We start from the raw sequence: 60948 nt of genomic DNA, 5'->3' as shown, positions 1-60948 counted from the left end.
TTTCATTATTACTTGCTAAGTATTTTTTAGTGGTTTGAAATGTGACTCAAGTCTGACCAACACGGGCTCCAATTATATATATATATATATGTTCTTCCTCTACACCCCCCCAATTTTTGCACATGTCGAGGAGCGTGTCAGCCTACATTTCACTGTGTGTTATACTTGTATAACTATGCATGTGACAAATAAAGAACCTTGAACCTTGAACCAAACCCCTTAGTGCACAGTTAGGGTAAGCTTTCTAATCCTCTGCTAGCTCAGGGCTGCAGTGGGACTGGAGGCCTTTGACCCTGCACCAGAAGGAAGTGCTAACACAAACACACTGAAACAAACTTTTGTGCTTCCAAATTCACAATCACACATCTTTGTTGTTGTTGTGATTTGCCGTGGCCTCACCCCCACACCCTTAGGGGGTAAAAGGTTAAGGTTATAGGACTCATTGTGAGGCTAATTAAAGGTGACTCAAGGGAACCGGTTATAGCACAGAAATGTGCAAGGCTAGATCAAAAACATTTTGGATCTCTGGTGAGTTTGATGTGTCGGTCCACCGAGTTAATCTGTGAATTGTGGTTCGCCCTTAGATTTGATTTTCACCCAGGTGCTTTGAATTGCTGAGACAGGCCAAAACGTTCATCTGCTTTCACATCTGTTTTGCTGTTTCTGTGGCTGTGATCAGTTCCACTAGCAGCGTTTGTCTCAGTGTCACAGCAAAGTTCAGCCTGTAGCAAGGATGTTTTTCTCTGCTTGAGTGAGTTGTCTGTCGTACATTTCTTCCACTGAAAACACTGCATCTAGATCAGGGGTGTCAAACTCCAATATACAGTGGGCCAAAATTCAAAACTGGAACAAAGCCGCGGGCTAACATTAATATTTATTGAAAAAAACCTTCCTCCAGATATAACAAGGAACCTTTTCTTACAGACTCAAATAAGTTTTGCTGAAAAACTGAATATGGAATAAGCAACACTTAATACTGAACGATATATAACTTATATAAAAATATATAACTTAATATTACACACATGCAAAATTGAAATTCCAATTAAATAACATATCACTGGAATGCATTTCTTAAATAAAAATTGTATTTGCAGCCTTCTGAATTAAATTTTAGCAGTAAACTTTTTCCCCAGGCTAATAATAAATGTAAAAATAAATTAACAATAATAAACCACTTAACTAATAAAAATATCATTAAACGTGAAACCATTCAAGCCCATATCTGGGAGTAGCAAGACAAATTGCACAAAGAAAATGGTAATTATAGCTCAGTTTGCTACACACTGATCTACTCTGATGCGTCCAAGCCAGATACCTGGCATCTCTTCTTGGATGTTAGTTCCTCAATGTCTGGGCTCAGCCTCTGAGCTGAGGAAATCCTCAGGATCGAGTGAAGGTGTTCATCGGTCAGACGTCTCCTGTGAGATGTTTTAGCCATCTTCATTGAGGAGAATAGTTGCTCACATAGGTAAGTGCTGCCGAACATGGAGAGCATCTGAGCAGTGTGGGTGCGGAGCCCAGGCATTGTGTCAGGGATGAAATGTGGAAATTGTGAAGCACCCACAGCATCATACTTTGATTTCAGCGTGTCACTACACTGGAGTTCAATCAGCTCCATTTGGAGGTTTGTTGGTGCTTTTGCCACGTCAACTGCAAAAGGATTACTGAGCAGTTCAAATCGACATTTCTGGGCGTCAAAGTCGGCAAACCGCCGGGTAAACTCAGTACTGAGTACACAGAGTTTTTCAGCAAACTGTACACATGGGAACACAGCAGTAGAGATCTGCATGTTCATCGTGTGGCAGCAGGGAAAATGGTCCAGGTTTCCTTGTAGCATCTGATTCTGCCACAGGCACAATTTAGTTTTAAAAGCCCTCACTGCAGCATACATATCTGTGATGATACGCCCCCATCCCTGAAGCTGCAGGTTCAGCGCATCGAGATGGCTCGTGATATCACACATAAAGACCAGCTCACACAGAAACTCTTGCTCCCTGAGCTCAGCTGTGTCTTGCCCTTTGCTTTCCAGAAACTGAAATATTTCCTCGCGTAGTTCGAAATACCTGTTCAGTACTTTTCCTCGACTTAACCATCTCACCTCTGTGTGATATGGCACGTCTGCGTATTCCAAACCACACTCCTCAAAAAAAGATTTGAATTGGCGGTGATTCAGACCTTTGGCTCTTATAAAGTTAACTACTCGTGTTACTGCGGTCATAACATGTTCCATCTTTAGGGCTTTGCCACAAAGTGATTCTTGATGTATGATGCAGTGATAAACAGTCAGCTCACCTGCACAGTTCTCCGCTCGCATCTTCTCCCGTACCCTGCCCACCAGTCCGCTTCTTTGACCACACATCGCTGGTGCACCATCTGTCCTTAACCCCACAAGTTTTTCCCATGGCAACTTCATTTCAGTTAGACATTTGGAAACCTCTTCAAATATTTCCTTCCCTGTGGTTGTGCCATGCATTGAATTTAATCCTAAAAGTTCTTCCGTAACACAGAGAGTTGAGTCCACATGAAGACTGAAAGCTGGGCAGTATCAGAGGCGTCGCTGCTCTCATCCACAGCGAGGGAGAATGCAACGAAACTGTTTCCCTTCTCCATCAGCTGGTTATTTAGATTGTTGGCAAGTTCACGTGTGCGATCAGCTACTGTGTTTTTGCTCAGGCTAACATTTGAAAAGGCTTGCTCTTTCTCTGGGCACACAACGTCGCAAACTTTCATCATACAACTTTTCACAAACTCTCCCTCACTGAAGGGCCGGGCTGATTTTGCGATCTCTGCTGCCACAACAAAACTAGCCTTTACAGCAGCCTCACTTTGTGATATGGCTTTTTTGAACATAGTCTGTTGTGAAACAAAACTTCTTTTCATCTCTTCTGCTTTCCGGCGCCTTTGAGTCATGTCCAGGTCCTTGTACTTCTCTTGGTGTTTCGTTTCATAGTGTCGTCTAATGTTGTACTCCTTGATTATAGCCACATGAGCTCCACATGCAAGACAAACAGGTCTGTCTTTTACATAGGTAAACAGATATTCTGTCTCCCACCTGTCCAGAAAGCTCCTGTTTTCGTTCTTTCTTTTCGCCATTTTGGGAGAGGTAGCGCGGCAGTATTCGCACGGTTGCTATGACTACAGTCAACAGAGGAGAGGGTGTTAATGGGTCCTGTCCTGACTGATGCGCCAAAACGCCAACAGAGCATTCTAGGATTTGTAGTATTAGCAGTACATACGCTGTATAAGACCGGCGGGCCAGCTGTAATAGTAATTTGGTATTACGCTGGCCAGAGTTTGACACCTATGATCTAGATGAACAGAATAAACTTGTTGGGATTTCCTTACCTGGGTGATTGAGCATGCATTGAGACATCGTTGTGTCTTGTTAATTTTTTAGGGAACTGTGTGATTCTTTTGTTAAGTGTTGGTGCTTAACATTATATTCATGTAAAAAACACATGTTCAGACATTCTGTCATGCGAAGAAACGCCGAAACGTCGCGAAGAGCTCAGTAGATGCGCATAAACCCAAGATGGGCAATTTTTTGAACTGGGGCAGGGGTACCACCATCCTGTCCCACAGTGGAGAGTGCATCTCAGGGAACCGGCGATTGCTGGTTCCCTGATCTTTTTTCAACACCCTATCCAGCCAGGTCCTCGTGGGATGGGAGGTGCCCCTGCCCTGTCCAACAATCCTAACCCTAACCAGAGGGAAACCTTAAAAACCAAAGAAATGCAAAACAAAGAGAAGAAAAGACAAGAATGTCAAGAAAAAAACACAAGTACAAAGACAAGAAAGTCACGTAGAAAGAAACAAAGCCAGAAAATAAGAGAAAAACAAAGAATAACGTACACCAGATAACGGAAAGGATTTAAAGGAAGGGGGTGTCATAAACACAAATAGAGTGAACAAAGGACGGGATGTCAAAAAAGACAGGGGGTGCGATTAAAAGACAAATATAAACAAAGTGTTGAAAGAAAACAAAGAGAAAAACAAGTGTAAACAAAGACAACAACAGTGAGACAAACAAAGATATAAAAGAAAACAAATAGAGAAAAAGAAGTGTAAGAAAAAGAGAAAACAAGTCAAGGAAAAAGAAAAAGAGAGAACCCAAGAAGGGAAACAAATAGAGAAAAAGAAACACAGAAAGCAAAGTGAAAAGACAAGTCACGTAAAAAGAAAAAGAAAGAACCCAAGAAGTGGGAGGAGCAAAGCAACAGTATAAAAGCCAAGACGGCACACAACACAGACACACTGAGCTCGGCCTGAAGAAGGCGAAGAAACGCCGAAACGTCGCGAAGAGCTCAGTAGATGCGCATAAACCCAAGATGGGCAATTTTTTGAACTGGGGCAGGGGTACCACCATCCTGTCCCACGGTGGAGAGTGCATCTCAGGGAACCGGCGATTGCTGGTTCCCTGATCTTTTTTCAACACCCTAACCCTAACCTAACTCTAACCCTAACCCCTAACCCTAACCCCCCCTAACCCTCCCCAGGGAGGACGGGGCCGTAACCCACGTCCTAACCCCAAACCCCTGACCCCTAACCCTAACCCCCGTGTGCGGACCAATACTTCTCGACCCCAATCTCAGGACCAGGACTGGTCTTCTTGGGACCGGGAAGGGAGGGGCCCAGGAGGGAAGGACCGCGCATACCTCGGTCCTCCCCAGGGGGGACGGGGCCGTAACCCACCTCCTAACCCTTGTAACCAATTATGTTAAGAAAAATGACGTATTAACTACTACAAAACTCTGACCTTTGTGGGAATGCTTGGAGCAGACTGACATGTGAGCTGGAGTGTTCTGGGATGTTATATTTGGTCTTTGAATGGCTGCAATCCAGGCCATCCGTCGGCTCTTTGTTACTTCGGAAACATGGCTCGAACAATTTCTCTTCAACGATGTAATCTGATAACAACCGATCTCTTTACCCATCAGCTTCCCGTGGCTGTCATGCGACCGGCTATTGCAGTTAATAATACAACAGCTTCTTGCCATTTTTTGTGTTTCTTTTTATCGCTGTGTAACTGATTTCAATTGAAAGCCTGCGTGCGCTATTACCTTTTACCACGGGTTCCCAGAATCCTTTGCGGTTTTACCTCGGAATGACGTCACATTTTCAATCTCTATAGGCCAAGTAGAAAGCTTTTCGCTTCAGCCACTGCCTCGGAGCAGTTCGGAGAGCCCATGGAAAAAGACTTTCGGACTGTCTCTGACAAACAGTTCAGGTCCCTTTTAAACAGAGTTATGGAACAAAAGGCTTTTACAGTTGTAGTTCACAGCTTGGCTCTAAACAGAAAACCTCGATCACCTGTGAGAATTTCCCCCACTTACAATTACACAAGTGTCAAACCTTCCTGTGTGCACTTCCATTTCCCAAGAGACGCTCACCAGGCTCCCACGATCTGTTACCCAGCGTGAATAAGGTGTGAACCATACACACTAAAACTGAGTGACATCAAAGCATTTTCATCAAGACAATACATTAAAGAGAAATCCCAATACAATTCCCATCCTCTTGATTACTTGCCAATCACTAATAACAGGGATTTCTCTTCCTAAGATTCTGCGAATCGCATCAGCAACATTGCGAACCTGGAGAGGTTTCGCAATATGCATCATTCTTACAGCGTCAGGAAAAGGATTTCACTCATCACAGTCATCCTCACTCTCACTATATTTAATATATTCTTCAGCCTGTGGTGAAATTTGGGACACTCACTTTCCCTTGTGGCCTTCACAATCTGTTGCATCGCACAGATCAAAACTGAAAGGCTGGGTGGTTGAATTCACGTAGTGTTGTTGAATGTGTCCATCGTGCTCACTCTCTCGTCTCCCAAGCAGCTCTCTTTGCTGCACGGGCATCCTTGGTGTGGTGCTCAACTGTTAATCTTCTCAGTCTGGCGCATTGCTCCAGGTAGAGGGTAGACTGCCTAGTACCTTGATAAGGTGCGGGGATTATTCTGCCCCGTGTGTCTTATTAGGTTGGTCTTCTTCTTCTGGTGGCTCTCCTGCAAACAGCTTGCAGTGACTTGTGTGGATCCAAGTAGTTCATTCTCCAACAGTCACCGCTGTTTGTATGATCAGCAGGACTTGGAATGGGCCCAGCCACCACTTTGCCTTCCAATGTCTCCTCCTGAAATCCTTCACCAGTATCCAGTCGCCTGGTCTAAATGGGTGCAGGGGTCCTTCTGCTGGTCTGGGCAGGGCTGCTTTTACTGCTCGGTGTACCTGTGAGAGGGTCAAAGAGAGACTTTGACAGTACACAATCATTTCACTGTTGCACAAATCTGTGGACATGCCGGTCCATTTCAGGGATTCTGCCCCCACTCTGGCAGGCCGTCCATACAAGACCTCATAAGGGCTGAGGTGTGCTGGGGGTCTGGTCCACATGCACACGTACATCAGCAGTAGGGGAAGTGCTTTTGGCCATGTGGGGCCAGTTTCTTCATAGCACTTCACCGGCTTGAACTTTAGGGAGCCGTTTATTCTCTCCACAGCACCTCCAGATTGTGGGTGATATGCACAATGGTGTTTGCAATTTTAAACTGTTAGGATCAATGTACTTTTCTTAGTGCTTATTTTCTGATTATTTTGTTTTATGCCGGCCAGTATATTAAAACGGGCCATCTTTCAGTCATAAAGTGTGTCAAATGTCATAGCTTGCTGAGCAAGACTGAAACACTGTGCAGAACAGGAAACTGTGCAGATCAGGAAGTCTTGTGCAGAGCTGCAGAGGCAGTGTATTAAGAACAGGATGCAGATGTGCAGACAGGAAAAGCGGAACTAGGCAGACCAGAGCAGCAACACACACACATACACATTAAGTAAGGGCAGAGGTAAAGAAGTTGTTTTGACCGAAACTGTGTATGACGTGTAAGCTGAACAGAGTACCAAAATAACACGAGGAGTGGGGGCTATATGAGGAACGCTGAAATTTATAAATGTAACAGATCCAAGTGTGGCAGGATGAATGTTATGTCTCGGTTCAACCCACTTTCAGCCTGGTGCATTAGGGGGGCGCTAGTATAAATAGTGGCCATTTGACCATTCCTGGATCGCTTACCTATGATCTCCTTTTTGGTCACCTGACTTCCCTTGGTGTTGCAGAGATCATCTGCGGGTTACCCTTCTGAAGCCTCCATCGCAGCTGGTAGGTGTTTACTCATTGTAGTGTGTACATTACCTTACTTGGTGGTAAACAGATATTGTTTTTAGGTCGTAGCTGTAGAAGCCTCCTATGAGTCACTCTGCTCATGATTCATGACGCTGTTTACTCAGAAGTGTGGGCCTTAGTTTTACACAACGCTACGCTAACTGAAGTGCTGCTGCTTTGCTTTTACCATCTGTTCCTGTTGCGAGGTTTCTTTTCCTGCTGCTGCCAGCCTTTTAAAATGGACGCCGGCGTGGACAGCGGCCATATGCATGCCGGCTACGGGAGTCGGCTGGCGTGCACATTGATTGACTGGATGATTAACTTATAGTCGGACAGACAGCAAATTGGAGCAATACGGCGATTCCGTCTGCTCCAGATTTTAAAGTTTTATTTAGATTGTATGTTGTTTTTCTGTTGTTTGGATTTGCAGTTTGGATTTTTGTTACGCCACTGGTGGGAGGCCCTTTTTCTAGCTGCAGATCACCAGTGTGGTCCTGCAGTTGGGTTATCCCCCAGTGCTGCATATTAGTTTTGTTGTAATATATTAAAATTTTCTTTGTTTCTTTTATTCAGATGCGGAGGGCTGATGTGGAGGAGACTGGGGCGCCTTGGTGGTGGGATCCTTTGAGTGTTACACACCTGCCTTGTTTAGTTTATTAGTGTGAGTGTGTGATTTTGTGTTGCGGTTGTGTATTGGTGTGTTTTCTTTTCTTTTTTTGAGTTTGTGCGTGGCATCCCTGCCCCTCCACTGGTAAGCCTCGGCTCTGAATACCTTTTTTTAAGCATATTTGTACATTGATATTTATGATTGTGCTTTTATATGTTGTTTTAAATAATTATTAATAAATTGTCAAACTGTTTTATCATTGAACCTCGTCTCTGTACTGAGTATAGCAAACCTAACTGCCTTCTTGGTGATTAGTGTTACTTCCAGTATTCTCTGGGTGAAATTCCCAGGGTGGCGTTTTCTTTTAAACTGTGAAGAGTATTTACTGTATTCCCACCTCGTGCTGCCACACAAGGACGGCTCTTCAGATCTGCTGATGCTTAGCACTGTGCACATCTCTCTTCCGGAAGATAATGATTGAATAAAATGATTATAAATACTTTGACCACACTGAGTCGCGTCTTCTCTGTCCAGTAGAAGAATAAAAGAACTGGGATCAATAAAACCTAGTCGCTCGCCGATTTTCTTTAATGCCTGGTTCACAACGTGAGTGCCACTGTCACTTGTGATTTTCCCCGGGATACCCCACCCGAGAATGATTTTTGACAGGAGGCCTTTTGCCACAGCACTGCTGTCTGCACTTTTTGTGGGGAATGCTTCTACCCACTTAGAAAACATTACTACTACCAGACAATACATCTTTCCCTCGGCTGTTGTTTCATCTGCTCATTTTGTCATGGCCAGAAGGTCCTCTCTGCCAGTTTGGGTTGTGTTTGTGTACACTTTGTGTGCAGTTTTCTCCTCTCCGTCCAGTGTGTGTGTGTGTTCTTTGTTGTGATGTGGGAATATGTACTTCCGGGAACTGTGGCACGGAACGGCAGCTGACCCGGGAGGAGTGTCCCGCGCTGGAGTCGTCAGATGTGTGCTTAATCACTTCGCCAGCTGCTACTAATCATTTGCCATCCCGAAGCAGACCTATTTAATGGTGTGGTTGGATGACAGCCAGCGCTGGAACGTTGAGCTAAGCCAGGTAGCGCAGCTGCAATTTAGTGTTTCACGATTGTGAACAAGAGAGTCTTCAGGATCCAGGGAACGGAAGAGGAGCTTGCAAGAGAGGGAGTTGGTCTATTGGACTATTATAGAATAGAATAGAATAGAATTCAACTTTATTGTCATTGCACATGCACAGGTACAGGGCAACGAAATGCAGTTTGCATCCATCCAGAAGTGCTTTAGCCATGATATAGATATATTACAATATATATTAGCAATAATATAGATATGTTAGTATATTACAGAAATGGGTCTATTATGGTATGTTATAATGTACACGGTATGAAGTATGTTGTGACTATGCTATAACTATAAGTATGTACAGGCTATGAACAGGATATAAATATGAAATAAAAACTATACAGAAATCTGAGATATACAGTTATACAGAAATGGGAACTATACAAGTTGTAAACAGTTGTAGGATTAAAAATTATCGTGTGTACAGAATGATTATTTACACAGAGCTATACAGTAGTGCAGTTAAGATAAGTGAGATATGTGGATAATTTCTACAGAGGCTGTATAAAGTGCTAGTGGTTGTGAGTGGTGGTTCAGTCCATGTTATTGCTGTGTGTTTGAGGGTACGGTTGTCCATTGTGGGTGTGTGTATGTTCAGTCCATGTCAGGAGGCAGAGTTCAGGAGTCTGACAGCTGTGGGGAAGAAGCTGTTCCGGTACCTGGTGGTCTTAGTCCAGAGGCTCCTGTGGCGCCTCCCAGAGGGCAGGAGGGTGAAGAGTCCATGTGATGGGTAACTGGGGTCTCTGATGATTTTCCCAGCCCTTTTCAGACACCGCTTCCTGTAGATGTCTTTTATGGCAGGAAGTGGTGCTCCGGAGATGCGCTGGGCAGTTTTCACGACCCTCTGCAACACCTTCCGGTCCGAGGCAGAGCAGTTCCCATACCAGACTGTTATACAGTTGGTCAGGATGCTCTCGATGGTGCAACGATAGAAGTTCACCAGGATGTCTGAGGACAGGTGGTTCTTCCTTAGAGTCCTCAAGAAGAAGAGGCGCTGGTGAGCCTTCTTGACCAGCTTGGAGCAGTTGGTCGTCCAGGTGAGATCCTCGGAGATGTGGACTCCCAGGAACTTGAAGCTGCTCACATGCTCCACAGCCGTCCCCTTAATGTGGATGTTAATGAATGAATGTTAGAACCATCGGCAGGTCTGCAGTCGTGGGTGAAGAGGGAGTAAAGGGCTCATCACACAGCCTTGTGGTACACCGGTGTTCATATTGCACTGTCACATTGTCAGGGAGAAGTCACCTTGTCACCTCACTGCTCTTTTGGATTACGGAGTCGAACTGTTGCCGTTTTTTCACTGTAAATAAATTCACCATCACTTTGCAAGGAGTCTCGCACCTGAGTCCTCTCATTCCACTCTCCATGACACATTTAATCTTTCTCCAAAAGACATTTCACTCGTCCATGACGAGGAGCTGCGACTTTCGCTCGGGCTTCAAGATGTCGATTTTGGAACAGTTGCTTCTTTCTTAGTCAGCATGCTCACAGTCCATGGTTATATAACACTGGCTTCACTGTGGATGGTGATGCTTGAGTTGCAGCAGTTTCCAGTTCATGGCAGAGTTGAGCCTTTGTGATGGACACAAAGTAACTTTGCATTAATAACAGCTGGAAAGTTGATGAAACACATTTGATTTTGCTCCACAAAGTGAAATGAAACAGAAAATCACAACATGAAGAATAAAGAAATGAAACCAAAAGAGCAAGTTAGGTATGTTAAATTAGTCAAAACAGGTTTGACTTGCTGTGTCGGTGTGGGTGGGGACTCTAGTAGGTGTACAAATATCTGCAGACAGAAGGGCATTAGCACAAGAACCACCGCTCATCTTCATCCACACTTTAAGGAATCATGGAGGTTTCAACATTAAAGAAAATGATAGATGATTTGTGTCTCTGCAAAGAAGTTAAGGTAGAAAAAACAGGTCTCATCATTGATGGTAATGCTCTGTACTATTCTTTGTATTATACATCCGATCCAAAGCTGGACCAGCACTGTGGAGGGGATTATCCTGGATTCAAACATGAGGTCTGCAAGTTCTTTAAGACTCTGCAGGACTTTGAAGTCAATCCGTGCGTCATCCTGGATGGCGACTCAGGGCCCGAGAAGTATGAAGAAAATGTGTCTCGTCTAAAATATAAACTGAAAAAAGCAAAGACAGTAGTAAAGACAGAGCCTGACGGCACTGTACCAGAGGCATATAATGTCTTACCACCTCTGGTCAAAGATGTCTTCATAGAAATCTTAAGGGAAAAAGGCATAGAGTTTAAAGTGTGTTTAGGAGAGGCAGACCCTGAGGTTGTTTCTGAGGCAAATCAGAAACAATGTGCTGTGCTGTCTATTGACAAGGATTTTTACTACTTTGATGTGCACAAAGGTTTCCTTAATCTCCACAACTTTGAGTGGAAAAAAGGAAAGGATGGAAAAATTCCTGCTAAGCTCTACACACGTTCAAAGTTTTGTGAGCATTTTAAATTGGACCCTGCTCTCATGCCAGTCTTTGCTTCAATAGCAGGAAATGATTATTCAAACTTAGAAGACAATGGTGCTTTTGCAAAGGAATCATCTTCACCTGGTGAGTACAGCATTAAAAGACTGGATGGTATGCTCGGCTTTTTAGGTAAAGTGAACCTGGATCGCTTGGACGACACACAGAAGAGAGAACGTGCTCTGAGTAAAGCTTTAAATCATGTTGGTAAAAAAGAGAACCAAACATTCAAACTCACCATTCAAAAATATGTTAAACCAGAAAAAAGAAGTTCTAAGTTGCCACCATGGGTGTGTGAAAAAGTTGAGCGCGGAGAACTAACCACTTTTGTCACAAGTGTTGTGGATTGGAAGACAATCCTGCTGACCCCACTTGTGGAGGACTTTTCACAGAGTAGTAGTTACACAGCTGCTTACCGCATCAGACAGTACTTCTACACTCTAAAAAAAGATCTGCTGGCTTAACGTAAAAGAATTAAGGTAACAATTTGCATGGATCTTTTTAAGTTACTTCAGCTTAGCCACTATAGCGTAAATGCCACAAGAGTTCTCTAGTTAGGCAAACTCTATTCCTTACGTACAAACAACATGATTTGCTTTGTCCTCTACAAGCTTAATTAAGTTGAACCAACTTAATTTTAATTGTTTAAAAAATTACTCCATTTAGTTATTAAAACTTATTTTTTTACTTTCATTCTACTCAGAAATATCCATGCAAATTGTTACCTTAATTTTTTTGAGTACTAATAACTTACAATAACTTATAACTTACAATTATACAATAAATTACACATTGAAATTCCAGTTTTATGATCAAACTGTTTATTAGAACACCAGTCCACCATTCCAGACTCATTGACATTTCAATAGCAGACAAAATTGTTGCCTCCATAAAATAAATGACATAAAACACCCCTGTAAATCTGTCTCAAAAAGACTGAACATTTTGACAGTCATGCTCTGATTCAAGTTTGTTTGTGTTAAAGTGATAGTTTAGGTTTTTTTAAGTATGAAGTACATTGTCAGTGTATTACACACAGTAGACAGCAGTCAGCACATTCCTGCCACCAACACGCACGATAGGCTCAGTTTGTTTGTGTGACTTTGGTAAATCTGAACTAACCCGAACTAACACCAAAGTCACCAAATAACACAATTACACTTACTGATCAAGGCAGCAGGAGACCAGCAACTCCTGCTGTCAGGTAAAATTGCTGTTTTTGTCCATGGACGCTGGTGGGCCAGAGCGATTGAAACAACAAGCAGTAGAACTTCTCTTTCCTCACAGAAAAGGCTGTCTGATAGCAAAATAAAGCAGTAAACATATTCTTGATATAATGTACATTTAAACTGACATCAGTTTTATTAGGATGGAGGCTCATCTTGCGTGCCGGTGGCCCCGTCTGCTTCTCCGTAGGTGGAGCTTACTGACTGCCATCTACTGTGTGTAATACACTCACAATACATATGTACCTCATATACAGCCTTACTTCAAAAGACCCGAGCTATCCTTTTAAAGTGCATTATTTTTAACTAGGTGTACTTAATGCTCAACGCTCAACTTTACACCTACTGCCTACTGTACAGTATGTAACACAACACATTGCAAACAACAGTGGAACATTTCCCGTTTAATTTGAGGATAGCCTCACTCTTCACATTTTTTAGTACAACAGTTTACTTTTTAGTGACATTACCTTAGGACTGGCTTTCAGATCATCCAGCTCGAGGAATATCTTTTGAAACACTTCAAAAGTGTTTTTCAAAAGTGTTTTTCAGTTCTTTTGGGTAGCTGAGGTTGAGTGCATATATCAGCCCCATTAGCAAGGCACAGGCTCTGGGTACATCCAGGTCTGCTAGGACTTCTGCTCCTTCAAGTATGATCCTTGCGCTGGCTGGATCAGACGTTGTGGCACCTCTGGTTACAATCTTCATCACTTCATTGGTAATATCCCCGCCACCATCCTGGTAGATCAGAATCAATATAAATGTTTTAAGTAATCATACTTATACATGAGAGTAACACAAAATAGGGCTGCAACTAACAATTTTCTCGATTATCTGATTATGTCTGTGAAGGTTCTCTTTGCAAGCTCCTTTGACGATTATCTGATTAGTTGTTTGGTCCAGAAAATGTCAGAAAATGGTGAAAAATGTCAATGTTTCTCAGAGCCCAATATGATGACCTCAAATGTCAAACATATTCAGTTTGCTGTCATAGAGGAGTAAAGAAACCAGAAACGATTCACATTTATGAAGCTGAAACCAGAGAATTTGGACTTCTTTTTCTAAAATAATTACTTAAACCGATCAATCAATTATCAAAATAGTTGCCGATTAATTGAGAAATCAATTAATAATAGATTAGATCGTAGCTCTAATACAAAGTATAGTCATGTCTGATTTACCTGCTCTTTGAAGAGATCCTCCTCCTTTTCCCTGAGATACACCACTAAGCCACGGATAGCGACCTCTCGCCTTCTCTCCACAGAATCGTCCTGTGAATAAGAAAAAGAATGTCGAACTGCTCTTCGAGGAGGATGGGTTTTTGATAATTACATCCAAAAAAAAAAAAAAAAAAGGATTGACTTTATATGGCCTGAACTGTACCAATTATAGATTTCCAGTGATAATCAAAATAATGAATTGATCATTTCAAAGAGCCATTTCTCTGAAATGATCAATTCATGAACTTGAAAAATCCAGGTAACAAATAGAAAAACTGCAAAATCTTGCAAATTACTCTGCCAATCATGATCCACATCACCTATAATTTGTTTTATTATTAAGTATTTATAGTTTTAATTGATATTTGTGCCTCAAGCTCTAAACAATAATTTGACATAGTTGAGTTGTAAACAGCTACCTTTTAAGACTCAATATCACCTATTGGAAAAAAAAAAGTGGATTATCCTATTTGAAATAAACTACATTTCATTCATTCATACCTCTAGCAGCATGTTCTGGATGCGCCGAATGCGCATTTTTGCAGCCCCTTCTCTTGAGGACAGCAAGGACATTATTTTCTGAGAGTACTGGTCCAGCTTTGCCATGAATGTTGTCTCCAGGTTAACAGTGGTGATCCTTCTGAATTCTTGGTTTATCTGTATAAAAAAAAGGCATAAATAGGCACAACATGTTAATGTATACAATTTACTTTAAAAGAATACATACTGCAAATTATCTTATGGAAAAATATTTACCTGAACTGCATCAAAAAGAGCAGGCCATCTTTCTTTCAGGTCATTGATTTTTGGTGCTTGATTGACAACTTCCTGCCTGCGAATGGAGAATGTTATGTTATGTTTCCAAATCAAAGATATTTTTTCTTAAGTGATACAACTGCTCTTATGTATCTGCAGTTAACACCCAAAAGAGCAAAATTATATTTTATGTGCTAATGTACACTCAATGTAATGTCATTAAAACAACTAGTTTATGAATGTTACTTAAGATCTTTCCTGTGGCGTTTCTACAACATGGCGTTCGCTTCCTCGCCCGCGTTTTTTGACTGAACTTTGACACAGGCTGTTCTTCAGCTAGGGCTCAATTAACAAACTTCAATCTCACATAAAAATAACTCTAGGACTTAAACATCAAAATGCATCGATGTTAAACCGAATGTATACTCAGTAACCTACATTTGTTTAGTCATGAATGTAAAATGGCCCAGCCTTTTGCTGGTCAAACCTTCATCAACGCTGCAACGATTTCAAAGTAGAAAGAAGAAAAACATGTATTACCCTGTCTTTGCAGAGTTAAAACTACTGCTACAGAAGCTCAGTGTCAATTAACACCATTTGGCTGCCACCGTAAAACAAAACTTAACAAAGACTAATGTTACGGTCGAATTACTTCACAAGTTAGCCAGAAGTGTAACGTTACTAGCTTATCACCACCACTCGCCGAGGAAGAGTTTAATGTTGTGTAAAAAGGATTTCTTGCAGTGCGTGTTGATAGAGTTAAAGTTAGAGTTATTAGCTGCTGTGAATAAAACAAGGCAAAAAATTGTACTCACCACAAAGCTTTAACGTTTGATAACGTTCCGTACAAAATGGCGCTTCTCCGCTTTCTCTCTTTGCCTCCGTTTCTTTCGATCAGTGGTCTGAGAGCACAACATGTCCGGGCAAGTCAGCCTTGTACTCAGCTTTTAAAGGACGCTTACGAGATTTTTAAGTTGTATTAACTGAATACACTTTCATGTTAAGTTAACACAGAAATGTCTGTTCAAAATCGATATATTACTGAGCTAAGACTATTTTCTTTATTTTCATTTCGACCAACTCATTAAATTAAGTTATCAACTGATTACAATGTGTACATGCAACAAACTTAATTTTTTATGCAGAAAAAGCTATTAATTTTAAGCTTTACTTACTAACCCCATGAATCATTTTTTAGAGTGTATGGACTCTTAACAGGAGGTGAGATTACTGAATATGGCAGGGATGGAGAAGAGATCAAAGACGACCGTGTCCCATCAATACTTCCCAACAGTGATGAACAGAAAAAACTGAAACTAAAGGACCTGCATAAGGTACTGAGGTTAATCATTAAATATGTGTTTAATTACTCTGACAAGTAGACATGTTTCTGTGGTACATGTGAGCATCTTATCTGTGTGGTATCTTATCTGTGCAGGCTCCTGAGCGTTTGCGTCGCAGGGTGTTTGAGGAAGCTCTGCAGGTTCAGACTTCAGACCTAGAAAACATCCCCAACCAGCTGAAGCTGCCAGTCTGTGTGACTGCTTTCTGGTTTAAGAAGCTACAACACCACCCAAAGCCTGAAACTATAAACTGCCTCCACGCTCTCCTGCTGGGGTTTGTGTGTGAGCCCGATGGTCCAGGTTAGTCTCACAGGGTAACATGATGGATATCTACAATGAAATGCATTTATTGGTAACAAGCAGTCAGCAGATGGACTGTAGTCAGAGTTCCTGTAATCAGAATTCCTCTAAACAGATTTTGTGTGACAGCAGCAGCACTGATGCTTCCACATCAGTCTGAACAAGAAGAGAAACTGCTGCTGGTCTCTGGTTCTTTGGCACCAAAACTTTGTCTTACTTTGTCTGTAGAGGACGAGTTTGAGAGGAAGATGAAAGCTTTAAAGGATGAAGTTGTGCGTAACTGGCAGCCACGTGTGGCTCATGCTTTCAGCCAATGGCAGTGCTGCATGAGGCAGAGCCTCCACCTGAACCAGCTGCTGTGTTCACCTGTTGGGAGAAAACCCTGCAAAATAAACCCAGGAGGAATAAAGACACAATGAGACAAAGTTACTTTTTTATGCTTAACGTGTACACGGGTGAGCTGCTGAAAACAACACACACCATGGACAGTGGCTTGGCATTTTTATAGGCACAAATCACAGAGACAGTGAGAACAGGATAAGAAAATAATAAACAGATAAAATAAACAACTCCATATATGGTGCTAGTCTCGTCAGCAGAGAGCTGGGAGAGATAAAACAATCTGAAACAATATGTCCCAGAAACAATATGTCCTGGCTGGGAAAGTCTAAAAAGACACTTCTAAACTAATCTAAACACAGACAAAGGGCATCTTTGTACATTTAAAAGAAGGTAAAGAAACATAGAATCATTTTTCCTCTAACATCACCTCTACCAGAACCTCAGTGTGCACGGTAAACACCAGACTAATGATGTGCTCCACAGATGTTTAACACACTTCATTAACTTTAACTGTGATGTCATATTCCCATATATCATTGTGATGCTGTTTATTCTATTACTCTTGTTCTCTTCTGCTTGTTTTCTTTTTTCTTTCTCAGCAGGTGATCCAGGTGATTGATATATGCATTTTTTATTTCTTTTTTTTCTTCTGCTCATTCTGTTGGTTTTTGTTTTTTGCCCTTCTCCCCCGTCCCTCTTCTCAGCTGTTTCTCTTTCCCTCTTTCTTTCTCCCCTTCTTTCCCCCAGTCAAGTCTGTCCCGTATTCAGTAAGTGAAAATAAAATAAACAATAAAAGGTGAATCAAATGGACCATTACGGCAAGGCTGGGATGGTCAATTTGGTAAAGTAAATCCGTTGGGCATCTTTCTTTGCCTTTAGACAACAATTCTGATGGCAAAAGAGCCAAACGGGACAGGCAAAAAAAGAACAAAAAAAAAACAAAAAAAAACTTTAACTGTGATTTTCTGCTTTGTCAGACTTTACTGTGGACCTCTCCTTCATCGGCTGGCAGATGAAGACATAATTAAACAACTACAGAAAACACTGAATGGACAAAAGAAGGAAATATATAAAAATTTAAAGACCATTCTTAATCAAACAACTACTGAGGAGGGGTCCTCAAGTGAGGAAGGATGTTAACAACTGGTGTTATTGGTGACTCTGCACTCAGAAATGTGCAGCTAAACACTCCAGGAACTATGATCAAATGCATTCCAGGAGCAATAGCACCTGAGGCTGAGGCTAATCTGAGACTGTTGGCTCAAGGTTGATTTGGAAAGATTGTAATTCATGTTGGCAGTAATGATATCCAGCTACAGCAATTTGAGGACACTAAAAATAGTATTGCATCTGTTTGTAACTTTGCCAGAACAATGTCACATGCTGTAGCTTTCTCTGGTCCCCTCCCCAATGAGACTTTGAGGCTATCTGGTTGGTGTTCAGAAAACAGTGTGGTATTTATAGATAACTGGCAAACCTTCAGCGAAAACCCTGGTCTTATTGAGGAAGATGGCATCCATCCCACTTTGGATGGTGCAGCTCTAATTTCTAGACATCTGGATGAATTTATCCAGAATTAAAACCAGAAAATAGAGTTAAGGGCTTACATACACCTCTGAACAGTTCCTCGTTCTGTCACCCACTCCCCAAACCCTGTCCTCACAGAGGCTGTGACTCCATAACACTAAAGAGCCAAAACAGATAAATGTGGTTTACTGAATATATTATTTTTACAGTAAAAGTTAAGAACACAAAAAAAATGAGTGACGCAGTTTAAGACATCGATGGCTTCCTCTCCTCCTCCCTCCTTTTGTCTTTGGGTAAAGATGATAACATTTTAGAAACTAAAACTAATGCACAAATAAAACACAATCCTACTTCTAAATTAAATACAGGAAGTAGAAAAGAAAAATAGTGAAATAAAGAGCTGTCGGTGTGGTTTTACGTTGTTTTACTCAGTAGTTGAACTGAACCGAATCAAATTTAGCTAATGAGCAGCAGGAATCTGAAGAAAGCAGGAACATGGATTCCAGTCAGGTGTTTAATGAGCAGCTGAGAGAGGAGAGAAGAATTTATCAGGGAAATGAGGCAGACATTAGTAGCCGGTGTTCATTAACCCCACATTGTCTGCACAGGAAGTCATGTACAACTCCCATGCACAACAGCCAATAAGAGCTCAGGCCATAAGACGTCCACATGCAGGAAAGACCTCGATTTCACCTTCTTTTTATTATTTTGTGTCTACAGTATGACCATGCAGAGGCCCACAAATCTAGAATAATATTGAAATCTCTTTAAAAATGTTAACACCTTTCTCTGTATTCAAACGGATGCAAGGATTGTGTGTTGCAAGGATTTTTCAAAACTTGTAATTGAAGTGCTATTATTTCTAGTTCTCACTGACTTCATATATTGGATTAGTATTTTATGTTAGAATTTCTAGTATAACTTTAGGGCGTTTAGTGATTTAGGTTAGTACGATAATGTACATTGGGTACTATATATGTATTGTCTGTATATAATCTGACGTTTGGGCCAAATGACTATTATAACCAAATAACTTCACAAATCAACTGAAACTGTTTCTCTGTGATTTGAATTTAGTGTTCAGTTTTTTGCTAATCTTTTAGAGCACTTTGTAAAATGTTTTTGAATAAAGTTACACATTAATAATCACTAACAAGACAGTTTGATCTTGTTCCATGTGAACTATCCAGATGAAGCTGGAGGTGAAGAATAAAGCAGTGTGTGTGTGTGTGTGTGTGTGTGTGTGTGTGTGTGTGTGTGTGTGTGTGTGTGTGTGTGTGTGTGAGTGCTGATGTTTTCCCGTCATCTCAGTTTTCCTGGTTAAAAGTAAACAGAATCTCAGACAGGATTCCTGACAGCCACTCACTTTCGTCTCAGTTATGTGTTTTTAGTAAAAGTTCATCAGCTAAAAGCTCTGCAGGGAAATATTTTCCCTTTAGTGTGCACAGCTCTGCCCTGTGGAAGAACACAGCTATTACAACCAATAAGTTTTCATTTTCTAGTCTTCATGAGTCAGGTTATTGATTATCTGCAGCAAGGCTACTGACAGGAACTTGAAAGAGAGAGCAGTGTGGTTCATCTGACAGAGAAACATGTTACACTGGACAAATTTCACTGCTGGTTGTGAAAATTCGTCAGTAACCGAACAACATGTCACAGATTAAGTGATTGTGCAGGTGTGTGCTGTGAAAATAGTTTTGTTTTCAGTTCTGTCAGAGATGTGCTGTAAAAGAAACCAGAAGAAAAACTGTGGAAAAGAGACACAATACAAAAATATTTTGATTATGTGTGACAATAGAAAATGTTATTGAAGGAAAACAACATTCTCATTTTTAAATACAACCTGACAAATTGTCATGTCTGTGTGTAGGCAGGCAGGAGGAGAGGACCCAAAATGCAGGACTCAAGGAAGCGGAAGAAACTAAAAACACACAGCTTTATTGCTGGGATGAAGCAGAACAGAAAAACGCTAACTGTTTAAGGATTCAAATATTGGGGATGGATACAAAAGGAAAAACCACAAGAACAACACTGGTCCGGCCGGGTTGAGTCAAACGATGATTTTAATGATCACACGCATGGGAGATGGACACCGTACACAGACAGCCTCAGATCTCAAAATGGTGGAGCATTGATCAAACTCTTATAGCCTCTAGTGGCCCCCACCTAATCATATAAGCCTAAACATTCACATGCTTTCTCTCACACAGCGCCTATGCTACGACCTTGGCTCCCTGTTTATCTGCTCCTGCTGAGATGGGGCAGAAAACCTCTCCAGTATGTTCTGTTCTCTTTTAATCAGACAAATAAGGCGATGACTTTCTGCGAACAGTATTTCTTATAACTCAGCAGTATAATGCATCATAAAACAATATCATTCATTCACAATAAATCAGCAGTCTAATGTAATGCAAATCAGTTTAACAAATACAATAGTTATCACCTTCTTCTAATTCAGGAGAATAATGCAAACTAAAACTACATAATAATTCACAATCTTTAATTAGGGGTCTAACATGGCACAAAATAATATTATAATCCCACACCGTCTAGGGCGTTGTCCGGAATGAGCAGAGAAAAAAGTGTCTCGCAGAAAGTTTGAATGGGACTGCGAGAAGCATGAGGTGTGTGTGAGCCAGCCTCGAGGGGCGGGTTCACAGGCGGAACGAACGACGAGTAAAATGTATGTGTGTGTGAGAGAGAAAGAAAAGGTGGGGCAAGTGACCAGGCTGTGAGTGTGTGTGAATTCCTTGATGACAAAGAGGAAGACAAAGTAGATTAGTTGATTTTCTATGTGTTAATGGAAAATTGTATTTAGTAGTCAGTATAATCTTTTAGTGATATAAGTTTGCATATGGTAGAATACTGCATGTAGTTATTTGTATTAGGAAATATTCAACCATGTATACTTAGAGGCATATAATTAATTGTGTGTGATCTCTAACAGGCTGCAAAGGCTTGGTGTGTATTCCACACTAGAATGCACACCCACATCCTGGGAGCACGAGAGAGGTCATACCTTCTCTTATTGTTTTACGGCAGGATTAACGTAGCTATGTCTGTTTTAGTTTAAGTGCTTCTTTACATATAGATGAACTGCTGGACTTCCTCACCATGTTATTTAGGGTGAGGGGGAGACTACCCTTTCCTGACCAAGGATGTACCTTTTGTGCTTTTATGACCCTTTGATCAGCAGGACACACACACACACACACACACACACACACCACTGAAGTATAAATAAAGACCAGGGCAAAGCTCAGCGCGAGTCTCTGAGACTGCCCTTGCTAGCAAGAACTCTGTGTGTTTCTCTTCTCTGAGTCTTTACTGAGAAGTGTTTTAGAATATTTTCCCTAACATTATTTGGTCCTTCGAGCCGGATCAGAAAATATCAGAATTGTTATCTGTGACTCTGTTCCAAGATCCAGCACTGATTCCTGACGCCGTGGGGAGCCAGCACCGAAGCCTGTGCACAGCCCTCTTGGATGAGGAGAGAGCCCCAGGACGTTAAATTCGGGTCTGGGCCGGTGTTATAATCTGGTCCACGGCGGTGGGATTCAGTCCGATGATCTGAATCACCAGTGGGACGTCAGGGGTGAGAAACACTATTTTGGTATATAAGACGGCCGCAAAAGTTTAAAGAAATGTGATTTAAAAAAAAAGGTTTAAGTTCGCCAAAAGGAACCGTGTTTTGACCAGTTTTAGAGGTAGCCGAAATTATCTCGTGACAAATTAGGTTTAAGTTCGCCAAAAGGAACTGTGTTTTGACCAGTTTTAGAGGTAGCCGAAATTATCTCGTGACAAATTAGTTCGCAAATGTCTATGTGTGTGTATGTGTCTGGAAGTAAGTTGATTTTACAGCACAATACGCTGCTGAACTACTTCCATTTTTGTTTTCCTTGCTGAGGCTCACGTGCTGGTGACAAAGGAGAACGGTTGAGTTTCATCTCATAAAACTGATACCGCTTCACCGTTAGGGTGAAGTCGAAGGCCGTATCAGTAAACCACTCTGAAGTCAAGCGTGCCAGCGACGGCCCAGAAAATTTTGAAAATGGGTGATAAACAAGTAAAATTAACACCTGATGAGAAATGTCTAGAAAAACAGCAAGCCGGAGCAGGACTAATCCAAAAGAAAGAGAGAGGAATGCATCGTGGAAGAGCAAGAGGTAGAAGAAACAAAGTAGACAGTAACTCAAAATAGGATAGCAGCTCAGGTGAAGAGAGCAGTTCAGACTAGGAAGAACATAATAATCCCTCACCCAGTGAAAATTAGAGATCACAGTAGTTTGAAGTAGTTTAAAAAAGGGTTGGAAACAGACCCGACTGAATAGATATAAATGCAAGAGGAATAAAGTAAAATAAACAAAAAGCTAAATTACAACTTAATTTTAATGCATTCAAACGAATAATAAAAAGGATAACAACCTATAAACTGGTATTAATAATGAAAGCAGATAATTCACACAAACAGAACTATGATAACTGTGATAACTGGAGTGTGCAGCGTTTCCATGAGCAGTTTTCCTGCATCTTGACTTGTGTGTAGAGTGTTCATAGCATCAGCATCATGTTTTTGTTTATTTGTTTTGTTGGGTTGAAAAATAGTTAAACTGGTGATCATATTTATGGATCACCATGGCACATATCATCAGCCATGTGATTTATTTACGCAGATGACAAAGTGAGTGTGAATGTGTCTGACGTCACAGTGTTTGTGTGCGCTGTGTAAAAGTAATTGCCTTTGATTGTGAGAGCGGTGATTCTGCAGGTCACCAGCTATTGTAAAGAAAAAAAAAAGAGTGAAAAAGAGACAAAATTTACGCTGTAGATGAAAAATAATTATAGGAAAAAGGTTTTGTGTTGATCAACCAAGAACAACTACAATCTCATTTTCTGCTTTTAAGAAAGGACTGTTCACAAAAACACACAGAGAGAGAGATGTGTGTTGATTAAGCAGTGATGATAATAATGAAAGTCTCTCAGTCTGTCGTTTACAGGTGGGGAACGGACCTGGATCAATTCTCCACGGGCAGCAGTCGGAAGAAAATTATAGGTAGAATTCATTAGAAAAAATTAGAAACGCCCAGCCAGAATTTTTTGGCTGAAGTGTTTTGCACCTTCCCGTCCTCATCCTGAACAAGCAAGCTCCAAGGAAACTAATCTCTCCCTGAAGACACCGAGTGCAGTTTCAGAAGCACGAGCATGAACATCAACAGTGGACAGGAGTCCAAGAGACAATACCAGAGTTCTGAGCAGAGAGGTCCAGCAGCACTGTGGGCAAACGGCATCAGAAAGAGAAGAACCACCATCTAGATTGGATGGATGGAGATGCGTTTCCAGCAAGCTGCAACCTCACTGTGTGTGAAGGACTTTTGAGAAGACTGTCTGAGTTTGACATTTGCTATGTTTGGAGTGAGATGGCAATGAAAGAGACAGTGGGACAAAGAGAGACACGGGACAAAGCTGAAAAAAACTGACTGCCATTGGACTGAAAAGTGGGAGAGAAGGAAAGGAGCAGAAGAGGGCTGAGGCTGCTGTTTTAGTGTGGGCAATCAAATTAGGTTAAGGAATCCGGGGGACAAGCGACTGCCTGGAAGTGGAGGATTGACACAGTGTCCAGACCACCACAAAAGGGGGAGGAAGACAAGCACTGAGGTATGCAAGAGTACTGTTACAAAAATGGAAAGGTGACACCACACAAGCAGAATATGCATTAACCATACTAACACTTCCAAACACGAAATAACTCATGAAGATTAGACAACATCTTAAGCGTGTGAGTCTGTTTATCATCTTGTCCAAGTCACTTAGTGTGATGCAAAGACCAGTGGACTCATAGCACATTAGTTAAGAAATGATCAAATAATAGTAGAGAAGTGTGTAGGAAAGGCAGTTTTAAGAACATGCTCTGCTGGATATGCAGCTCCACAGACATGCATTAAACCTGCCTAATAACACAAACACATGTAATGAAAATTAGCTTGTTATCTTTCATCAGTGTTAAAATAGTGTCAATTTAGCAGACACTTGTTATTAAATACTGAATTTATCCAATGCAAAAAATTGACTCTCTAGGTTGCAGGACAACAGTTTAAACTTTTGTGGGAAAAAAGATCCTGGTTTGACCAACCAGTGATCAGACAATAAATTTAGTTGTTGATATAGTAAATTGGGAGAAGCTTCCTGCTTGATTGATGCAGCAAGTAATTTCCTGTATGAGGGAAATTGTCTTTTGTGATACTATTTTGAACATGCATTTCTGTTGTCCTGTCATCTTAGTGGGTTAATAGCTGATATGCAAATTAGTTGATCAGTTTTAGATTAATGAAAGGTGACTGAATTCTAGCACGAGTGAATGAGATGTGTTGGAGTTTTTTGTGTGTTGTGTGGAGACTCTAAAACACTGAGTTTCCTGTTTTGATGTGCGAGTGAATTCTGTATTTAGATACACAACTCTGAATACGTCAGAACAAACTTTTTGTGAAGTGCATGACAGCATGTCACATGTTTTATGATGAAGGGAAAAAGGAAAAATTGAATAAAATAGATCTGTGGCCTAAATGAGTGAAGAGCACAGACCTGGTGATTAAACTCATAAGTTAAAGAAGACATTAGGCTTATGTTGTGAGTTGTGCAGCTGATGGTTGGTTTGGAGTGAATCTAGCTGATGATTCTTCTCCTGTTGTGAAGTTGATGAGGAGTTTGTGTCATGACTTAACAAGGCCTTTTTATTTTGATACTTTCACAGTGCACTGAGGGTTTGGTTTGATAATCTCTGTTATTTTTCATTTTTTATTTTTTATTTTTATTTTTTTCAACAGGCACTGATTTCTGTTTGTCAATTTCTAAGCAGATCTGTACGTCGGGAATTAAAAGCGCTATACGACTCGTCGTCGAGAAAACTGTTGATCCAGCAGGCCCAAAAATCAGGACTATGTAAGTGATACAAGTGACTGGTTTTCTTGGCTTTACACTGGCTCCTGGTTACAGGTGCTAAAAAGACTACTCATCGGAGTTGGGATATTTTTACTTTTATTTTGTGTCTTTGTAACGTGTATATCGCCATGTATAAAACTCATGATTAACCGCGTAATATTTTCTACTGTTGCTGCATAAATAGCTGTGACAAATGATGATGATAACTTTGGCCTGTTGGAACATGAAGACTTTGTGTGATTAATGACGATGTGACAGAAAATGTACAACAAGATGTTACAAACTGGTATCTCACTTAAAGGTTTACTGACAACAGGAGGGAATGTCAATGGAAAATTGTATTTAGTAGTCAGTATAATCTTTTAGTGATATAAGTTTGCATATGGTAGAATACTGCATGTAGTTATTTGTATTAGGAAATATTCAACCATGTATACTTAGAGGCATATAATTAATTGTGTGTGATCTCTAACAGGCTGCAAAGGCTTGGTGTGTATTCCACACTAGAATGCACACCCACATCCTGGGAGCACGAGAGAGGTCATACCTTCTCTTATTGTTTTACGGCAGGATTAACGTAGCTATGTCTGTTTTAGTTTAAGTGCTTCTTTACATATAGATGAACTGCTGGACTTCCTCACCATGTTATTTAGGGTGAGGGGGAGACTACCCTTTCCTGACCAAGGATGTACCTTTTGTGCTTTTATGACCCTTTGATCAGCAGGACACACACACACACACACACACACACACACACACACCACTGAAGTATAAATAAAGACCAGGGCAAAGCTCAGCGCGAGTCTCTGAGACTGCCCTTGCTAGCAAGAACTCTGTGTGTTTCTCTTCTCTGAGTCTTTACTGAGAAGTGTTTTAGAATATTTTCCCTAACACTGTGAAATAATAATAGTCAAGAAATCAAAGTGATCAAATAGGAGAAAGTGAACTAAAATAAATAAAGAAAACTAAAACAGTGGATTAGTGTTAAGGTAATGATAAATAAATTGCTAAAATTAACAGTGACATTTAAGGTGATCAAGTACTCAAGGATGAATGGAGGATTTGATTGCTGACTGTATGAGAGCTGTTGGGGTGAAAGGACAAAGATTTGTGTTCGCGGTTAAGAGCAAATAAAAATTCACATTTGGGGTTTAAAGTCAGTAAAGTTCAAAACAAAATAAGCAGAGATGTGTTGCTTTAGGAGTGATGAAAACATATGCAGTCACAGTGAATAATGAAAGTCTCTCAGTCTGTCGTTTACAGGTGGGGAACGGACCTGGATCAATTCTCCATGGGCAGCAGTCGGAAGAAAATGATAGGTTAAGATCATTAGAAATAAAAAAATATATATATATAGAGACACCCAGCCAGAATTTTTGGTTGAATTGTTTTGCGGATCCCCGTCCTCATCCTGAACAAGCAAGCTCCAAGGAAGCTGATCTCTCCCTGAAGACGCCGAGTGCAGTTCCAGAAGCACAAGCGTGAACATCAACAGTGGACAGGAGTCCAAGAGACAACACCAGAGTTCTGAGCAGAGAGGTCCAGCAGCGCTGTGGGCAAACGGCATCAGAAAGAGAAGATCCACCATCTTGATTGGATGGATAGAGATGCGTTTCCAGCAAGCTGCAACCTAACTGTGTGTGAAGGACTTTTGAGAAGACTGTCTGAGTTTGACATTTGCCATGTTTGGAGCGAGATGGCAATGAAAGAGACAGTGGGACAAAGAGGTCAAAGGAGCTTGGAAAGAAAAGCGTCTGGACTTCTTGGAGTTGCTTGAAGACGTTTCACCTCTCATCCGAGAAGCTTCTTTAGTTCTAAGGTCAAATGGTGGGGAGTCCCAGATTTAAACCCAGTGGGAGTTTCCCCCCACAGAGGGACAAAGGACCCCCTGATGATCCTCTACCTAATCACATGAGCCAAGGTGTGAAAGCGGGTGTGGGTCCCAATTAGCCAGGGTTTCGGGTGAGTTCATTGTGAAACCTGGCCCCACCTTATCATGTGATTTCCTGAGATCAGATGGCCCAGGATGTGAGTGGGCGTTAAGGCGTCTGGGGAGGGAACTCAAAACTGGATTATAGATGGCAGACAGTTGGTGTCGTAAACCACTGCCTCTGTTCAAAGATGGTCGCTCACAGTGGACATAGATGGCTTCTTTCACTCCTCTTTCAAACCATCTGTCCTCTCTGTCCAAAATGTGAACGTTGGCATCCTGGAAAGAGTGACCTTTGACCTTTAGATGCAGATGAACTTGTCCTGTGGAGGTGGCTCTTCTATGTTGTGCCATGCTCTTGTGAAGTGGCTGTTTGGTCTCTCCACTGTAGAGGTCTGGGCATTCCTCGCTGCACTGTACAGCATGTACAGTGGGACAAAGAGATACACGGGACAAGAGGTGAAGAGAACTGTCTGCCATTGGATTGCAAAGTGGGAGAGAAGAACGGAGAGAAAGGAGCAGGTGAGGACAGAGGCGGCTGTTTTAGTGTGGGGAATCAAATTGGGTTAAGGAATCCAGGGAAAGAGACGACTGCCTTGAAGTGGAGGATTGACACAGTGTCCAGACCACCAAAAAAAGGGGGGAGGAAGACAAGCACTGAGGTATGCGAGAGTACTGTTAGAAAAATGGAAAGAGACACCACACATGCACATAATATGCACTAGAGATAACACAAAACCATACATAAAGTGGCACACATCCAAAGAGGGTATTTGTAGAAGGGGTTAACAACACACAGCGTGGTTGCCGATGGTAACCTGCAAGCATTTGGGTTTTAGCTGTGCCTGACTATGACAGAGTTTTTCATTTAGATGTTTCTGAAACAAAATTTGGAGTGAACGGAGTTTTGTTTCAGAAAAAAGGGGGAAGGTACATAAAAGGATACATAGAAACAGAAAATGTATTAACCTGACTAACACATACACACACACACACACGTAATGAAGCTCATTAGGATCAAACACAATTTTAAGTAGGTAATACGGTTACCATCATCCTGTCTGGTTTATTGAGTGGGCTGAGAACTGATACATAGACGACTGAATTAGTATTATTTTGGGGAACATGATAGCAGGGGTGAACAGAATCCTGCAGCCAGAGTTTAAATGAGTGAAACTAGCAGATTTTTGTTTTGTTTTGTTTTGTTTTGGGTTTCTGAAGTATGGTGAAGGTTTTACCATGGCACCAAGTTTTAGATTTGGTGTTTTCTCACCTATAAGAGAAAGAATATTCTGTGACAAGTCCTATGACCGGGCTTCTGTTTTTTCATTTACTTTTGTTTTTTAGTTTTATCTTTTATTTTTCATTTTATTTTTTGAACAGTGCACTGATTTCTGTTTGTGAATTTCTTTTCTTTAAGCAGATCTGCACAACGGGAATTAAAAGTGCTATACGACATGTCGAGAAAACCGTTGCAAGTGAGTTTCTCCACATTAAAATGGACTCTGGAGAAAGCCACTTATTTGGGACAATTAGAAAATGAGAGTCCCTGCCTGAGAAGGATTCAGCGAGGTAATCCGATCTAAAGTTCTTGTTTTTCTTTTTGAAATGACGTCATTTTGCTGAGGGTGGAAATCTAAATGCGGCGATGGTTTCCACTATCAGCAAAGAAAAAAAGAATGAATGAATGAATGAATGAATGAATGGAAATAAAAACAAACTGACTGACTGGTAAAAGCTGACAAGACTTGACCACGACTCAAGGTTAACCTCCACCTAGACAGGACAAAAGGGTGGATGAATTTATATGCGTTTCTTTTTACAGGAGCAGAAAGATGACAGTGACATCTGAGGTTGCATGACGATTTAAACTTTTAAATGCTACTTTCTGTGTTTGTGAATCTACCAGGGGGGTTGTTCAGGGGTTTGTGTTGTGTGTTGCTCACAGAGGTAACTGTGACAAAGTGTGTATACACCTGCGCAGCGCTACAATTTGCATTTTCCTCATTTGGAAATTGTAGGCATTAAATTCAACTGACCTGTTTTAACAGCAGTCAACCAAAACACAGAGGTTGATGAGTTCACTATTCCAGTAATGTTTGAGTACTTCCTCGTTTTTTAAAAAACTGGGAGGAGTGGGGAAGTAACCTCATGATAGTCCTGCCTCTTGCTGCCATATCATAAAAAGATCAGATTTGCAGATGAGACAGTTGAACTTCAGATTTCTGGAGACAGGATGGAGACCATCTTGGTTTTCTCTGTGTTGCTTCTGGCTTGCTCTATCTCAGCAGCTCAGACAGCTGAAAATGAGGTCATTCTTAAAAAAAGATTGCGCTCCTACAACCATTTACAAGTGACATGGAAGCTGTGCTGACAGGGATAGTCACCTCTTTGGCTGTACAAAAAGAGCAGATCACACTTCTTCAAAAGGAGAATCAAGGTACAAAATTGTGTTAGTTAGTGAGAGACATAACAGCATCAAGAAGCCTTCATATGATCAGCTGTTGTGTTCCAGTTATTTTAAAGAATTTTTTTGATCATGTAATGTCATGGTCCTGGGTCGTGTGACCCAGTGTTTTGTGTTTAGTCTATTTTGATGTTTATTGTTTGTTTAGGTTCATTAAGTTATTCCAGCTCATTTGTAATTATATGACCCTTGTATTAAGCCTCCCTTGCCCTTCATGTGTTTATGTCTGTGTGTCTTGTGTTGTCAAGTTCATGCTGTCGCTTCTGTCATCTGCCCCTGTACTCCGTCTCCCTGGTTCGTGCGTCTACCTGTCATGAGTCATGTCTGCGTGGTTATGTTTAGTTCATGTCATGTCTAATCTCCATGTTTCATGTTTTACTTTGAAAGTCTGTATTCAATGTCAGTGTATTTAGTTTCACCTCTCCTGTCCTGTCGTTAGGTTCATGTGTGTCAGCGTTGCTCCCATGTGTGGCCACTTCCCCTGATCATCCCTCATGTGTATTTAGTCTCTGTGTTTCATGTAGTCTGTGTCACCTCGTGAGCCACACCACCGCACGGCCTGTCTCTGCAGACCGTGACATGTAAATACAGAATTTTACAGGAACACTAAAGCAATCTGAGGACAAGCTGTGCAATCATGTTCTATTTCCTTTTGTTTTGTCAGAACAAGAAGCAAAACTAAAAAAAAGTGGAGACACAGAAGACTGAGATTGAGCAGCTGAAGCAGCGGCTACAAGGTACGGTGTGCAAATCCTCATGGGCAGAATTTCTATAGAGATGTTGTAATATTTATGTTTGAATGTAAACTGTTGAAATAAAAATTTCTAATTGTCAGCCCAAACAGAAATGCACTGCAAATATATTCACTGGGAAGTGATTTAGCATGACTTTTGTCATGCATTTTATTTGAATTGCATAGTTATTGGTTCCATCTTCAATAACTTGTCTTTTATATGGAGTGAGAGAAACTGACTGAAGAGACAGCAGGGATAACAACTTTGAATAAAACTGCTTCATTTTTTCACATATATCATCAAATGAAGCAACATATAGAGCAGGCAATGCAGGACCACGGTCTGATGTCACGGGACTGAGTGGTCAGTACCAAAACTGGACTCAGGTGCAGAAACCCAGGACAGAGAAGGCAGGTAGCTTTACAATACACTTAGTCTTAGAAAATGTGGCAAGAACAAAAACCAGTGAAACGTAGAATTTGAGCTGAGCAATGTGGAAAGGCTGACCTGAGGTGAGATCTAGAGGTTCCTGATAGAGTGTGGTGGCTGGGGGCAGGCAGGTGAGGCATTGAGTGATTTCAAAAATGGTGGTTTGTTATCCTGAGTCCGAGAGAGAACCGTGAGCCAGAGGTTTGAGAGAAGGTGAATCCAGGAACTACAGCACAAGAAAGTAAGGTTAGCAAGATTATTCACAAAGGGAGCTTGAAACATGAGAGCCAGCTACCAACATGGATTGATGACAAACTGGCAGTGAATGAAGGTCAGTGGGAGGCTTTAATCAATCTGCGTTGATTGCCTGCAAATCAGCTCCAGGTGTGAGAAACTGGAGGAGGATCCCAGGTAGACTCAGGAGCCTGACTGAAAATTGCAGCCGCACACCCCGGACCATGACATCTGAAGTGTTTAATGGGAGCTGATGTCACATGCTGCTCCAAATATACTCTCTAATCATGTTGATGAAATATTGGTGTTACTGGCACATCCTGATGTGCCCATGCTGGCAATAATCGGCTTCTAGTTTATAATTCATTAAACAAATGTTTTATATATAAAGAATATTAACTGTTAATAGTGGTAAATAAGATTGATAATCTAAGAAGGCTTACATAAGTAAAATCGATTCAACCAGTAATCTATGAATATTTCATAATAAACTTCAGTTAATCGAATTATTAGTGAAGTATAGGAATTAAAATGGAGTCAGTGCCTGGAAAAAGGAGTGAAGGTGGAGCAGTGGTGACCCATCACACTATTACTTTAATTTACTTTATTGATTTGTATAGCACTCTTAACACGGTAAAAATGTGCTTCACAATAATATAAAACAGATAAACATAAAACAGCACAAATCTAGTTAAAAGCTCATCTAAATATTAGACTATCACTCTATCTGTACTTTCTGTGCTGCTTACAAACTGAAGAATCTTTAACTTATGTTACGAGTTCAAAAATTGGGGATGGATACAAGAGGAAAAACCACAATAACAACACTGGTCCGGCCGGGTTGAGTCAAACGATGATTTTAATGATCACACGCGTGGGAGATGGACACTGTATGCAGACAGCCTCAGATCTCAAAATGGTGGAGCATTGATCAAACTCTTATAGCCTCTGGTGGCCCCCACCTTATCATAAAAGCCTAAACATTCACATGCTTTTCTCTCACACAGCGCCTAAGCTACGACCTTGGCTCCCTGTTTATCTGCTCCTGCTGAGATGGGGCAGAAAACCTCTCCAGTATGTTCTGTTCTCTTTTAATCAGACAAATAAGGCGATGACTTTCTGCGAACAGTATTTCTTATAACTCAGCAGTATAATGCATCATAAAACAATATCATTCATTCACACTAAATCAGCAGTTTAATGTAATGCAAATCAGTTTAACAAATACAATAGTTATCAGCTTCTTCTAATTCAGGAGAATAATGCAAACTAAAACTACATAATAATTCACAATCTTTAATTAGGGGTATAACATGGCATAAAATAATATTATAATCTGACACTTACAGTTTCACAACAGTCTGTTTTTAGTGCAGTGAACAAGATGACATTTCTTCAACATGATATCTACATAAACTAATATTTTAAGACTATATCAAAGTAATGCATTTACCAAATGGGGTTTGTGTAACATGTAGTATTTGAATTCACAGCCTGTACAAAGGAGGTATAACTGTAAAATAGGAATTTTAAAATAATGACATTTCTCTCTCTCTCAGCCCAACAGGTGGCTTTCTCAGCCTCTCTGGTGGAGCAAGGTGGTGCACCTTTTACTGGACCATTTAACACAGAGACTACTCTGATCTTCAAACGTGTTGTCACAAACATTGGAAATGCCTACAACCTACACACAGGTAATAACACTGAATGTCACTTCTCTGCTTTGTTGATGTCAGGCTGATGTTTCAGATTTTCTAACAGCTGATTTTTCATGCAATATGGCAAAAACAAATGTCCCACAGGTATTTTCACTGCACCAGTCAGAGGAGTCTACAACTTTGAGTTGACCCTGCATGGACACGGAGACAATGCATATCCTACAGCTGCTAGGTTGTTCATGAATAAAGAGCTCATTTTTTCGGCATGGGAACATCAGACAACACATTCTTCAAGTACCTCTAATGGTGGCTCACTGCTTCTAGATGCTCAAGATGTGGTGTATGTGCGCCTCTGGCCTGGTGCAAGGATATTTGATGATTACAATCATCATACCACCTTCAGAGGTCATCTGCTTTTCTCCATGTGAAAGGTGTACCAGCTGAAAACTTCCTGTTTGGGTTGTCTTGTAGCTTTTTCTTTTTTCAGAAGTAAAACAGGAAGTAAATCACCTGCTGGGATTATTTTTCATCTGTCTGTAAATCCAAAATCCAGATACACTAAACAATAATGTCATTTGGATCTCTCTCTTCTGATTTCAAAATTCAATGTGATTCCATTCTGTCATTTCATTCTAATAATATATCATAATAAATCGAGGATTAAGCAGCAGAGTTAGTTTCTTTGTGTGTTTTAATTGCCATTATCTCATACTGACAGCAGAAAATCAAACACAGTCATGTCACAGTTGTGTTTCCAGAACAGAGATGAAACCCTACACATGCTGGGAGTTAGGCCTGATTTAAAATTCTGTGCTGAATAGTTCTAGAGTCAATGACGTCGACGATAACCTACATCAGTACATCACCGCTATTACCTTGTGGTGGTGTCCTGGTGTTTTATATGCACTGCCAGCTGTTAGAAACAAATAAAATACTGGACCCTTTGTTACAGTCAGATATTTGTACTTCTAGTTTTTCTACATCTTAGTACGTTCCTTCACATCCAATCTGATTTCAGTAATATCCTTCCTGGAATTTGTTCAAGTTTACCAGTTTTTATTTTGATGCTATGATTTTTTCTTATTCTGTCACTGATAAATTAAAAAATTGCAACAAGAAAGTAGCTGAAAATCCACACTGTAAAACCCAATGCGTTAATTTAACTCAAAATTTTTGGTGAAACTGATTACATAAAATATTTTAACTAACTAAAACAAACAAAAAAACAAGTTAAATAAACATAATTTATATAGTTGATTTGGATAAAAAACTTAAGTTACACTGATAAATGTTTTTTTGTTATATCCACATTTTTGGTTTGGAACTGTCACTGTGTGTGGAGACAGGCTGTGCGGTCGTGTGTGTGGTGGACCCAGGTGCGAACACAGGTGAGGAGACGGAGTGAATTTAAATTGAAAGCGAGCCTTTATTATGGCCGACGACATAGAGGTTAAACAAGGCAGAACTAAACTGGGGAATACTGTGATAAATTATGCAAAGACTGGCCGTGAAAACATGGAGAGTGGGAACACAGACGACGCGACACAGACTGAATGAAACACAGAGACTAAATATACATGAGGGATGATCAAGGGAAGTGGAAACACATGAGGGGGAACAGCTGATACACATGAACCTAATGACAGGACAGGAGAAGTGAAACTAAATACACTGACATTGAATACAGACTTTCAATGTAAAACAGGAAACATGGGGATTAGACGTGACCTGAACTGAACATAACCACACAGACATGACGCATGACAGGTAGACGCACGGACCAGGGAGACTGAATACAGGAGGATATGACATAAACAACTAAGAAACAAAGGACTAAACAGCAACCTCAAAATTAACTAGATGAACTAAACTAGGGCACAAATGAATACCAAAATATATAAAAACTCAAACACTGGGTCACAGACCCAGCCCGTGACGGGTACTCTCTACTTGATCTTTTGACTTTCAAGTACAAATCTACCTCAATACATTTTAGGAATTAATAATTAGTTTTAAAATTTTAAGCATTTTAAGCTAATAGGACTCAAAGCTTTAAAATACACCCAAACTCTTGTAATAGCCAAAACTACTGTGTTTTGAATTGGATATTAAAAGAAAATGTGTTAGAAATAAGCAATTACACTTGTAAAAACATAAGACAGACAACATAAATTTAAGTTACAAATTTATTGAGTATTTTTAGCTTGCATTACAAAATGTCTTAACATTTGCACTTTTTCAGAGAACCAAAAAACTTGCAAGGGGATAGAGCTAAGATCCTCTATGACAAATGGAGTTCAGTAATAAATGACAAATTAAATTTCATTGTGTGTATGTTCATAAAGGGAAAAAAAATCTGTGGCAAGCCCATAGATAAATTCAACAGTTGTTATTGGGGAAAATTTCAGAAATGTGAAGTTTAGACACAAGTCTACAATATTAGAAATAAAGAATTTCACAACATGTTTTAACAGTATTCTGATTTGAATAACACATGAGTCATTTTATTAAACAAACAAACAAACAAAGAAAAGGAAAAGAAAAAACCCTCAGATAAAATCCTTCATTATCAGGGGGGAAACTGAATGTAAGTAAATTACAGTGCAGCTAATACACTGAAATATTATTGGGAACTGTTATAAAATATAATCCAAGTGCCTATTTGATAAGTATATATTAAAGACTATATTAAAGTGTAATATTAAAGGGTAATATTAAAGGCCAGCTTTAAGGGTTTATATATATATAAAGTATACTGTGCTTTAGGTCTTTAGGTCATTAGATTTCCTGGTGAAATGAAACTGTGATAAACAGGAGCTTTAGTGCAGACTTTTCAGAGAATGTAGCTCATGTTTGTGCTGCTAGATGATAACCTGAAGGTTGTCTCCTGTTGTGTCCGTGAGGAGTGGGGGTGCAGAGTATATCACTCTCATCCTGTCAGTAATGCAGTAGACCTGCAGAAGGCTTTCACGCTGTGCACATCTCCCTTCCTGAAGGTGTTATTGAAGAAGATTGTATTGAATAAACTGATTGCATATGTTTTGATTACACTGAGTTTGCGTCTTCTCTGAAAAGCCTGAGGACAATGGAATTGGGGTCGATAATTGGTGCCTGTGACCCGGATCCAAAATGGCTGAGAGACACGAATTAGATCGTAATCATGGGGTCATGAAACGAGGCGAACAGAGGACAGGTCTAACAGAATTTAAAAGGTAAGCACCACCTGTTACATCCAAGTGTGCATATTGGATGAACCCTAACTCGTCTGTTCGCTAATTTAAACAGAAGGACTGGTAGCTCCCCTTACGATAAGGGTTCAGATCGCGCGAACAGGTGTGAATGAATGTGTGTGTTTAGTTAGTTTGTTTGTTTGCTTGTTTTAATCAATTTTAAATCATGCTTTTTATTTGTTTTTGTTTCTAATGTCTCTGTAAAGCACTTTGAATCACCTTGTTGTTGAATTGTGCTATACAAATAAATTTGCCTTGCCTTGCCTTGCCTTAAACGGCACTCATGCAAAATTCTTTCAGTGTCTGGGCACTAGAGCAAGAGACTTTTGTTAAGAACTGCAGGTTGATGTCTAACGGGAGAAATTTTGTCCTGGGGTTGGTTCCCCCACCGATGGCTGTACGCAGCGTCCGACCAGCAGCGTCTGGGGTCCTAGGCTGGTAACCTGGGAATTGAGGACCCTCAAACCACCCTAGAATAGCACAGAGCAAGAGACGTTCATTAAGAACTACAGCTTGATGTCTGGCATTCTAGTTTTGTTAAAAGCAGTGTAGGGACTAACGCGTTATTAAGTAACATGTTACAGTAACTACGTTATTGTGGTAACGAGCACGGTAACTAGTCATTATGCCAAAATCAGGAACGCGTTAATCGTTACTGGGATTTAGATAGGCTCGTTATTTGTTACTTTGTGTGTTGCGTTCGACTTACCTCGGAAATTGGAACACGGACCTGGGAATGATGTCACATGCGAGTAAACAGCGTTCTGGTTAGCAGATGTGTAAAATTGTTTGGTGGTGGCTATGGTGGAGCTTCCACAGATTTAGTAACATTAGCAAGTGGTGGAGGCTGGCCTTACCGTCCCGTACAAACGGAATCGTGTCGTATTCAGAGAAAATATTACACGTTTCGTATTGAGCTGAAAAAGAACACAGTTTGTCCCGGACTACAGCTACAATGAAAAAGACACAAAGCTGGAGTTATTCTGTGTTTACGCTGCACAGCTGCCTCTTCTTCTCTCATTCTCCCCCCTCCCTCTCCTGTTTCTACTTCAATCATGAAACTGATCAATGATCAGTTGATCGTCTTTCCTCTCTTGTTTGTTTATTGCCCACTTTGCGCCGAAAGAGGAAACCAGCGGATGTCGCACTAAACAACAGCAGCACATTTAAGCTTGATCAGCTGTTGTTAGAATTTATTTAATATTAATTTCTAGTATCAGCTGATGTTTGCTGGAGCCACAGCTGTAAAGCTGCTGGTCATGATGTCGGTTTGTGGTGAGAGGGAAACATGAAGATGAAACCAGGAGATGTCCTTACTGAATCATCAGAGCTGAACAGGTGATGGAGAAACAAGTTTACCTTTTAGGTGACATGAATGAGTTGAAGTTATGAACTGTTTCTGAGAGACAAATAACACCAGGATCTGTTAGATTTGTATTGTTGATTGTCATTTATGCTTAGAAATATCTACTCATATATGCTTAGAGTTTTATAATCAATGTCATGTTGGTAGAGGGTTGATCCTTAGTTGTCTGCAAAGACTTTGTGTGCATTCCAGAGTGTTCTGGCATTCACACCTACATCCTGGGAGCATGGGAGAGGTCGTAACTGCTCTTATTGTTTTATGGTAGGATAAACGTAGCTATGTCAGTTTTAGCCTAAGAGCCTTTTGTTTAGATGGACCGCTAGACTCCTGGCACCAGCTTTGGGGAGTCTTCACAGGGTCACATCTTGACCCCACACACACACACTAGTTACTTCTATCAAAGGTTGTGTGTGTGTGTGGAGTGGAATGTGAAAGGCACCATGTCACATTCTAGGAGAGGAGAAGGCAGTGGGCCGTGAAGGTGAGAGAGGAAGGGGAGATAGTGGCTCTGGGTGGAAGACAGCCACTAAACAAATGGAGAAGTTAGGAGAGGCAGTCTCTGTGACTGCTTGGGGAAAAATGCCAAAAACAGAGGGTGAAGAGGCAAAAAGGGAAGTAAAAGAAATGCTGAAAATACCAAAGGGAAAGAGTATCATTAAGTAAAATCATTATGACAATTGCACAAAATTTAAAGAAGAATTAAAGAAGAACAGGAGGAATTGGAAAAAGAAAGCATGGGAATATTTAAATTAGGAAAAAAAGGAAATGCGAAAAAGAAGGGTAAAGAGGCGGTTAAAAGGACAAACTGAGGTGTAGAAAACTGAGGAACGCAGTGATGTGAAGACTGTGTGTGTGTGTGTAAGAAGCGCTGCGTGTGTGTAGAACAGGAAGTGAGTGTGTGCAGGCAGCCTGAAGAAAATCGGCTGATGTGACTAGAATGAATGATGAAAGAGACGTGTTAAAATGTGGATAGATAAATCAGAATGAAAGTGTTATTGAGCAGTGATGACAATGATATTAAATAAATGTCTTAGTGTGTTAGTACAGGTGACCACGAACCTGGATCAAGCTCCACCACGAGCACAGCGGCTGGAGCGAAATGATAGATTAACATAACTGGAACCATAACCAGGCCATGTTTTGGCTGAAAATTTCACAGCTTCATCTCCATGTACATGTTATTCTGAAAAACAGGCCTTGAAGATAATCAACCTCTCTCTGAAGACAAAACACGGCTTCAGCGTAACGGTATCCACTTCAAGGCTCAGCAGCTGGGGAACGGACAGCAGCGATTAGAGAATTAGAGGCGACCATGGAGGAGAGAGGAAGGCTATGAAAGTACATGAAAACTGGTTCGAAATTTGGGCTTAACTGACTCGTGGAGGTTGAGAAAGTGTCCGAAGCAATGAAACAAAAGGTAAAATGAAATAAACTCACATAAGCAGAGAGCTGTAAAAGAAAGGCACCTTTTAAGGAGATGCCTTTTTTGGGGGAAAAAATGGAGCTAGGGGAGAGAGAGGCTTTGCCAAATCTGCAGTTCCACTGAACACACATACAATTAACCTTTCTCCTAACACACACACATGCAATGATGATCAGCTTACACTCATGAACACGTCAATATCTCTCAGCAACTAAAGCACGGAAACTGAACATACACTTATTATTAAATGTTACTAATATAATTAAATGTCTACTGCTGATAGAAAACTCTCCAGGTTGCATGACAAGAGTTTAACTTTTGTAAAAGAGACTGCTATGACCAACCAGTGATCAAATAATACATTTAGTTGTGAAGATAGTCAAACTGTTGTTACATTCCCCAGGAGGATGTTGGTTCTCTTCTTTCAACTAACTCCTTATGTTTTGTCTAGGCTCCACCTTCTCTGTCCTGATTGGATGCTGCTCACAGAATCCAGCTAATTGTCAATTAGCTGAGCACTACTTAAGGCCTGTGGAGCTGTGTTTCTGGGCCCTATGCCCATTTTGGATTGCCATACCTGTGCAGGCTTGCATGCCTTTGTGACTTGTATGTGTTCGTGTTCAGACTGCCTGTAGGGGAGAGCTGCCTTTTATTTTGACCCTGTTTTCTTTTTTTATGTGTTGTCAGGTAGGTTATGGTTATAGGTTGTATATTTTGTTTTCTTGAGAGTTAGGTAAGTTTCTTTTTTTCATATCAGGGAAGATTTGTTTGTTATGTTGGCCATGGCTCTTCCTGGAGTTAATCCTCAGTCCGAACCAGAATTTCAACACTAGCATGAAATAAACTTTTAAAATTATTATCTTAGCTCCTCCTTTATCTTTGTCCCTTCAAGCCCCTTAGACTAGCCAGGGGAAGTAACACTGTGGAATGTTTTCCGCTGATTAAGCAACATGAGTGAGTTAATGTGGGGGGGAAACTCTCCTCTGTGATAAGATTTAAACATGCATCTCTGTTGTCCTGTTAACTTGGGGGGGTTATGAGTTGATATGCAAATTAGTTGGTTTGATTAGATTAGAGAAAAGATGAGGTGATATATTTATTTTAAAAAAGGTGCCTGATAATGTGGATAGAAGGTGTAGTGGGAAATGAAAAAGCAGCTTTAGAAGAACTGCCTAAAGAAACACCTAAAAGTGAGATAGGAGAGAAGGAAAAGAAAGGGGAGGGAGAGAGATCTGACACAGAGCTTGGGCCGGCGCTTCTCCCCTCTCCGTATAATATGGTAAATGGCCTGCATTTGTATAGCGCTTTACTCAGTCCCTAAGGACCCCAAAGCGCTTTACACTACATTCAGTCATTCACCAATTCACACACACATTAACACACTGGCAATGAAAGGCCTACATTGTAGCCACAGCTGCCCTGGGGCGCACTGACAGAGGCGAGGTACAATACACCAAATAGCACATAATTTTCCTGTTCGTCCACCCCTGTCTGTTCTTCTACTTATGACCCATTACAGGCTGCTCTGCAGGCCATGGAAGCCGAAGCTGACCTGGACTCCTGCTCCCCCCTCTCCCCTCTTCGACGTGACCCTGACCAACTGCAGCAGCAGCTGGACCCACCACAACAACCTGAAAATGCCAACAGAGCTGCAGGAGAGAGATCTCACACAGTGGACACGGAGGGCGCTAAACCCAATTAATAGTGCCGACTGGCATCTGTGTCTTCTGTGTCTTCTGGATACTGGTGTTTTTCACTATTTTTCTTCTCAATCCACTTCGAGTTTTGAAATATTAGCTACATACATATATACATACATGACAGTATCCAGAAGACACTCAGTTTTCTAAGCCCGTCGGCACTGGTACCGTAATATACGTAAGCTAAGTGCAACAAGAATGTAGGTGCGGCTGGCTAGCTTGAACGTGACTTCGCAAGTGAGGGCTCATTTGACCACAGTCTTGTAACAGGCTGCTGCCCCACAGCTGTCGCATTTCACAGACTTCTGATGGTCTCTGCTGAGACTAATATATTGTTAAGTAATGCAGCTGCTTCACTTGGGCTACTAGCAGGTTGCTGAGTAGACATCTGTTGTATTGGTTTGTTTGAAATCTACCCCTTTTTCCTTCAGTTTCCTTGTCAGGAAACAACTTCCTGTTCAGCTGAAACTGCTTGGTTTTCAGTGAAGTCTGTGTGTGTGTGTGTGTGTGTGTGTGTGTGTGTGTGTGTGTGTGTGTGTGTGTGTGTGTGCGCTAAAGTTTCAGTAGTGTGTGTGTGTGTGTGTGTGTGTGTGTGTGTGTGTGTGTGTGTGTGTGTGTGTGAGCGCTAAAGTTTCAATAGTGTGTGTGAATGAGAGCGTGAGCGAGAGCTAAAGTTCAGTAAAAATGTCCCTTACGGCACCTCATAGATTATATTCTTAAACTTAGTTACAGCACTTTCAGAAAGACATCTACTGTGATAAAGTCTACTCTCCACTGCTGTGTAATCAATTATTGTGAATGTAAATGTTATCAGGAAATGATCAGACAGGAGAGGGTTTTCAGGAAACACTGTTAAATGTTCAGTTTCTATGCCATATGTTAAAACAAGATCTAGAGTGTGATTAAAGTGGTGGGTGGGTTCTTTTACATTTTGACAGAAGCCAATTGAGTCTAATAACAGATTAAATGCCCATGTTGACGCTGTCATTTTTAGCATCTACATGGATGTTAAAATCAGCCACAATAATTATTTTATTGGAGGTCTGTGAAGGTTCTCAGTCATCCAGGTCATCGTAGTCAAAGGAGCTTGCAAAGAAAAGCGTCTGGACTTCTTTAAGTTACTTGAAGACGTTTCACCATCCCCTATGTAGCCGGTGTATCAGAAAAACTCAGGAGAGTTTTCTCCAAGCATGACATCCCGGTGCATTTCAGACCCAGCAACACGCTCAGACAAAAACTGGTTCACCCGAAAGATAAAACGCCAAAACACAGACTTAACAATGTGGTGTATGCTGTACAGTGCAGCAAGGAATGCTCAGACCTCTACATTGGAGAGACCAAACAGCCACTTCACAAGCGCATGGCACAACATAGAAGAGCCACCTCCACAGGACAAGACTCAGCAGTCCATCTGCATCTTAAGGATAAAGGACACTCTTTCGAGGATGCCAATGTTCACATTTTGGACAGAGAGGACAGATGGTTTGAAAGAGGAGTGAAAGAAGCCATCTATGTCCACTGTGAGCGACCATCTTTGAACAGAGGCGGGGGTTTATGACACCAACTCTCTGCCATCTATAATCCAGTTTTGAGATCCCTTCAAATCAAATCAAATCAAATCAAATCACTTTTATTGTCACATCACATGTGCAGGTACATTGGTACAGCACATGTGAGTGAAATTCTTGTGTGCGAGCTTCACAAGCAACAGAGTTGTGCAAAATACAATAATGTAAACAAGCAAAATACAAGAATGGCTACATCTGAAACTAATAAATATATGTACAATATATAATAGTATATGCATTTCTGGATGTGTATACTAAATATTTTTCTACGTGTGTGTGTGTGTGTGTGTGTGTGTGTGTGTGTGTGTGTGTGTACACATGTTTTACAAATTAAATAGAGTAAACAATAAATAAAATATATAAAATAAAATATACAGAGTGAGACATGTGCAAAACAGTGGCGTTACTGTACAGTATGGAGTGCATAATGTTAAAGTTCCAGTAGTGAAGCTGAGGTGTCTATGAAGTGTTCAGCAGTCTGATGGCCTGATGGAAAAAGCTGTCTCTCAGTCTGCTGGTACGGGACCGGATGCTGCAGAACCTCCTTCCTGATGGAAGTAGTCTGAACAGTTTATGGCTGGGGTGACTGGAGTCCTTGATGATCCTCCCCGCTTTCCTCAGGCACCGCTTCCTGTAGATGTCTTGGAGGGAGGGAAGCTCACCTCCAATTATCCGTTCAGAGCACCGCACTACTCGCTGGAGAGCTTTGCAGTTGTAGGCGGTGCTGTTGCCATACCAGGTGGTGATGCATCCAGTGAGGATGCTCTCAATGGCACAGTGATAGAAGGTCCTGAGGATGCGGGGGCTCATGCCGAATCTTTTCAGTCTCCTGAGAAAGAAGAGGCACTGCTGCGCCTTCTTCACTGTTTTGTTTGTGTGTACTGACCACGTAAGATCCTCAGCCAGATGTACACCAAGGAACCGGAAGCTGCTCACTCTCTCCACAGCAGCGCCGTTGATGGTGATGGGGGTGTGTACTTCTCTGCACCTCCGGAAGTCCACTATCAACTCCTTTGTCTTTGCGACGTTGAGGGTGAGATGGTTGTCTTGACACCAGTGGGTCAGGGCGCTGATCTCCTCCCTGTAAGCTGTCTCATCACTGTTGGTGATAAGACCCACCACTGTAGTGTCGTCCGCAAACTTCACAATGATGTTGGAGTTGTTAGTGGCCGTGCAGTCGTAGGTGTAGAGTGAGTACAGGAGACGGCTCAGTACACACCCCTGTGGAACACCAGTGTTCAGTGTGACGGGGGATGAGGTGATGCTGCCCAGTCTGACCAGACGCCTTAACGCCCACTGACATCCTGGGCCATCTGATCTCAGGAATTTGCATGATAAGGTGGGGCCAGGTTTCACAATGAACTCACCCGAAACTGGCTGATTGGGGCCCACACCCATTTTCCCACCTTGGCTCAGGCGATTAGAGGATCATCAGGGGGTCCTTTTGTCCCTCTGTGGGGGGTCACTCCCACTAGGCTTATATCTGGGACTCTCCACCATTTGACCTTAGAACTGAAGAAGCTTCTCGGATGAGAGGTGAAACATCTTCAAGTAACTTAAAAAAGTCCAGACGCTTTTCTTTGCAAGCTCCTTTGACTATTTTATTGGAGATTTTCACTTTTTTCATGTGCTGAATCATTTTTACCTGGATCCTGATCATTTTACTGTCTTTGTGCTTGTTCTTTACTGTTTATCTAACTGTAGCTTCTTGCATTCCATCACTGTGTATATTTGCCTTCAAACTGGTCAGACTGGTCATAGTAAAGTTCACTGTTGAAATGAAACCTTGTTGTAGCTGCCAGTGTGAATACACTGATCCCTGCTCAGCTCTCACACTCACTGTTTGCTTTCTTTGGAATATGACCAATGCAAATATTGAAAGCCAGGGAGTTTCTCTGTTTACAGTCTAGATCCTGTTCAACTTCCTATGTTCACCACATCCACAAAGTCATTTATGTATCTGGGATATTTTTCCACTTACCAAAACACTTCTAATGACAATAAACTATCAAACAAAATATATTAATGTTCTGTGAATATATGAAAAACCAACATAAGTGTGAAAACATGTAGTCTTTCTACAAAGATATTTCATCTCATAGCTGCTCACAGACTGTATTTACAAGTGACAAACTACAATATCTAACGCATAAGTACATCGAAAGTATTTATCAAATATTTTCTGTATTCAAATATATTCAGAGATATTTGAAAGCCTTTCCAGGTGAGTTTGATCGAGGAGGGTCGGAAGCCAGTGTCAGACAGAGACTTTACAGTCAACGAGTCAAGGAGGCCATCAGTGTTGGGGAGTAACGGAATACATGTACCGCCGTTACGTATTTAAAATACAAAATATGAGTAACTGTATTCCGTTACAGTTACCGTTTAAAAAGGTGGTATTTAGAATACAGTTACTTTGTTGAAATAAATGGATTACACTGCGGTACTTTCCGGTTTCATTTTGTCGCGGGTCAGGACTGTTTGGGTTTTGTTTGACTGCTACGTTCTGTTGTTCCAGGCGGCAGCGTTACGGTTGCCATGGTTACAGGGCGACGCTCTCTCTCTCTCTGCGACTGTGTGTTTCCTGGGTGAGAGAGCGCCTTTTTGTTGTTGTTATTGTTGTGCTAAGCTAACAGGCAGAATGCTACAAGCATAGCTCTAAAGAATGTAGCATCATGGGCAGTGTAGTCCGTGTTGCAGGGAGAATGGACTGCCATACACGTTATGGGTCTGTGAGCGCGAGGAGGGAGAAAAAGGGGAGTGGAAAGGTTGTCATCGAGGATAAACAGGAGCTGGAAGCATGTAAATATAATAATAACCACTTCAGCCAAGAAGAGTGCCTGACGAGCCCAGTTGTAAGTAAGCTATTAAGACTCGACTGTACACCGTGTTCGAGTTTTCCTCCGAAAACAATAAGTTCCGTTGGAGCAACCTTTCAACGCCTCTCTCTGTCTCTCGCAAGAAAAGTTGACCCAGACAACAAAGTAAAGCTATTTTTTGGCTACGAGCTGACAGGGACCCCGCCGTATTAGTCAGAGGTCCCTTTACTACAGTTCGGAGTCGCGGACCTTCAGAAATAGTAATAAATCACACAGCAATAGTACATTCACATTGTTGTAAAAAGCATGATAATATATTAAGTAATCCAAAGTATTCAGAATACGTTACTGTCATTGAGTAACGTAACGGAATACGTTGCAGAATACATTTTAAAAGTAACCTTCCCAACACTGGAGGCCATTTACATGAAAGGGGAAAGACCATCTCTCATCGAGGAGGGGCCTAAGGGTACATCTGTCACCATCTTACAATGCTGTGATTGCAGCCATTCCCCAACTCTCTGTGAATGGTACTCATGGCCATTGATCAGTGGGCTTTGATCAGTGGTTGTTGATCAATGGTCATTTGAATTTCAACACATTCTCACTCCCAACTCGTCAAACGTGTGACGCATGGTCAGGCTCCCTCTGCTGCACTTATGGACGCGCAGGGTACCCCCCTCGCGTCGGGAATTGACGTGAAGGGTCCTCCGATTGAAGAGATTGCCGCGGAAGTGCCTGTTGTCGGTATATTTAGACATTTTCCAAATCACATTGTAGTGACGTATACAGAACACAATAAATTATATAATGTAAACAACTACCTGAAAAACAGGTAGAACGATACTTTTGTATGGTTTATTGCATTTATGGAGGGAGTGATGTATGCTGGGTAATGGCACAGCTAGCTACTGGGTGACTTTATTCACCCGCTTCGGCTGTTATCAGTCCATACAATGGGCGTTATTAGCACAAATCAGTCCCATAGATATGGGCCATCTCCTGCTAGATTGTTCAGAAGGTTGTTCTCATCCATCCAGATGGAGGATCACTAACAGGAGCGTGGAAGACTCCAGAATCCACTCTGGCTGGAATCCGGTGGATATGCAGTGTGTACAGGCAACGGTGTGTTCACACCGAATACGATGGACGCGAAAAAAAGCCCCAAACGCCCCTAATTTGACGCCTGCACATTGGCACCTCTACGCGTGTCCAAGAAAAATCCATCGCGCCCCAAAATATCATATTTTAACGCGCATGAACCGGAAATGTGGGAGGGATGTGGGAGGAAGTTGTGCCAGACCGGTGGTATCTTTGCTAGATCTCTCTTCGAGCTAGCACTTGAAGAGAGAGTCTCCGTTCTCTATTTACTGTGGAGAGCAGAGTAGCGGCGTAAAAGACATCCTCGCCGTACCTGGGTCCATCAGGTCCTCCAGAGGTGTGAGCAGTTTGGTGAGTTTCACCACTTGCTCCAGGAGCTGCGCCTGGATGACGTCCGATTCCAGCGCTATCACCGTCATTCACTCGGCCAGTTTGAGGACCTGCTGTCCCGCGACGGTCCCAGAATCGCCCGCCTAGACACCAATTACAGGCGCTCAATCCCACCTGCAGAGCGCCTGTCCATCTGCCTGAGGTTAGTAAAAGTGTTTAATACGGTAGTCCTTTATTGATACCTGTGCTAATATATGCTAAACCATCCATTTATACACTGCTAACATGGATGTGCTATGCTAACAGTGAATGCTGTCGGTGTTTGCTGAAAGCGAACTGGGGTACAGAGACGACTATTTATAATATTTCTAGTGATACTCAGAAGGTCTCATCAAGCCCCGATTTAATACGATTTATGCTGTTATCAGTGTTTGCGATGATAGCATGGCTGTGGTGTCATATCAATGTATGCGCTGGTGTTTGCTGATATCAAACTGTAGCATTAGGACCACTGAGTTAACCTTTGTAGTGATACTCACTCCTTTTTATTTAGAACTGGTTTAATTCTGGGATAGGTGAATATTTGTATATAATCCCTGCAGCTGTCAGACTGTATAGCAGGGGTCACCAGCCTTTATTAAAACAGAGTTAGATAAAACTGAACAGTTTGGTTCATCTTTAGTTACATGGTTCTATCTTGATAAGCTATGTCTTATCACAGATTAATTTTTCAAAAATATTAATGATTTAAGCAAGGAAAGGGCTACATGTCAACATACAACTCTTTATTTCTATTAATGTCTTACTTCATTCCTACCTGATTGACATGTTTAGGAATTATGAGTGATTGGCTCGCTGTAGTTGTGAAAGTTGCTACCAATCAAATTATGATATGTTCAAGTTAAAACAAAACAACTGTTTTAGATATCATCTAATATACATTTTGTAATTATCCTTATAATTACAAAAATTTTTATGTAAGATTTAAGTTTTGTGATTTAAATCTGACATCACAAAAGTATTTTGGAATTTGAATAATGTATTTTGTAACTGCAGTACACATAATACTGATTTTGAACAATTTTGTCCAGCTTCCTTGTCACCGCGGACTCCTTCAGCACCAAGCGTTCAGTTACAGAGTCGGTGTGTCAGATCACCCCCCAGGCAGCGACGGCCATCTGGGACTGTCTAGTGGACGACTTCATGGCTGCGCCTTCACCTGGAGACTGGAATCCATCACAGAGGGATTTCCAGGAGCGCTGGAACTTCCCTCTGTGCTGTGCAGCTCTGGATGGGAAGCACGTCCAGACAAAGGCACCCCATATATCATATAGGAGACACACACATTGATATACACTAAATATTTATTTCATTTCTTTTTTGTGGTGCCCAAATTTATGCACCTGCTTGATTTTGTTTAAACAATTATTGCACACTTTTTGTAAATCCAGTAAACTTCTTTTCACTTCTCAAATATCACTGTGTGTGTCTCCTGTATGATATTTAACTGACATTTTTTATTGTAACAACCAACGATTTATACAGGAAAATGATGTCTATTAACAAGGTTGCCCAAACTTTTGCATCCCACTATATTAGTATATTTTGTCATTAGTATAATATGAAATAAATTCTACATGTGTCAAGTCGTGTGCCAACATTTGCTGTGTAGTAGAACTGAGACATTAGTCATTATAAAAATTTATTTGAAATAATATTAGAATTCTCAAACAGAAAAACATTAAACATAAATATATAAAATATAAGTATTTACAGAGAGACAGGAATAAAAAGGACCAGCTGCTCTCCAGAGCAGGAACAAGGCTGAGGAGGAAATGCTCCATTGGAGACTGCTGTGGACTCTTCAGGGACACCAGGGTGGCCAGCTCCACCACCGATGGACCGTCCTGGGACCTGTCCCTCATCTGCCTTGGAGCCGTCCTCCCCTGTGGGCCTGTAAAACAGCACAAAACACAAAGAAATGAGAAGGCTGCTACGAGATTTTAATTTCAACATTGAAAAAAACAGAAACAAACCAAAACCAGGATATAATCAGATTGGTTGTAGATATTTAGTAAAGGTGATCACAGGCAATCCCACCGACTAAAAAGGTATCAGTGCTTGCTGTACATACCTGTGGGTGCAGCAGCAGGAGCTCAGGGACTGGGGAGCCAGGAGAAGCAACAGGGGATGCTCTGCTGCAGAATCAGTTTGTTCTATCAATACAGTATTAAATGTTAACATGTTGAATATAATCAGAGAAAGTATATAGAGTGGTCCCTCATTTATTGCAGCAGGGGTTCTCAGAATAACTAGCCCCTGGTCACGCACTTTATACACTTTTTTCCACACACACACATGAACATTGGTCACAGTTCTCACAATTGATTCTCAAAGTGCAAACCTTTGTAGATTGCAAAACGCAAAAGTATTATTATGCCGCGTATCACGCTAAGTTATTTTAAGGACTAGTTTATGGCAATGGATGAATTTACTGACTGATGCGCAGAAGAAATAGTTCTTTATGGAGCCTAGATGGTGTGAATGATGAGACCAAAGACTGCAATATCTTGTACCAAAAATATATTGAATAAATAGGGGAAAGGGGAAATGGAACAAAATAATTAATACAACACACAACGTAAATGTCCACAATTAAATAATAAATCAATGCTGTGATCTTTCTGTGCAAGAGTCCTTTTGCTAAGAGTCCTTTTTTTGGTCCTTTTCTTTTTAAAGTTCACTTTTAAGGTATTCCTCCTTAGGGTCCAGCTTCATACAAGGGGGAAATATGTCCGTAATCCAAAGACGGCTAAGTGGGGGAAAAGAGGGGAAAACAAAGGATGGTCCTACCGGCTCGCCACTTCAATATGAAGAAGATCAATTCAAAGGGGGAAAAAAAACCTGACCTGTAGGTCAGAAAAATGTCCATTAGCACATCTAATTCAGTTTACCGGTAAACAAGTATATTCTTCTGCAAGTCTAGGTAACAATGCAAATCATAAATCATCATCAATCAATGTACAACAGTTAAATCATAAATCATCTTGGCTACGTAGCTTAATCTATACATTCCAGTAGCGTTCGCTACAAACAATACAAAAACAACAATAAAGAAAAACAACTATCTAACAGACAGCATAGCCGAATTCAAGGCAACACATAACAATAATCATTCAATCGCACTTTGTTTCAAAGTAAGCCCATTAAAATGCTTAAGTAAATAAAAGTGTTCAAAAACAGCAGTTTTTGAACCGGAGTTCTGCTCGCGGTGGGAACGCTGCCGCACAAAGTCATTTTTTAAATCGCGAAAACGATCGGCTGGTTACTGACAACCAAAGGTTGTAAGATATTAAGGACACTTACCGCTGAGTTTAAAGTTTAAAGATGAATTGAGGGGAGAAAACGCTTTGTTTTCCAACACCGTTCTAAATACCATAAGCTCACAGCCACAGCAGGAGTCGAACCCGGAAGTATCCCTCCACAGCCGGTTTTCAGAGTTGCCGCGACGTGGAAGGAGCCAATCAGAAGAGGGACCTCAAATCAGCTGACGTGGGTCATGTGACAGGGAGTAGTTGATATGGGTTACAGGTTCCCCCCTCGATCTCATGTACGTTCCTGTACATGGTGGTTGGGTCCGGATGACAGGTTGTTCAGTGGCAGTAAGCAGATGGTCCTCTTCATCCTCCAGTGCATGAGTAAAGGCAGTGGTTAAGACATGGACTAGTGCCTGAATACTCTTCAAGATGGGCTGACCAAGCTTAGAGTATTGTAACCGGTCCGGAGGTTTCCTGGTCCGAGTTGATGTTCTCAGAGGTTCTAGTTCAGAGCTGGAGCTGTCAGAGTTAGATGGTAGATCAGCAGCAGAGGACATACTGGACTCAGTCGGCAATTCAACATTGGTAGGTTCAGCAGAGGACAGACTGTCCTCTGATTCCACAGTATCAGGAGCTTCCTCCTTGACAGGGGTTTCTGAGTCAGGGGTTTCACTCTCTGCTGGCTCAAGAGGAGGCAAAGGGAGTGTAGCAGGTTCACAGACTGGTGTATCAGATGGTAAAGGTTCAGTGGCTGGAACGGCGGATGGCGGTTCTGGCAGATTATGGACAGTGGTGAATTGCAGAGGCTCTGAGACAGGATCATACCATTGATGCGGTATCATTTCATCCTCATCGTCTGACTGAGGTTGTGCACAGTCCTCATCAGAAAGGTTGAATAACTGCTTCCTGGTTGGTTTTACAGTTGTTCGGTTGGTTCTAGTGGAATGCGGCAAGAATCCACATGGTAATAGGAGATCTCTGTGTAGGGTACGAATTGGTTTGGATTTGTTCTCTGGTCGGACAGTGTACACTGGAAGATTTTCTGCTCTTTTTACCACCACATAGATGTCTGGTTCCCATTTGTCTGCGATTTTGTGTTTGCCTCGGAGTTTCACATTATGTACCAGAACCCTGTCACCAACGTCCAGTTCAGAGGGGGTGATATGTTGGTCGAAACAGCTCTTGTTTCTTTCCATGAGCTTCTCCGCATTGCCAATGGCAATTTTGTAGCTCTTTTCTAGATTTGACTTCAGGTTCTGGACATATTGTGAATGAGTCGGTTGATTGCCGTCCACAGGCAGTCCAAAGACCAGGTCAATCGGGAGGCGAGGTTGTCGACCAAACATGAGCTCATAGGGTGAGTAGCCAGTAACATCACTCCGGGTGCAGTTGTATGCGTGGACCAAGGGCTTAACAAAATCTTTCCAGTGAGTTTTCTCTTCTGTGGTGAGTGTTCCGAGCATATTCAGGAGTGTTCTGTTAAAGCGCTTGACTGGATTTCCTCGTGGATGGTATGGTGTACTTCTTATTTTGTGAATTCCAGCCATTTTGCAGAGTTCTTTTATTGTGCGTGACTCAAAGTCTGGTCCTTGATCACTATGGAGCTTTTCTGGGATACCATAATGAACCAGAAAATTGTCCCAGAGACATTTGGCGACAGTCTTTGCTTTTTGGTTTGGAGTGGGGACAGCGACAGCGTACTTGGTAAAGTGATCTGTTATTACCAGGATGTCTTTGGTTCTGCTCCTGTCGGGTTCCAGTGATAAAAAGTCCATGCAAACCAGTTCCAGAGGTCGATAACTTTGAATGTTCACCAGGGGTGCCGCTCTTTCAGGTAAGGCTTTCCGTTTGGTGCATCTCTCACATGTCTTCACTTTATTCCACACATCATTGGCCATTTTCGGCCAGTAGAATCTTCGACGTACGAGGTCAAGAGTACGTTCGATGCCCAAATGACCCATCTTGTCATGCAGTTCTGACAGTACTTCAGCCCGAAATTTCTGAGGTAACACTAACTGGTGATAGAGCTGGTCCCCAACTTGCCTCCTCCTCACGAGAATGGCGTTTTGGAGCTCCAGGCGATGTTGGTCTCGGAGTAGAAGGGGCAGTTCTGGGAGTTCATCCCGCAAGACGGGAGGTGGACTTTCCCCAGTCTCTAGCAGCAATATGACATGCCTCAGGGTCTGGTCTTCCCTCTGTCTCTCAGTGCTTGCTGTACATACCTGTGGGTGCAGCAGCAGGAGCTCGGGGACTGGGGAGCCAGGAGAAGCAACAGGGGATGCTCTGCTGCAGAATCAGTTTGTTCTATCAATACAGTATTAAATGTTAACATGTTGAATATAATCAGAGAAAGTATATAGAGTGGTCCCTCATTTATTGCAGCAGGGGTTCTCAGAATAACTAGCCCCTGGTCACGCACTTTATACACTTTTTTCCACACACACACATGAACATTGGTCACAGTTCTCACAATTGATTCTCAAAGTACAAACCTTTGTAGATTGCAAAACGCAAAAGTATTATTATGCCGCGTGTCACGCTAAGTTATTTTAAGGACTAGTTTATGGCAATGGATGAATTTACTGACTGATGCGCAGAAGAAATAGTTCTTTATGGAGCCTAGATGGTGTGAATGATGAGACCAAAGACTGCAATATCTTGTACCAAAAATATATTGAATAAATAGGGGAAAGGGGAAATGGAACAAAATAATTAATACAACACACAACGTAAATGTCCACAATTAAATAATAAATCAATGCTGTGATCTTTCTGTGCAAGAGTCCTTTTGCTAAGAGTCCTTTTTTTGGTCCTTTTCTTTTTAAAGTTCACTTTTAAGATATACAAGGGGGAAATATGTCCGTAATCCAAAGATGGCTAAGTGGGGGAAAAGAGGGGAAAACAAAGGATGGTCCTACCGGCTCGCCACTTCAATATGAAGAAGATCAATTCAAAGGGGGAAAAAAAACCTGACCTGTAGGTCAGAAAAATGTCCATTAGCACATCTAATTCAGTTTACCGGTAAACAAGTATATTCTTCTGCAAGTCTAGGTAACAATGCAAATCATAAATCATCATCAATCAATGTACAACAGTTAAATCATTAATCATCTTGGCTACGTAGCTTAATCTATACATTCCAGTAGCGTTCGCTACAAACAATACAAAAACAACAATAAAGAAAAACAACTGTCTAACAGACAGCATAGCCGAATTCAAGGCAACACATAACAATAATCATTCAATCGCACTTTGTTTCAAAGTAAGCCCATTAAAATGCTTAAGTAAATAAAAGTGTTCAAAAACAGCGGTTTTTGAACCGGAGTTCTGCTCGCGGTGGGAACGCTGCCGCACAAAGTCATTTTTTAAATCGCGAAAACGATCGGCTGGTTACTGACAACCAAAGGTTGTAAGATATTAAGGACACTTACCGCTGAGTTTAAAGTTTAAAGATGAATTGAGGGGAGAAAACGCTTTGTTTTCCAACACCGTTCTAAATACCATAAGCTCACAGCCACAGCAGGAGTCGAACCCGGAAGTATCCCTCCACAGCCGGTTTTCAGAGTTGCCGCGACGTGGAAGGAGCCAATCAGAAGAGGGACCTCAAATCAGCTGACTTGGGTCATGTGACAGGGAGTAGTTGATATGGGTTACACGCGGTTTGTCTTCATCTGCCCGCCACTTTCGTGCGCCTTTTTCCCTCGCGGTGCAGGTGTCTATTTCCGAATGAGGCTCATAGTTATGGGTGTTTTTGTGCTGTTTTTTCTATTGGACGTGATGGTTATCAAAACCAAACATGATAAATTTGGCAAGCGCAGGAGATACGACATGGAGGAGATTTGTCAATCAGGCTGCAGAATGCAATGCTGTACGGTGCAAAAAAAAGAAAAAGAAAATCAAAAAAAAAGAGGCAGTGACGGATGAACAGCGGGGCCACTGTGTGCTGTTTATTAATAAACAATAAAATATATTCTTAAATGACAACATGCCTAAAAGCAGAACGGTATTTGTACGTCAGTGGGAAAATAGCGGTGGCTTGCTAGCTTTTGTGCGGCTTCCCCGGGTCAGTGAAAACTTTAGAGAAAACTTAAGAGAAATGAATGAACTTACCAGGTTGCCCGATCTCTTTACATATCTTCCTCCAAGCTCGGTCCTTTATATTCCTGTCTCGGTCCAGAAAGCAGCTGGTGTCGTACGGCTCCGGGTTGTTTGCTACGGCATTGATTAGCCTTCCTTCTATTGAAGAATAAAGGGCTTTGGCTGGATCTGCCCCTTTGAACTAGGTAACAGCCACGTCACCAGGCTCCTGATTGGTTGTCGCGGCGCGATTTGACGCTGGAGTTCCGATTTTTCCAACTCGAGCGGGGGACGCGAAACGCGTGTATGCACAAAATGCAACACATAAACTCACGCGCGTGGTTTTTTTCGCGAGTCAAACGCCTGAAACGCGCTACACTCACGCGCGTTTCAGGCGTTTTGGCGTTTTCGCGACGCAAATCTGCTTCCGAATTTTCGCGGGAGCCGCAATCGCGGGTCAGCGCGCCTTTCCATTGACTTTACATGTAAGCCTGACGCTCTGCCCGCCTCTATCGCGTTCGGTGTGAACACACCGTTACGGTGTGTTCACACCGAACGCGATGGGCGCGAGAAAAAAGCCCCAAACGCCCCTAACTTGACGCCTGCACATTCGCACCTCTACGCGTGTCCAAGAAAAATCCATCGCGCCCCAAAATATCATATTTTAACGCGCGTGAACCGGAAATGTGGGAGGGATGTGGGAGGAAGTTGTGCCAGACTGGTATCTTTGCAAGATGGCAGCTGTCGAGCTAGCGCTTGAGGAGAGAGTCTCCGTTCTCTATTTACTGTGGAGAGCAGAGCAGCGGCGTAAAAGACGTCCTCGCCGTACCTGGGTCCATCAGGTCCTCGAGACGCGTGAGCAGTTTGGTGAGTTTCACCATTTGCTACAGGAGCTGCGCCTGGATGACGGCAGATTCCAGCGATATCATCGTCTGTCACTCAGCCAGTTTGAGGACCTGCTTTCCCGCGTCGGTCCCAGAATCGCCCGCCTAGACACCAATTACAGGCGCTCAATCCCACCAGCAGAGCGCCTGTCCACCTGCCTGAGGTTAGTAAAAGTGTTTAATACGGTAGTCCTTTAATGATACCTGCGCTAATATATGCTAAACCATCCATTTATACACTGCTAACATGGATGTGCTATGCTAACAGTGAATGCTCTCGGTGTTTACCGATAGCAAACTGGTACGACACGACTTCATAATATTTGTAGTGATACACTGACGGTCTCATCAGGTCCCGATTTAATTCGATTTATGCTGTTATCAGTGTTTGAATGATAGCATGGCTGTGGTGTCATAGGTATGCTCTCGGTGTTTGCTGATATCAAACTTGTACTAGGACCAATGTGGGTTAACCTTTGTAGTGATACTCACTCCTTTTTTCATTTAGACCTGGTTTAATTCTGGGATAGTTGAATATTTGTTTAAGATCACGGCAGATTGTTCTAGATTATATCAAATATATATCATGTAATTATCCTTATATTTACAAAATTTTCTATGCAAGATTCATGTTTTGTAATTTCGATAATGTATTTTGTAACTGAAGTACACATAATACTCATTTTGAACACTGTTGTCCAGGTTCCTTGCCACCGGGGACTCCTTCAGGACCATCGCGTTCAGTTTTCGAGTCGGTGTGTCCACGGTGAGCCAGATCATCCCCCAGGTAGCGACGGCCATCTGGGACTGTCTAGTGGACGATTTCATGGCTGTGCCTTCAACTGAAGACTGGCGGTCCATTGCAGAGGGATTCCAGGAGCGCTGGAACTTCCCTCTCTGCTGTGGAGCTCTGGATGGGAAGCACGTCCGGACGAAGGCACCCCCCAACTCAGGATCCATGTTCCACAACTACAAGGGAACTTTTTCCATTGTTCTCCTTGCGGTTGTGGATGCAGAGCATCGCTTCCGCGTCATTGGTGTTGGGGGGTACGGGAGGACCAGCGACGGTGGTATTCTGGCCAGCTCCACCTTTGGTCAGGATCTTCGGGCTGGGACTCTCCATCTGCCTCCTGACCAGCCTCTACCTGGTGGAGAACACCGTGGAGCCCAGCCCCATGTCTTTGTGGCTGATGAAGCGTTCCCGCTGCGGCGTGAGCTCATGAGACCTTTCCCTGGACGCCTCCTCCCTTTAGAGAAGAGGGTCTTTAATTATCGCCTTTCCAGGGCCAGGATGATAGTGGAGGGTGCCTTCGGTATCCTCTCCTCACAGTGGAGGTTGTATCGGCGCGCCATGGAGCTCCGTCCTGAAATTGCGGAGAAGTGTGTGAAGGCAACGTGTGTTCTCCACAACTTTCTGCGCTGTGTGGATGAGAGAGGGGCACCTGCTGTGGGAGGTGTGGCGCCTGCTGTGGTGGAGCCGTTGCAAGGCCTGGGTCGTGTGGCAGCAAACAACTCCTCCAGAGAGGCTGTCCTGGTGAGGGAGAAGTTCATGGCCCACTTCTCGGCAGAGGGAGCTGTGTCTTGGCAACCAAAGGAGTAGCCTGTTTGAAGTCTGAACGACTTCCCCACAACGGCTCTTTTAAGAGCCACCCACAAACCTCTAAAGAGTGTTCCTGTCTTTTTAACATTTTCTTAATGAATGGAGCTCTACTCCAAAATAAACTAACCTCTTTTTACTCTGCAACTTGTCTTCACTATGTTCCTATATACAGTGTGGTGCAAAAGTTTGGGCAACCTTATTAATAGTCATTATTTTCCTGTATGAATCGCTGTTACAGTGAAAAATGTCACTTACATATATCATATAGGAGACACACACATTGATATACACTACATATTTATGTTATTTCTCTTTTTTTGTGTTGCCAATTTATGCACCTGCTTGCTTTAGTTTAAACAGTTATTGCACACTTTCTGTAAATCCAGTGAACTGCATTTCACTTCTCAAATATCACTATGTGTCTCCTATATGATGTATTTAACTGACAATTTTTATTGAGACAACCAACAATTTGTACAGGAAAATAATTACTTTTCACAATGTTGCCCAAACTTATGCATCCCACTGTATTAGTATGTTTTGTTATTAGTGTAATATGAAATAAATTCTACTTTTGTCAAGTCGGGTGCCAATATTTGCTGTGTAGTAGAACAAAGACATTTGTCATTATAAACGTTTATTTGATAAAATATATAAATTCAGTAACAAAAGGACATAAATAACATAAATATATGAAATCTAACTATTTACAGACAGACAGGAATAAAAAGGACCCAGCTTGGAGTGGAAGAGCCTCAGGGAGAAGGAGGAGAAACATAAGAACATTGTTTCTGCCCTGGAGAGCTGCTGCCTCATCAGAAAACTACTGATCATTAGGGTCCAATGTTTCCAAATTTAGCACAGCTGTGCTATTTTCAAAAACTGATTTAGAAATTTGGAATTTCACGAATTCTCGTGTCTGAGGCGGCATGCTCTCCAGAGCAGGAACAAGGCTGAGGAGAAAATATTCTGTTGCAGACGGGCGTGGCCTCTTTAGGCACTCCAGGATAGCCAGCTCCACCGCCGATGGACCGTCCTGGGACCCTTCCCTCGCCCGCCTTCGAGCTGTCCTCCTCTGTGGGCCTGTAAAACACAGAACAAAACACCACAACGAAATGAGAAGGCTGCTACTAGATTTTCATTTTCAAAATTGAAGAAAACCAGGATATGAACAGATTGGTTGTAGATATTTAGTAAAGGTGATCACAAGGGGATTCAAGCAAGTAAAAAGCTATCAGTGCTTGATGTTCATACCTGTGGGTGCAGCAGCAGGAGTGGAGGGACCAGGGACTGGGGAGTCAGGAGAAGCAACAGGGGAGGACTCTGCTGCATGATTACTTGACTCTATCAAGACAATATTAAATGTTAACAGGTCGAAGACAATAGTCATAGAGAATATTATATTATTATATACTTATTATTATATACAGTGGTCTCTCGTTTATTGCAGCACATGAACAGTAGTCACAGTTCTCACAAGTTGATTCTCAAAGTGCAAACCAAGTCAATTTTAAAACGTAAAAGTATGCCGCGCTTTTTCTCCGTCTGCGGTGCCACTTTTGTGCACCTTTTTCCCTCCCGGTGCAGGTGCCTATTTCCGAATGAGGGTCATAGTTATGAGTGTTTTTGTGCTGTTTTTTTCTATTTGAAGTGATGGTTATCAAAACCAAACATAAGTTTGGCAAGCGCAGGAGACATGACATGGAGGAGATTTGTCATTTGGGCTGCAGAATGCAATGCACATTGTTGAAAGCTGTACGGTGCAATAAAAAAAAATCAGCGAAAAGGCGAGGCAGTGACGGATGAACAGTGGGACTACTGTATACTGTTTATTAATAAACAAAATATATTCCTGTATGACAACACGCATTAATTAACTGCCTACATTAATTCATTGTAAACATACCTTCTGACTGACACTCCCCTGCTGCCTCTTCGGGCTGTCCCTGGTCCTCGGGGGAGAAGTTCTCCACGGTCCGTACCATATTTCCACTAGTCTCCCGCAGGGTGAGGAAGGGGTCCAGAAACCCCATGACCGCGAAGAACTTCCATCTCCTCCCCGATCCTGCTGCCGACCCACTCCTCTTCTCCTTCTCTGCCCTCTTCTCCTTATTATAGGTGTCCCTGAGGCTCTTCCACTTTCTCCTGCAGATGTCCTCTGAATAAACGCATTATCTGGTTAGCGGAAAGGTATTTGTACAACAGTGGGAAAATCGCGGGACAGTAGGCGGGCTTGCTAGCTTTTGCGCGGCTTCATCGGGTCAGTCTGAAAATTAAAAAGAAGGAATGAACTTACCAGGTTGCCCGATCTCCTCACTGATTTGTCTCCAAGCTAGGTCCTTTTTATTCCTGTCTCGGTAGAAATAGTAGGTAGCATCGTATAATTCGAGATGATTTGCCACAGCACTGATTAGTTTTTCCTCCATGATGAATGCAGAATGAATGGCTTTGGCGGGATCTGCCCCTTTGAACTAGGTAACAGCCACGTCACCAGGCTCCTGATTGGTTGTCGCGGCGCGATTTGACGCTGGAGTTCAGATTTTTCCAACTCAAGCGGGGGACGCGAAACGCGTGTATGCACAAAATGCAACACATAAACTCACGCGCGTGTTTTTTTTCACGAGTCAAACGCCTGAAACGCGCTACACTCACGCGCGTTTCAGGCGTTTTGGCGTATTCGCGACGCAAATCTGCTTCCGAATTTTCGCGGGAGCCGCAATCGCGGGTCAGCGCGCCTTTCCATTGACTTTACATGTAAGCCTGACGCTCTGCCCGCCTCTATCGCGTTCGGTGTGAACACACCGTTAGACCATTTAGACGGACAGCATTTATAGAATGACTATTAAAAGTCAGCGAGTGTCAGTAATGTTAATGTGGTTATGTTAGTAATACACCGACTGCTAATATAACATCTTTAAGATGCATTTGTAGATATTATTACATGTTTTACCGTCTTTATGGTGTTAGCTTAAAAGTTACGGTGTAAACGTTAGCTTATATTGGAGTAAAGCTGTTACTGTTTAAACGATGTTAGCACAGAAATATTAGCTTCTGTCATGACTGATGAAGTTACTAGTTAATAAAGTTTTCAGTAAAGTGATTAATCGCAACCACAGACTGACAGAAAATATCTCGATTAGCTTCAGTGCATCTGTAATAAATATGTGCAAGTTTCAGTGCTTCGTTTAAACTGTATGATACTTATACTGACCCAGGGTCAGTGTAAAATACAATCCTAGCTGTGTGAACAAAGCCTGGCTCCTTTAATCCTGCATGACAAACCTCAGGATGCAGGTTATTATTACTCTTTCCTGCTGGCACACCTGTCACACCTGAGAGTCAGCTAGAAACTTACAGTGACGTGGACATCATGCAAAGACTGCCAGACTCTGTAATACTGCAAATGATCAGTGACTCAGGTTATCACTAAACTTTAAACAGTACCTCTGTGTCTCTGTGTGCTGAACATCTAGGATTGAGTCAGGCTGCATTGACTGTGGGACTTTAATGTGTTAAAAGCCAGTTGAAGACGGCTCAGAAACATTTGAAGATTAAAATTTAGCATTATGGCTGCTGGTGGTTTGTAAAGCCTCTACTCAGCTGTATTTTTGTTACTAATTTATGTTTGTTGTTGTTTAACACAGATTTCAGAAGAGCAAATATGCTTAATAGTTTAACTAGATTTCATTTGTCAGTGTGGGACTGCTGAGTCACCTGAAGAACTCATTTCATTCATTCTCCACATGATGTTCATTTACAGAAATGTTTCACAGGAACTGATTTCTCCCAAAGGGTGAACTAGTGTGTTTCCATAGATTACCTCTGTATGAATGTACTTCTTAAATGAAGGCAAGTGTTTGTCCTTTTTTGTTCCTCAGGTACAGTACGTGATATCAAGGGCAGGCGGTCAACACTGGGGGAAGACAAGAAGCAGACGTCCTTCCAAGAGGGAGCTGCAGTGAGGTCAGAGGTCAGAATCTGAAACAGCTCAGGTTTATATTTTAGAGGTTATAAAAAATCAAAATGTATTATTTAAAGAAACCTTTAAATAATAGTCATAATTATGATTATTATAAGAAATATCAAACATTTAAGTGGATTTTCTGTTACACATATTGTGTTAGCCCTGCGATAAACTGGCAGCCTGTCTTTGTCCTGTATCAGCTGGGATAGGCTTCATCCTCCCGCAACCCTGAATTGGATACATTGTATTCCAATTATGTAATCTGATCATTTACAAACTCAAGGTATCTAATCAAAATGTAAGTAATAATTATAAAATGGGAAAGCAGAAATAAGTGTGACATAAATGTAAATGTGTTAGCTGACATAGAGGACAGCTACATGCAGTCTGAAAAACCTTTGTTGTCAAGTTTGCAGGTATATCAGCACGAGACATTCTTACATAGAAGAGACGTTAAAGTCTCTAACTCAGTGAAGCATTATTGGTCCCGTCTGTTTGGATAAATATAATAACCTGATGTTTGTCCATTTATTGACACATTTTCTTAAGTGCTTATCCAGTTCAGGATCACAGTGGAGCTGCAGCTGGATATGTTCACTAAATAAACCTTACAAAAGTCAACAATAAACCTGCATCCATGTACGTTGTTGTCCACGGGATGAGAAAATCAAGCTGGAAGACTGTGGAACATGTTAATACATGTTTGTGTGTTTATGCCTGTGTCTTTCACAGGAGGCGCTGGAAGGTTTCCCTAATAGTTCCTGGTGAATCAAAGCAGAACCATAAAGGTTGCTGGACTGCATGATGGCCTTACCCCTGAGCAGTCATCCTGTTAAAGGAGGAACCAGTTAGAAGCTGTTTAAAAGTAGCTGAGCAGATTTCATCTCAAGTAAGCAATTAACTGTTTGTTCATCTGTTCTGCCACTTAAAGAGCATTTAAGGACATCTTTTGAGTGTCCAGTTGAATTAATTCTACTGGCTCTCATGGTCATTTGTTATTATAGACATATTTTTCATGTTCATCCAGCTATTTAGTAAATTCTATCTATTTAATAATATCCGTCAGCTATAAAATGTAA

The 60948-nt window shown here is 41.7% G+C and overlaps 3 protein-coding genes, 2 long non-coding RNA genes and 1 pseudogene across 5 annotated transcripts; 3 read left to right on the top strand and 3 right to left on the bottom strand.

The window, feature by feature from the left end:
- Positions 1–1291: 1291 nt before the first annotated feature.
- Positions 1292–3231, bottom strand: LOC120723403 (annotated as a pseudogene).
- Positions 3232–10210: 6979 nt separating this feature from the next.
- Positions 10211–16022, top strand: LOC120723407 (protein asteroid homolog 1-like). The gene is made up of 2 exons (XM_040014840.1): positions 10211–11475; positions 15789–16022. Exons 1-2 carry the CDS (start codon positions 10752–10754, stop codon positions 15803–15805), a joined length of 741 nt encoding a protein of 246 aa, XP_039870774.1. The 5' UTR covers positions 10211–10751; the 3' UTR covers positions 15806–16022.
- A 5389-nt stretch (positions 16023–21411) lies between these two features.
- Positions 21412–22406, top strand: LOC120723411. The gene is made up of 2 exons (XR_005693737.1): positions 21412–21809; positions 21883–22406. It is a non-coding gene; the product is annotated as an uncharacterized LOC120723411 (long non-coding RNA).
- Positions 22407–27311: 4905 nt separating this feature from the next.
- On the top strand, positions 27312–32502 carry LOC120723410. The gene is made up of 3 exons (XR_005693736.1): positions 27312–28540; positions 30100–30172; positions 32392–32502. It is a non-coding gene; the product is annotated as an uncharacterized LOC120723410 (long non-coding RNA).
- A 15963-nt stretch (positions 32503–48465) lies between these two features.
- On the bottom strand, positions 48466–50827 carry LOC120723406. The gene is made up of 2 exons (XM_040014839.1): positions 49394–50827; positions 48466–48936 (listed from the first exon to the last, which is right to left on the bottom strand). The coding sequence occupies exon 1, from the start codon at positions 50805–50807 to the stop codon at positions 49566–49568; it is 1242 nt and encodes a 413-aa protein (XP_039870773.1). The 5' UTR covers positions 50808–50827; the 3' UTR covers positions 48466–48936; positions 49394–49565.
- A 5417-nt stretch (positions 50828–56244) lies between these two features.
- LOC120723408 (transcription factor Adf-1-like) lies at positions 56245–58508 on the bottom strand. Its single transcript, XM_040014841.1, has 4 exons — positions 58202–58508; positions 57812–58063; positions 57160–57249; positions 56245–56988 (listed from the first exon to the last, which is right to left on the bottom strand). Exons 1-4 carry the CDS (start codon positions 58329–58331, stop codon positions 56729–56731), a joined length of 732 nt encoding a protein of 243 aa, XP_039870775.1. The 5' UTR covers positions 58332–58508; the 3' UTR covers positions 56245–56728.
- Between the last annotated feature and the right edge of the window lie 2440 nt (positions 58509–60948).

This window comes from Simochromis diagramma, unplaced genomic scaffold (assembly GCF_900408965.1).
Source record: "Simochromis diagramma unplaced genomic scaffold, fSimDia1.1 OVJJ01000165.1, whole genome shotgun sequence".
Lineage (NCBI taxonomy): Eukaryota > Metazoa > Chordata > Actinopteri > Cichliformes > Cichlidae > Simochromis > Simochromis diagramma.
Note: the sequence above shows the minus strand (reverse complement) of the source record. Positions and strands in the feature narration are given on the sequence as shown.

What these genes read in the sequence shown, in the direction of transcription:
- LOC120723407 (XM_040014840.1), top strand. Translation starts at nt 10,752, where the DNA reads ATGGAGGTTTCAACATTAAAGAAAATGATAGATGATTTGTGTCTCTGC.
- LOC120723406 (XM_040014839.1), bottom strand. Translation starts at nt 50,807, where the DNA reads ATGCTCGGAACACTCACCACAGAAGAGAAAACTCACTGGAAAGATTTT.
- LOC120723408 (XM_040014841.1), bottom strand. Translation starts at nt 58,331, where the DNA reads ATGGAGGAAAAACTAATCAGTGCTGTGGCAAATCATCTCGAATTATAC. An exon ending in AGGGGAGTGTCAGTCAGAAG is followed by an intron (nt 57,250 to 57,811) that starts GTATGTTTACAA and finishes TTGTCTTGATAG; the next exon opens with AGTCAAGTAATCATGCAGCA. An exon ending in TCCTGCTGCTGCACCCACAG is followed by an intron (nt 56,989 to 57,159) that starts GTATGAACATCA and finishes TGTGTTTTACAG; the next exon opens with GCCCACAGAGGAGGACAGCT.